The following is a 72,089-nucleotide window of genomic DNA, read 5'->3' on the forward strand; positions in this document are numbered from 1 at the left end:
TAAAACTAAAACACAAAGGAAATGGGCTCGTCACCCAATTTCATTCACGCCTAATTCAAAAAGTACTCTTGCACAGAACCATCGGACGGGTAATTTGATGGGGGCTGTTCGAATATTGATATATCACCTCCATTAGTGTTCATTGGTCACTATGGGGAGACTCGTCACCCCAGCATAGGCCGACAGCTCGAACACAGTGTCTCATACCACCATGCCCTGCTCATGAGTCTTAGTTGCCCATCGGTCACTACGAGGAGGCTCGTCACCCCAACGTATGACGACAGCTTGGACACGATGTCCCATACCACCATGCACAGCTCATGAGTCTTAGTGGGATGGTATCGCACTAACGGTTATGAATGGACACATCCATTGGGAATTGGGTATCTTAGATTCCATTTAGTCATGTCATACATTGTGAGCATACATGATCAGTCATCTAGTGGACTAATTTGATTGACCTAGGAGAACCACGACACAACTGGCATTGGGTGCAAGCAGCCCATGTAGTCCAACTATTGTCGGTCGTCCGTGTTCAACTTGGGTCAATCGAAAATGCCTAGGGTGGCCGCCTTAACTTGGGCCACCTTTTTAGTTCAAGCGGTTAGCCAACTGACCCAACATTGTAACAATCGTAAGTATCGCTATGAACTAAACACTACATCACACAATTGTAACATAGGTTCTACTACACAACCACTTAAGCATTTCATCGAACATGTAAGCATACATAGGATACTACGTTCACTACGGTATTAAATCAAACATGTGAGCATGCATAAAGTAATACAATCACTTAAGTATTAAATTAAGCACATGAGCATCGAAAAAGTAATACATTCCACCATTTAAGTATTTCATCAAACATGTGAGCATCCATATCCAACAAATAACATATATTATAAACAAATCAAAATATTTACATATTAGCAAGTACAAATTCATCTACAAGCATCTAATCATTAACTAAGATCCTCAAGGGTTGATAAATGATAACCTAGAGATAATGGTCCGCACCTTAAGAAGGAATATCCGATTTTGAGCTCCTAGGGTTAGGGATTTGGGGAAAATCATGAATTCCTATATAAACACCAAAAACTATATAGATTCATGCAATTCATTTTAGAAAAACTTATGTTATGAAGTAGGATTTATTTCTTACCTCCCAATCGCAAGTAGGGTGGATTCGGAAGAGTTAAATGACCGAGGCCAGGGCCTTCGTTGGAGGAGACCGATGAAAGGAAGCTCCAAAACCTCCAACTCCTACTCACACTCTTCTTATTCTTCTTCTTTCTCTTTCTCTTTCTCTCTCTCTTCTTTAGAAAATGTAAATTCGAATGGAGAGATGGGTGCCCAAATGAAGACCTTATATAGTGCCAAATTTCCTATAAATGTCCCCAAGGGCTGGGTTTTTCTAACCTCTAGGGCCCACTATGGGGTGTACATATTAATATACACCATATGATAGTTAGCCCTAATGATGATGCATGTATGGATATTATCAGCCCGCCATTTGCATGCACTGATCGACAGATATGATTAGAAGTCTATTCAACGGTCACCGATAGTCGATCAAGGCTGCGGTTATATGGATATGTTTGAAAAAATATCTTTAGTCGTTACCCTGACTTTGGCAATGAATTGACGGTCCGAAAGCTACAACTTTGTGAAAGAATAAATGGACTTATTTCACTTAAGTTTCAGGCTTCGGCCTAGGGTATTTGACCATTTCAAGTACTCGGCCTCTAGCCGAAGTTGCACAGTTCTAGGTACTATCTTGATTTTTCACCCACAATTGATGTCAAGCCCAGTAAAATGGATATTATTCTATAGTTTCGGAACTAATGGCCCACGAACGAGCGGTCTAGAGTCTGTTCGAAAAATTGGGGCATTTCTAGAATGAATTAGGTATCAAGATTTCTTGTGTGCAATTATTAGGATTTAGATTAGCTAAGTTCATAGTTTGGCCTATTCGTAACTAGTTGAAATGATGATTCGATTATAATCACTCTAAACCATCGATTTTTAGGGTAAAAGGATACTAGCTCAATTTGGTTTGTTAATTAAGATCCGACCCCTAGTTAACTCAACTTTAAGTGGGTCTCGACTTTAGGTGAGTCTTCATTTAGTTGCAATTGCCTTGATTAGTCAGTGATAAGTCAATTAGATTTGGGCCCCATGTAAACAAATCATATGGCTAAACTCGGTGTTTAAGTGATAGGCAGGATTGAATAGTCAGTGATAAGTCAGCTAGATTTGGGCCCCATGTAAACAAATCAGGTGGTTAAAATCGGTTTTTAAGTGATCGACAGGGTTCGTTGGCTTCCTACGGTTGATTAATCGAATTTGTGCGGTTCTTTACTGGTATCACCTGTGTATAAACTAACATTGAGTATTAATGGTCAGTAAGTGATAATATAATATAAGTTAATTATATTTAAAAAAATTTAAGGGTTTTTTTTGGAAATCTAATACAGTGAAAATTTAGGACATTACACACCCCCCCCCTCCCCGCAGAATTAACGCTACTGAGAATCATCCAGACAAACCAAATGAGAGTTAGACCACGTATTGTAGATCTGTTAAGCTAAAAATTATAAAAAATCATATATCCCACTAAGTTTGTCGCCCATCGTGGATGGCAAGGCAGGATAGTGCCAAGAACTGCTCAACTTAGGCCAGAGACTGGGTGCTTGAAATGCCTGAATCCCCTAGACTGAAATTAGAAATTTAAGTGAAATAGACCCCCTACTCTTTTACGAAGTTGTGCTCCTTCGACCATCGGATCGTAGCCAAACTCGAGAACCGAATTAAGGATATTTCCCCACTCGTATCCATATAGCTACGACCCCAATCGATCATTGATGACCATCCGTCATAAGTGGGATCCCCACAATCGATCGAAGTACCTGATCACCGCCCGATTTTGACAAACCATAGATCCTATAGCGAGGCACCTTTCCCTTGACATGGATGATTCAATGGGCCCCCGAAAGGACCCTGTAAATCGAAATCAACCTCCCCTAAGGCAAGTTTAATAGGAAAAGGAGAACCAGGATTCGTGTACACTTTTGGCATTATAAATAGCCTTATTTACCACCCCCTCACTCTTATATGAATTTTCATTGCAAGAAAAGGGAGAGGGAGAAAAGAAGAGACGGGAAGAGATATGAGAGAGGAGTTAGTTAAGAGGATTCGCCATGCTGCCACTAGCCGGAGACATTGGCGCACCACGCTGCATTGTCAAAACCTCCCCAACAACTAGAGGTAATCAACGAACCTTTTTCAAAAGTTGGTCCTTGAGGACCAAATGCATGAGCTCTTACAAGACAACCGTCTTGGTACAAGATGCCAGTGAGCTAATCTGTGGGACCTTAGAACTAGGAGCAAGCCCGAACCTGACACACCAACCCAAGATGTGGGCCATTACCCTTAGGTTGCCCTTTATCGAATCAATGCCAATTAATGATTTTTTTTTAATTCATAAACAAATGTATGCTAACCAGTGTCGATTATTGATTTGGGTAATATATGGACTAATGCATGCTAATTAGTGTTGACTAATGATTTGTGCAATCGTAGACGAAAGCATGCTTACTAGTGTTGATTATTAATTTGGGTAATATATGGACTAGTGCATGCTAATTAGTATCGACTGATGATTTGTGTAATGTGTAGATGGATGCATGCTAACCAGTGCACACTTGTATGGCCACTTACTTTCCATGAATTGCTATCTTAGTGTAATGTCACCTGCATGTTACATGAAATGCACTACAAAGTAAGATTTTCTAATTTACTATTTATATCCCTCCTTGTAGTCATAGTAATCAATTTATTAGTGTGATTGATTGACAAAGATTACCTGGGTAGTTGGGTTGGCCTGCAAACCGCAAATCTACGAGGGCGGCCACAATTGGATTGGCCGCCCCAAACTAATCTGATTGATCTAAGATGAACGCGGATAACCAATAGTAGTCAGACTACGAGGGATGCCTGCACACAATGCCGGTTACACCGTAGTTAATTTGAGTCAACCAAATTAGCCTAACAATCAACTAACCATGTGTGTTCACCATGTATGATCATGCCTGCTAAATCTGAAGCACCTCGTACCCTTGAGAGGCCTAATTTTAACTGTTAGTGATATGTTCCCTGAGAATCGAGAGCTGGGCATGGTGGTATGGGACAATATGTCTATGCTGCTCTCGGCCTACCCCACCCCCCCCCCCCAAGTAGTGATTATAAGCAAATTCATTTCACAATCTTGTTTATCGTATGAGTTCACATGGGAGTGACGAACCCAAACGGATCAAGGATCGCAGGTATGGGGTCACTATGGTTGCTCTTAGGCCAAGTGATATGGGTAAGGCCATTAATTAAATGGAGGTGTTTCAACTACCCCAATCTTGTTGGACGAACGGACTTAATTAAATGCTTGGCTAACATGAACATTCATCCATTACATTAATATAGGTTGTGGCAACTTGGCATTTGCGAATGAGGTGTCGGAGTCGATTATGAGGGAGTGTTGGAGTGTGAGGACATACATCATCCCATGACAGCATGTGCATGCATTAATAAGAGTACTTAAAAACTAAGTGTTTAATATGCTTTATCATCAATTGTGCTTGTGGAATTGATAAAATGTGTAACTTGATACTAATGGAACCACTAAGCTAATCACCCACTCCCACTCTGGGACAATGTTATAAAACACCAACTAGACCTTATCATAAATGCGAGTACCCTGGAGACCGACGCATTGGAAGAGGCATATGTGGACTTAGAGGAGGATCTTTCATACTTCAGAATGCTGAGAGGGCCAATGTAGGACACCTTTAACTGTCAATAAGATTTTGGGGTTGACATGTTTTGCATGTGTGGAGCTATACATTTTACTCAACTTTCATCTTATACCTTGAACGAATATGGCTAGTTGTTTATATTAATTGGGATGTTTTGATGCTTTTATTTCAGAGTATATTGCATTGTCTAATTTAATTGTATGTCTACTGAGATACCCGACTAAATGTACTGAATGCTTGCATCTCATAAAAGCATAAGTGACACTCGGGACCTCAGGAGTCAACTACAGCTCGACACCGGAAGTCTGGGGCATTATAGATACACTCAGAGAGAAGGTGTCGACTTTATTGAAATATTTGCACCTATGGTGAAGCCAGTATCTATCATATTCGTGTTGGCACTGATTGCCCAATACGATCTCAAGCTAGAGTAAATGGATGTGAAAACTACCTTCCTTCATGAGGAATTGAAAGAGCAGATTTACATGAAGCAATTAGAAGGCTTCAAAATATAAGGGGAAGAGAACAAGGTTTACAGGTTGAATAGGTCGTTGTACGGCCTGAAACAGTCGCCTAGGCATGTTCACACCCTAAGTATAGGGTTGTGATGTAGTAATAAACTCGGTAAGACCGAGGTCGAATCCACGGGGACTGAAACCTGTACGTAATCTGAAAATAACCAGAACTAGAAGTAGAATAAGATAAAATCTAAATCAGGGGTAAATAGGAGAATAATGATGAATAATCAACTAAAAACTTGTCGAAATCAAAGGTAGGAAACCAGGGAGCCAAGGATCCACTTGTAAAGATCAGGGGGATCTACGCTTGATTCATGAACTCAACTGGATTTCGAGTCCCATCTTCATCCAGTTGGAAGATATACTATGAAAATCAATTCTGAACTTCTTTTGATCTAGTTTTTAAGAGATAAGATGGGTGTAAAATTAGAATGGATTCCATCACAAGACCATGTCGTTGAGACAAAGTAAACAACAGAATTAAACCAATCTACAGCCAATCTGAGAGATGTATGAATGTTAGGAAGGATTCCGTCATCTAACCATGTCCAAGGGGCGATAGTGAACAACAGGGCTTCCTAACTGCATAATCACAATAATGAAAAGGAAATACTCAAAGCCATTGCAGATCTATTGTAACTTCAATCACAACAAACCATTAAAAACTAAAGGCATTCCTTAAAATCAAACTAAATCAAAATCAGTTCAACTAGCATGAATCAAAGACGTAAAGTCTTCCCATCACACCACAAACTTCACCTCTTAGCCCTAACTAAGAGGTTTAGCCCAACATAATGAGGTTAGAGCTCTCCAAAATTTAAAAAAAAAAGAAAAAATAGGAAAACAAAAAAAAAATCTCAAAACTAATAACTCTCTCTCTCTATTACACTTCCCGTCCAAAAGGCCCCTCCTCTTTCTCTCACGCCTTTCTTTTATAAGACCACCAAGGTCGGTCGGCTGGGAGTGTGGAGAGGTGAAGTCGGTGAAGGAACTATGTGCGCAAAAGATAGCCAGTTGTACTCCTTTCGCAGCAAACAGCTTACGCCCGCCTCAACCCGCGTTTTGGCGCTGTGGAAGAACCCGAACGGCAGATCTGAGCCATTTAGTCTTCTTAAGCCTGGTCAATCACACCTTAAGGCTAGTTTGGACGGACCGACTGTCTCCTTGACTGTAGAACGGCCCTATAGCGATCGGTTCTCGCAGTGCGCAACAGAGCCTGTGCAACCATCCGCTTTAACGTTAGTGGGGCCCATGAGCAATGTTGGTTGAGAAATCCCCGCTGTCCACTGAATTCCACTTGGAATTTCGGTCAGAAATGCATGGTTTTGGATCGCCCTTGATGCGGCCCACTTGATTGATCTTGCGGCATGGTTCTGCCATCCATCACACTTTGCATCCTCTTGCTAGCATTCTTCAGACCAAGAACAACTAGACCTGAGTCAAGACCCTTAATGATTTGAATGGATGATTCGGATCGGACCGATAATCAGGGATTGGTGGCCCATCAAGATCGCCCGTAATGCTCTGTTCGAGCGTTTCGCAGCACGTGGAGGAGAAATTTTGAATTTGGCTGGGATTTGCGGTCAAACGTTGTTTGACCGCTGTTATGGATTCAGTGCACTGTGAGTGCACTGCTTTCTGTGCACTCCCATCACGTGAAGTAGGTCTCACCTTGATGTTTTTAGGAAATCCGTTCCATCCATCAATGTTGTCACCTCATTTAAGCTGTTGACACTAATTTTGAAGCATATCCAGATATTAGGTGGGCCTTAGAGTGATAATTCATGGGCTGATCTGAACGTTGGGCCACTTCCACAGGGATCCAAGGGCTGAAATTTGACATGTATGGTTAATTTATGGTCCTCGTGCCATATATATATAGATTCGAGCCGAACAGATGACGAGAATGCTATGATCTTGCATTTTGAACAACTTTCAGGCCTCTTTCACATGAATGGCTTGGTTTTTCAAGATCTCTGGCGTGTAAATTCATCGATTTTAGTCCCTTAAAGTCCGTCCCTTGGCTTGGTGACTTCAAAGCATCAAATCCATGCTTTTAGTACCCTTTTTCTGTCCACGTTCGTAAACACACCTTGCATCACAAACATGATTAAAATAGGGCATTAAACAATATCATATTCATAAAAGCAGCTAATATGCAATATTCGACCCTCAACATAACCCCCAACTAGCATTTTGCTAGTTCCGAGCAAAGTATGTGAAAAATAAGTTGAGAATTATAGGGCAATTTCTATGAAACCGAGTGATATTTTGAAAAACAATCCAAATACTAGAATTCTAAGATTCGTGAATGTTGGGCATTACTTTCTCCTGGACTCAAGCACATGATAAACTTTATAATCAAGTTCAAAGAATTAATCCATCAATTAAAAATAATTCTAAACAGTGAGTTCCATAGGTGTATAGTGCAATCTCGGCTTATCAACATTAAGATTCACTTCTCTATTTCATGATATCGTTGATAACCAACAAGAGCATTCAGGACTCCCAAAACCTAAACCAAAACTTGCCTTTAAGATCATCCTTTCATTCTACTAACTTTTGATTTTTCTATTAAAAGTAACGCTAAGGAGGGGAATCAAATCCTCACCTATAGGGAGCAAACCTATGGTGAAGACCATTCGCCAACCTTTCTGAATGACAACCTTGCGGAATCGAACCTTCATTTATAGGGAGCAAACCTATGGTGAAGACCATTCGCCCAACCCTTTCAATTTTCTCAGGCCGGTTCCTTTCATGCTTAATGATTACCAAGTTAATCCTTCAATATTGAACTAAAACCTTAATATGTAAGTGAGATATGACATGTGAAATCATGACTCAATCAATGTTTACAACTTCTAATCATGATTAATAATTCAAACGTAACTATGAATTCTAACAGATAACTAAATCCAAGAGTCATAAATCACCAACATTCCGTATCTTATACATCTCAAATCACAATTATCCTTTAAAATCACTTCAAATTCACAAGAAAGTCCAAAAAAAATTTTAAAATTTTCCACAATTTTTACTCAAAACCGAAAAAAAAAAACACTGATTAGGTAACCTAAAGGTGACCTAATCTCCCACCCCAACCTAAAATATACATTGTCCTCAATGTAAAAGATATGAGCATGCAATGCACATGAGACAATGAAATTGAAAGAGAAGTGATGGGAAGATAGTACCTGACGAGGGAATCAAGAAGCTTTTACCAAAGAGATCGCAGCGTGAGAGCAGGTCAGCACAAGAGTAAAGCAAACTATCTTAAAACAACTTAGAAAGCAAACTAACCTAACGGCATAAAGCCGACTATCCTAGAACGGCATAAAGCAAACTACCCTAGTCCTATGAAAGTAGGGGAAAAACTACTCAATCATGCCGCAAGGTTCCTCTTCCGGCCAATATCTTGATAAATTTCTCAGTAGGTTTCTCAACAAGATCATCTAAAAGTTTTTTTTTGCAATAGGCTTAGATGCCCAGGAGCATAAATGTCCAGAGAAACTTATGTACCCTAGCAAAAATTTATCATTGATTCGCTTGAGGTATCAAAAGTATATATGATTCACCTATGTTAAAAAAAGTTTCAAAGTTAGTATCTCATGGTAAATCAGAGACTATAGAAATTTTCAGGAAGTAATGTAGTCTCAACACATTCCAAAGTTCTAGACTTCGATTCAATTTTCAGCTCATCTTCCTTTAATGGTAAACATTCAGGGTTTAGGGAAGGAGGGGCTTCAGAATGAGGGTTCTCTAGGTCCATGTCATCTACCGATGTATTGTCTTGCGAGGCATCCACTTTGTCTTTTGACATGGGATCATTTAAATCTGCAAAGTATGTCAAGCAATCATCCAAAGAGTTAAGAAATTCCGCTGAGCATGACTTATTTTCCACATTGGAGCCCATAATGATCTGTCCAAGGAATCCATCATCCTTGAAAGTGGATGGAGGTACACTCTTACTTCAATCCTTCACAGAAAAATTGAAGATCAATAAGGGAAGCATTGATGTGATCACTCTGTTCATTGAAATTACTCAATCGAGGAGTTGAATTATCAAACATATACAGCTCAGATGGTGGCCTCAACTAAGTGGTTTCAAATTCTGGAGTCGTAACAAGCAACTCGTCCTTCTCCTGAATCACATTATCATTCGATTCAGAGGAGTGGTCCAAACATGTTTCACAAGAGTTAGAAAGATCGGTTGTAAGAGACTTATCCTCCACTTTTAAATCAAACATATCAGGTGAGAGGAGTGGTTCATTATGACCAACCACTTCATGTACATCTTGATCATTGACTTGGACCAAACTTGAGATTGATTCTAGGGGAATTTGAGCTACACGTTCATAATAGTCATCCCAATACGCATCATCGTCTAATTCCATGCAGTAGTGCACACTTGGGATGAGATCGCTTTCCTCATATTTCATTCCTGAATTGGGTTGAGGTTCGAATAAACTAACATTTACCTCATCATTGAAATCTTGTGTGCCATGTGAGGGAGGTGTGTCATCATCATTGTATTTGAAATATACCCACATCTCTTGACCATTCTTTTGGACTATCATCGAGATTGAATCATCGGGAAATTGAACCATATGCTCATTAATGGACTCCAACTCCTCATTCGTAACTCCAAAGTTCTTAAAAAACGACTTAGGATCACTTTCCTCATATTGTATTTCTGGAATGAGTTGTGGCTAGGATGAACGAGACTCCTCTACCTTAACAAGGCGCGAATTAAGCACTTCTAACGATTTTCTAATTTCCGCAAGACAGGCCATGTTATGCTGAAATGAATCCTCTTGGATCATTTCTGGTTGTATCTCAAAGGTAAGGGATCCAAGCGAATAATCATTATAACATGTTGTTAGTTCATTTTCCCAATTTTGATGTTTCCACTGGTTATAGTCATATGGATCATAAGTGGGAGAATACGATAATTAATAATAGTCCTCACTCCCATAATTATGCTCGCATAAGGACTTTTTAACGGATGAAGTATAATATTCCAATTTATTCTCGATGATGGCTTAAGAAAAATCTTGAGATATAGGTCGAATTCCATAAGAATCATTAAACGTTCCTCCCCAATATCTCTTATCTATCTCAGCATAATGACATACCTACTCTTCTATGGTGACACCCTAACTCTGAGTCTACTCCTAAAAGAAAATAAAATAAAAATCCTACAGCAGCATGGAAAGTAAAAGGAGGAGAAGTTAAAAGGAAGTTACCAGGTTGGAGTACCTATGTTAAGATCCTGTAAGAGAAAACAAAAGAAATTAGTTTCTAAAGTTATAAAGCTCTTACAAACCTTTAAAAAAATAAAAAATAAAAAAAATTAAAATTAAAATTAAAAAAAAAAGACAGAGGTTACCACTTTAGAGAGTCTAAGTCAAAATCCTACAAAACAAGAAAGTTAAGTTAGTTTCTAAAAATGAGAAAAATAAGAACATAATCCTAATGTTAGAGAATCCTAATCTTAACATAATTCTAAAACTAGTTAATTTCAAAAAAACGTAACCATCAGTCCCCAACAACGGCACCAAAAACTTGTTCACACCCCAAGTATAGGGTTGTGATGTAGTAATAAACTTGGTAAGACCGAGATCGAATCCACAGTGACTGAAACCGGTATGTAATCTAAAAATAACTAGAACTAGAAGTAGAATAAGATGAAATCTAAATCACGAGTAAATAGGAGAATAATGATGAATAATCAACTAAAAACTTGTAGAAATCAAAGGTAGGAAACTAGGGTGCCAAGGATCCACTTGTAGAGATCAAGGGGATCTACGCTTGATTCATGAACTCAACTAGATTCCGAGTCCCATCTTCATCCAGTTGGAAGATATACCATGAAAATCAATTCTGAACTTCTTTTGATCTAGTTTTCAAGAGATACGATTGGTGTAAATTAGAATGGATTCCATCACAAGACCATGCCTATGAGACAAAGTAAACAACAGAATTAAACCAATCTACAGCCAATCTGAGAGATGTATGAATGTTAGGAAGGATTCCGTCATCCAACCATGTCCAAGGGGCGATGGTGAATAACAGGGCTTCCTAACTGCATAATTACAATAATGAAAAGGAAATACTTAAAGCCATTGCGGATCTATTATAATTTCAATCACAACAAGCCATTAAAAACTAAAGACATTCCTTAAAATCAAACTAAATCAAAATCAGTTCAACTAGCATGAATCAAAGCTGTAGAGTCATCTCATACTCCACAAGCTTCACCTCTTAGCCCTAACTAAGAGGTTTGGCCCAACATAATGAGGTCAGAGCTCTCCAAAATTTAATTTTATTTTAAAAAAATTAAAAAATTAAAAAAAAAGAAAAGAAAAAGAAAAAAATCTAAAAACTAATCTCTCTCTCTCTCTCTCTCTCTCTCTCTCATTGCACTTCCCATCCAAAAGGCCCCTCTTTCTCTCACGTCTTTCTCCTATAAGCCCACCAAGGTCGGGCGGCTGGGAGCGTGGAGAGGTGAAGTCGGTGAAGGAACTATGTACGCAAAAGATAGCCAGTTGTACTCCTTTCGCAGCAAACAACTTGTGCCCACACAACCTGGGTTTTGGTGCTGTGAAAGAACCCGAACGGCAGATCTGAGCCGTCCAGTCTTCTTAAGCCTAGTCAGTCACACCTTGAGGCTAGTTTGGACGGTCCTGATGGACGGACCGACTGTCTCCTTAACTGTAGAACGGCCCTACAGCGATCGGTTCTCAAGTGCGCAACAAAGCCTGCACAACCATCCGTTGTGACGTTGGTGGGGCCCATGAGCAATGTTGGTTGAGAAATCCACGCCGTCTAATGAATTCCACTCAAAATTTTGGTCAGAAATGCATAGTTTTGGATCACCCTTGATGCGGCCCACTTGATTGATCTTGCGGCATAGTTCTGCCAGCCATCACACTTTGCATCCTCTTTCTGGCATTCCTCAGACTAAGAACAACTAGATCTGAGTTAAGGCCTCTTCTGATTTGAATGGACGGTTCGGATTGGACCAATAATCAGTGATTGGTGGCCCATCAAGATCGCTCGTAATGCTCTGTTCGAGCATTTTGCAGCACGCGAGGAGAAATTTGAATTTGGCTGGGATTTGCGGTCAAACGCTTTTTGACCGCTGTTATGGATTCAGTGCACTGTGAGTGCACTGCTTTCTGTGAACTCTCATCACGTGAAATAGGTCCCACCTTGATGTTTTCAAGAAATATGTTCCGTCCATCCGTCTTTTCATCCCATTTAAGCTGTTGAGACCAATTTTGAAGCATATCCAGATATCAAGTGGGCCCCAGAGTGATAATTCTTGGGCCGATCTATCCGTTGGGCCACTTCCACAGGGATCCAAGGGCTGAAATTCGACGTGTATGGTTAATTTATGTTCCTCAGGCTGTATATACAGATTCGAGCCAAACAAATGATGAAAATCCTGTGATCTTGCATTTTGGACGAATTTCAGGCCTCTTTCATGTGAATGACTTAGTTTTTCAAGGATCTCTGGCGTGTAAATTCATCGATCTTGGTCCCTTAAATTCCGTCCCTTGGCTTGTTGACTTCAGAGCATCAAATCCACACTTTTAGTACCCTTTTTCAATCCACGTTCGTAAATACACCTTGTATCACAAACACGATTAAAATAGACCATTAAACAGTATCATGTTCGTAAAAGCAGGTAATAACTAAGGTTTAATATACAATATTCGACCCTCAACAAAGCAATGGTATAAAAAGTTTGATTCTTTCGTGGTAAGTCAGAAATTTATGAGTGAATATGATCATTGTGTTTAATACAAAACACTAAGTAATGAAAAATTCATTATCTTGATTTTGTATATTGATGACATGTTGATCGCCAATCATAGCATGCCTAAAATCAATTTATTGAAGACTCGGTTATCAAGAACATTCGAGATGAAAAATTTAAAAGCTGCAAAGAGGGTTCACTGCATTAATATACACAGAGACAAGAAAATGAGTAGGCTTTGGTTATCTCAAAAGGAATATCTTGAAAAGGTATTGGTGAAGTATGGGATGGATAGGGCAATGCCAATTAGTGTTTCGCACGTAGGTCACTTTAAGTTTTCTTCTGAACAGTGTCCTAAAACCGATGCAAAAAAGTACAATGTATATCTTGTGCCTTATTCAAGCGTAGTTGCCAGGTTGATGTATGCCATGTTATGTACGACATTAGATATTTCACATGGGGTATATATGTCTAACCCTAAAAAGCAACACTAAGAAGCAATGAAATAGCTACTTCGATACATTCGAGGTACACAGGACTACGTCTTACTATCTGAGAAATCAGGGGCCAAGTTAGTAGGCTATGTGGATTCTAATTATTTAGGAAATTCGGATACTAGATGGTCGACTTACGGTTACTCGTTTGTTCTAGCAGGTGGAGCGATTAGTTAGATATCAAAGCTTCAATATATGGTGGTTCTTTTCACGACTGAAGCAAAGTATATGGCAATGACAAAAGCATTCAATGAAGGTGTTTGGTTGAGGGAGATTATAAATCAGTTAAGGCTTAGTAGGAGGTCATGTCGGTTAATTATGACAGTGAAAACGCAATCAATTAGGCTAAAAATTCTATTGATCACTCACGTACTAAACATATTGATGTTCGTTACCATTTTATCCGATAAGTGCTTGAGGAAGGAGGCATAACTCTAGAGAAAATTCACACGAGCGTGAATCCAGCTAACATGCTCATTTAGGTGATTCCCATAGAGAAGTTCAAGTTATGTGCAACTTCTCTAGGCTTGCTGAAGGTATAAATGGAAGATGGAGTATGCATGAGAAGCGGTGGTGGAGATATTATGCAAGGCAGAATTATAAATGAGGAAAAATAAGTAATAAAGATTATATATTGAAGACATGGTGGAGATTGTTATTGATGTCTTAAAATCTCAAAATCAACAAGCATGTCGATGATAGCTCGATGCCATCGAAGGTTGCTCAATGCCATCGAAAAAATCCAGAAAGTCCATGTTTAGTCGTTGGAACATTTTGGTGTTCTGCTCGATGATATCAATGGTATTCAATGCTATCAACAATTTGTTGATGCCATCGAAGTGTCATCGAAGGTGTCATCAAATGTGTGCGCAAAGTTACATAAAGTTGTGTCAATGCCGAATTTGTTTCCCATTTCAATTGTGTTTCCCATGCCGAATTTGTTTCCCATATATATATATATATATATATGTGTGTGTGTGTGTGTGTGTGTGTGTGTGTGTGTGTGTATATACACATACACATATACATACATACATATATATATATATGGGTGTAATCGGAAATAGGGTGTATCTCAAGAATTTCTAATTCATTTCAAAGGGTTTCAAGGGCTTGTAAGGGAGATTCGAGGCTTATTCGAATTGGGTAATCTCGATCTCTTGTAATTTTCTGCTTTCATAGTGTATTATTGTTGCTTTGTGACATAGTTTTTTTCCCGCAAGAGTTTTTCCACGTTAAATTCAAAGTGTTTGTGATTGGACTTGACTGTGCGATTGGAATACTTTGCTTGATTCATCTCAGTGTGCTTCTGCAATCACCTAATAGTAACATTTTAACCATTGAATTTATACTTTTTAGAACTTTATAATATCTCAATGGGAATTCTGGATAAGGTTTCGAAAATCTAGAATTTTACAAACTTTTATACTTTTATTCTTAAAAAAAATAAAATTGGCAATAATAAAAAGAACAATAAGAAAAGAGTATATATATTTTAAAGAAAATTTTACACATCCAAGGGTCGCCACCCTTTACAATTCGTCTGAGTTTTCTTACTGCTCTGCATGCTTAAGGAAAACCCTAACTAGCTACCCATTTAAAATTTTAAAGATGATGGGAGATCTAATACAACTAGCTTCCCTGAAATAATAACACTCGAGAAAAACAAAAAAGGCCTCAACAATAAAAGCTTCTCGAGTCTACAAAAAACACTTTCCCCTATTGCTAATCTTGTATGTCTCACTGTGATAAACATTCCTTGGGATTTTGAGACTAATCACATCACCTATCTCTCTGTACTAGTCTTGTAACTTTCCAGTAAGTCATCACACAGTGTACTCACAACATCCATAGCAACTACCACACCACTCTAGTCCTACTCCTTTGCAGCGTCTGAGAGTCTAAGATGACTCTTCCACTTCCATTAGCACTTATTCTATGCTAATCAACCCTTCCAAGAACTTTTAAGAATTTTTGAAAATGTAATCCCTAATTAGTAAATAACTTTATGGTCTTTTCTCCTGTGTTTATGGGTAATAGTTTAATTTCTTCAGTTGAATCAAATCCAAGTGATTAAATATCAAGGACTATATTAACATGCTCAGAACCAAGGACTCTTTAATTGCAACCTCCACCTAAATGGGCACGGAGAAATCTTCTTTCATGGATTATATGTTATACTATGAACAAGTTTCGTTAAAATCTATGGGTTATTAGATCCTCATGTGTGAAGGAACCTAATGGCTAAGCCCATTGGAATAGGGTCATGGGCCTTCTAAGATTTCACACGTAGGGTCCACTTAATTAACCAACACATGATAGGCCGGCCAGTATAATGTGGATCACTGCGAATAGGCCATTATAATATGGACCCACCATTCTACTAATAAAAAGATATAATCATATTAACTAAAGCTTAAGCCCAATTTGTTATGAAATGAAATTGGGCCACAAGTCGGTCAATCAAGGCAAGGATCATTCGACCAAACAGGCCCACTAAAGAAACCCAATAAGATGGACATCTTCTACACCCTATAATAAGAAAGAATGTTGATGTCCAACACACCTTAAGATCAGTCATAAAATAAATAGTTGTAAATGATATTCCTATGAATGACAATGGGACGAGTTGAGGCTGGACCTATCCGTCCGTGGCCCTAATTGAGCCGTTGGTGCCCTAGTCCTTGACTTATAAGGACAGAGAATAAAAAGGTGGGTCCCATATGGATGCACCCTCATTGTTATTCACTAGGTGGGTCCCATAATGTAGATGCTGTGGTAAAATATTATGCCGATTCACAAATTAACTGAGCCATAATAAGAAGATGGCTAGTTAAAATTGACCAGAATTTTTCTTAACTTTCCATTCGATTCGAACACTTCAACCCACCATTTAAGTGGGCAGGTCTGACTTTTGGGCCAAGGTAAGTTGATGGACAGACCCTCAAGATGGACGGGCTAGATTTCAGGCTTGTGTGCAACTAGAACTGGATTCCACATGCACTTTACTGCAACATGGAGCATGCAATGGGGCCCAGGCCAGGCCATTCATCATTTTCCCAGTTTCGGGTCAGGCTGGCCACTTCCCTGGGGCCATCACCACAAGAAAACTGGGTTTTACCGGTGGTCAAAACCCGCCGGCAAATCCTTTGCCCGCGGTCAGCTAACAGCCGGTAAAGCCTCAGTCAGCAAAGGTTTTACTGGCAGTAAGGACCTTTACTGACAGTTGTGCTACAAGCCGTACACTGTAAAAAGCTACGGATAAAATCCGTAGCTAAAGATAACTAGCCCTCAATACGACCGTAGCCACTGGTACCGTAGCTCTTTAAAACATAGCCATAAAGAAAATCTTTTTATCAAAAAAAGAAAACAAAAGAAAAGGTGACCCACATGTATCCTAGTTTTTTTTTTACCAGTCTAAACAGCTAACATACCTTGGTTAATGTCAATGATTTCCTTGTTGCCAATGATTGCCATTATTTCCAAGGAACAGGTTTCTTCTATCAATCTTTGGTGAGCTGTGTAGCAGTAAAAGGCATCAACACTAGTTAGCAGTTAAAATTAGCTCACACTCCAAATCACCATTCATTGTGTTCTGAGTGGCTGTGCCATGTAAAACACATATCCGACTTGAATTTACCTTGACATAATATAATAATGGCAGAGAAGAGGAAGCGTGCCAGTGTCACCTATTTGAAGATAAAGCAAGGAATTTGTAAGACAATAAATCACCATTCATTGTGTTCTGAGTGGCTGTGCCATGTAAAACACATAACCGACTTGAATTAACCTTGACATAATATAATAATGGCAGAGAAGAGGAAGCGTGCCAGTGTCACCTGTTTGAAGATAAAGCAGGGAATTTGTAAGACAATTAGAAACACTACATACACACACAAAAACAAAAAAGAAAAGATTCAAGGTCTAAGTCAGAAAATAGACAAAAAACAAAACAAAAATATAACTTTTTTCTATAGTAATACTATGACCATTGATTTTGGAGAAGTGGGGTCCATGTAGATATTCCAAACTGCTGATCTAATGGACCAATAGTGGATGGGACCAGACCAAACTTTTGCTATTCTAGGGGAAAATAAACTAGGTTACCTTTAAAACATCCATTGTCAATCCTTACAGATGCCTAAAGCTAAGAACACGAACTCGAACATGACTCCCTTGAACTTTTCATCCAGCTTGCAGACTTCCTCATCAACCACATCAGATATCCGAACCCGCAAAAGAAGAATCTTTACATTTTCAGCCTGGGTTGTAACAACAACACCAGAAGGATCTTTAAATATGAACCAATCACAATAAAAGAATGCGCTTCATCAGGATATTAAGAAATGCTAGAGAGGAAATTAAGAATTCAAAATTAATGCATGAATTGGTATGTAAATGTTATATTTACTTTTGCAATTGATGCAATATTTGAATATGGCCCATCATTTATATGATCTGGAATACACGAAGGGTGCAGCAGTCAGACAGAAACAAAAAAATTTATGATTTCTCATAATTTCATATGGAGAATCCAAAAAAACCAACAACAACAAGAAAACTTAATGTCTATGGAGAATCCAAAAAAAAAATAAAAAACAAATTTACAAAAAGGTATGACAGGAACTCTTACAACTTGCGGAGAATCCAATGACCGTACTGTCTACGGCCTTCTGAGGAGTCGGTGTTTCTTCCTGTTAAAAGAAAACAACCACAGTATAATAATCATCTTTCAGATATTAGAACCCATATTCAAAAACCAGGAAATAGCAAACGAGAAAAATACCCAATAGAAATTCCATGTTCATTTGATCAGTTCCATGCAATTTCACACACCCAATTCATCCAAAAAATCAGAAACATGACTTGTATGAACAACAGAAGCTCCTTCCATTCAATCAGTTCCATGGAATTCCATGAGTTCACCAAATACAATAACAGAATAACCATAATGATTTGAAGCAACCTACATAAGATACCGAGAAATCAAAGCTTACAAGAAAATACAGATTGGTAAAAATATAAATATACTAATGAAAACATGTGCACTTAGAAAACAACACAGGTTATAACAAAACCTCAATGAGATGGCTTCTTCTATTTGAGTCACCAAAAGAGGGGGGGAAATTGATTTCCTTTTAACAGTTACATAGAAAACTACACTCATAACCAACTCTAGATGGAAATTTATTTCCTTTTAACAGTTAGAGAATGATTGAAAGATTAAACCAAAACCAATCTAATGAAAGTGATGATATGACATTCAACCAAAAAAATAAAGTGCTAGAAGTGAAATTTCTTTTATTAGAATAATAAATGCATACAAAATATATATAATTTACTATTAAAACCACCTAGACCCAAACTGGACAGTACCTAGACCTGCTTTTTAATCAGGTCCTAAAGTTGAGACCTGAACCAGTCCCAATTGCTTAATGGGTCCCATAAATGAGACCCAGATGTATTAACATTGGGTTGGATTCATCAGATACCCATTGACAGCCACACATGCAATTGAGTGCAATATTAGCCACATACCAAGTTGGTGCAAAAACTCTCTTAATTGTACTCATGTCTGGTCTTCTCTAAGCCCAACCATGGAGATGTTTGCATACATCCGTTTGGCAAGCAATCTCAATTCGCAGATATGGTGGACCCCAGCACTGATTTCTGAGTAGGAAGCTTCTTCAGCCATTGGATGAGGGACACCCATTTGGATGTATATTCCATTGCCCCAACAGTAGGGTTGTTTTGAATCCAACAGCAGGCCACAGACAAATCCATCACCAGCAGTTAGGCCTGAGAATGGGAATTCTAGAATCAAGAAGCTGTATAGTTAAAACAAACATGTTCACTTGCTGCACAAAAAGAAAGGGAAAAAAAAAAAAGAAAAAAAGAAGACAATACAATGTGAATTTTAAAGACAAACATTAATTTATTCTTCAAGAGCTAATACAGGATTAGTTACAATCGAAGTGGTCAAGCAGATAAATTGGAAGATACATGGTAGAAAAGTCATCAGTAATACAGGCAATTACTGTGGCTATAGACAATAACCAAAAGAAGAGCTGAAAGAAAGCATTGACAACCATGCCTACCTTCTCCTTTTGTAGGATTTACTGACGGTTGTGCCAGCCGCCGCTTCAATGCGAGATTTACTGACGGTTGTGTTGGCCTGCCTGCCCAGCGTTGGCACTAAGATCTGTCCTAGCTGGGGATCAAACAATTTACTTAGATTCAGTAAAAAATGACTATACACCAAAACTGAGATGTTTGTCTCAGATGAAAAACAGACGAGATTTGCAACTGCTACCGTCCAAACCACCGCCTGCAATAGAACCTAAGGCCAGGATGGGATTTGTTGGATCCCACAAATGCATCAGATACAAACTCAAATTGATTCTCTGCATCTACATTCCACTGATATAAAACCTGTTGTGGATTTGGTAATAACCTAGATACTGCTGCAACCAAATAATCTGGACCACCCGACAGAGGACTTTTCACACATTTGAGTGTGAATCCATTACCCGAAAATGGTCCATTCACTGACCATTGGGTCATTCGAGCAGAGCAATTTTTACACCAGGGCTACTTTGCACTGGGATCCCACTGGATGATCAATCCAAATGATGCTGACATCATGCAGGTGGGCCCAATCATAGAGATTCAGGATGATACCGACTGTTAAGGGCCCGTTTGGCTGACACCTAAAATGAGTTCATTCCGTTTTAGTAAATCATAATTATGCACTGATCATAGGCAATCAGATGAGGAGGCTGGATATAGTATTAATTATGTATTAACTAAAATGAGATGGATTCAGTTTTCAGTCTTACCAAACAGACCCCAAGTATTTCATGAACATTGAAATGCAAAATTCAAATTAATAATAGATGCCTAAATTGAATAGTTTCCAAAATAAAATAAAAAATTAAGAAAAAAATCCATCGATCTAGCTCCCATTCATCCATGCCTAAAACCTGCAAAACAAAATAGCAAAAAGAACATACAATTGCCAATGCCAATGAAAAAAATAACATTTTAATCAAGTGCCTTGTAATCTTCAGTTTCAGTTTGATACACAATGGAAAATGAAAAGAATTTCCAGGAAATGAAATGGAGACTGAAGACCCATGCTTCGAGATGTAAATAGCAAATATGGGTGCAATAGAATGAAAACCTGAATACGTGTGCGTTGATAGCTTTGCAGCTTGAAGGTGGCCGTCGTTCGTTTTCTGGTTTGTTATCGGTCAGCTCAAGGCTTTGGGATAAATATTGCCCATGAGCAGCTCTAGACAGTTCCAGCTTCTGGATGAGTCTGTACAGGCTGCTGCTATTACTAGATCTACTGGTTCATTTTGATTATTTGTCCATGGTCCCTAGTAGCTTTTGAGATGGTTCATTTCAATCATATGGGCAGCAGGAATGGAGGATAAGTCTGTCTATTGTCTGGTACACAATAATGGCTATATGCAGAATTTTGATTCAGCTAGCTTGTTGAGCCTGCCTTCATGCTCAGGGTCCAGTCTCTTTGGATTGCTTTGTTGCTAGTTGTGGGCCTCTGGCCTTGGATTAGTTGTCTTAGGATCCCTGTCCGCTTGCTATTGGTTTTTCTAGTTTTGGAGTTGATGATTGTATGAGAATCTTGTTGAGGTACCTTTAGTTTTATTGGCCCTCCTTATATTTTCCTCTTATTATCAATTATTTTATGTAGTAAAAAAAGATATTCTAGGGGATTTTCCAGAATATCAAATGATGATAATGGAATTCTCCTATATATACAATATTACGAGAATGCCATGATCTATAAATCATTGCTTAGCATGTACTAAATTACATGAGAACTAAAATACAAAAATAATGCCATTTTGTAGAAATCTAGAGAAAAACTTATTTTCTTTGGAAGTGGTAAATGTATGAATGAAGAAATGTACAAAGCAATAGGTCAACATTTTTTAAAATTTTGACCTCAGTTCTTGATGTTGTTCTTACATGAATGACTGCATTGACAATGAACATTTAGTGTATTTGGATTTTTGTATGAGCTTCTTGGATGTATGTCACATATTCTCTTTCATGCATTAACACGTTGCATAAATGAGTCAATGCGCCTCTACCCACATCCTCCTGTTGGTTGCATGCATTTACCTTTAAGTTAGTGTCTGATGCTCTCTTTCTCTTGACACTTTTCTTCTTGGTTTTGATAAGTGTCTCCTTTGGAAGTTTACCCAAAACTCAAGGGAGAAACAAGGTTCTTTCTTTGCCTTTCCATCAAAGCTCATTTTATTGTCAGTTCATGACTTCACTCTCATCTATTTTACTTATAGGAATGCTAATTCTAGCACCTCGCACATGGAATCAAGTTATACTTATAGGATCCTACATTTTCTACTGATGTTTCTCAATTTCTTTTATTCAAAGATAAACCAATGCCACCCTAGCAATCATTAGTTTGCAAGAATATTTGTATATATACATATGACATATACACAACAAAGTATATATCAGCCTAAGAGTACTTTTATAATTATTGAGTATATAATACATCATCTCACCCTAATTAAGGTTCTTGAGCATTCTACAAAAAAGTTCCAATTACTTCCATGTTCTACCACACTCAACTACGTACATATATGAGGTTTCCTAGCCCTACATGCACACCTCTGGAAATGGAAACATGTGCAAACCTGGAATATATGTAGGACATCTTAGAGTTGAATTGGAACCCAACATCTAGATAACCTGGTCAAGATTACCAGCCAGACATTTGAGCCAGCTCATGTACAAGGTGGGTCCCACCTAAAATGTGGCTAAAATTTCTTACATGTGATTTGGGCGCAGTTTTATCTTGTTGAAATGGTGCGTGTGGGTAGCAAACCTCTATGTATGGGCTTAATTGATTTTTTAAAAGGAAAAAAGAAAAAATTTAATTCTATTAGTCTAACGACCTCCTTATTTCCAAATAAATAAAGATCTTTATTCTTTAATTTTTATGAGATCAGTATCAGACATAAGTCTTATCTATCACCAAAAAAGAAAAAGACAAAAGAAAAAGAACAAAAGATATCCAGATTCTTGAAGTGGGTTTGTTTGTGCCAAACAAATTTAACTGTCCACAAATTAGATTCTTCTCCATTGTAGGTATTGTATTTAATTGTAAACTTTTGGATGATTCTTTGCTTTCTAGTAATTCAATTTAAATTCATAAAAGATCTATGATGGCGAATGGTGTCTTCTACCAAATACTGTAGTTAAGAGCAGGGTTGCAGAAGACAAGGTTCTTTGTTTTTTTTTTTTTTTTTTTGAAAAAAGTTGTTGAAATGTGGGTTACAGTCAGTCTGGGACAAGGTTTCCTCTCTTTACAAGCGTTGCAGAAATTTTGATTGTTACTGAGAAAGAAGAAACAATAGACATGAACAATCAGTTTCTGTGGTAAAATCATATTTATAAGCAGCTTGTATAACCAATAGTAGGTGGACCGTGTTTAAGAAATGGGGCGTATTAAACAATCGTAGTGGTCAATTTTACGAACAGGATTTTGACCGTTGGTTATTTCTTTGATGGATGACCGGGATCGTCTGAATTGTGTAATTTGATTCTCTTGCCATGAGAAGTTGGAGACATACGACGGTTTGGATCAATCGATCAATTAATTTATATTAGAGACCGGAAGATGATGCTTCAGTAGATAGACGGTCTGGATTGATATACCTGATAAACTGAAACATAAGGCCAATCAAATATATGGTCCTGATTGAAAAGTCTCCCAGAAATACCTATGTGGAGCCCACATAATGAGTTGGATAGCATTAATTATCAAGGAGGGCCCCAATAAAATTCTGATGTGGTGTAGCCCACTTCAGTTTTCGAACGGCTTGATTTTTGTGCTCAAGCCCTATCATGAGTTGGCGCGAAAGATGGACGGTGGATTTCGCACGCACATGAGAGTGGGACCCACAAAGATTTTTATTGCACGCGCTCCCTTATTTCAGGAAATACGGCCCGTAAGTCGCTTTTTAAAACAAAGGAGAAACGAAACTGAGAAAAGCGAAGAAATGATACGGCAGAGCTGTATTTTAGTGTAGCCCTCTATTCACAGTACACGTGGCAATGACACATTTCATTTTGAATGTTCATTTAGTAATTTCTATTATGGATGGCTCCAGGTTCAAAATACGAATAAATTGGATGATCATATCCGTCCGATTGGTGGTCTTCAAAGTAACGATTGAGAATTATAATTGCGGATGGCCGCAGTTTAATGATGGCTGGGATTGTTTGATATGAGTGATTCTTCAATCTGGGCTATCATGATGGGAAGGATAAGATGGATGGTCGATATTCGTACATCACCCGTCATGATCTATAACATTCCATTGTGGCCACTACCATAATATCTTATCTCTATACAGTAGATGCACAAATCCAGACCATCCATCCAGAGGGGCCCTGTCAGTGCATGCCGTAGAACCTTCTCGACCCGTATTTCCTGAAATAGGGGAGCGCGTGCAATAAAAATCTCTGTGGGTCCCACTCTCATGTGCATGCGAAATCCACCGTCCATCTTTCGCGCCAACTCATGATAGGGCTTGAGCACAAAAATTAGGCCGTTCGAAAACTGAAGTGGGCTACACCACATCAGAATCTTACTGGAGCTCCCCCTGATAGTTAATTCTATCCAACTCATTATGCAGGCCCCACAGGTATTTCTAGGAGACTTTTCAATCAGGACCATATATCTGATTGCCCTTATGTTTCAGTTTATCAGGTATATCAATCCAGACCGTCTATCTACTGAAGCATCATCTTCTAGTCTCTAATATAAATTAATTGATCGATTGATCCAAACCGTCGTATGTCTCCAACTTCTCATGGCAAGAGAATCAAATTACACAATTCAGACGATCCCAGTGATCCATCAAAGAAATAACCAACGGTCAAAATTCAGTTCGTAAAATTGACCACTACGATTGTCTAATACGCCCCATTTCTTAAACACGGTCCATCTACTATAGATCCCATATCTATATAATCCCAGTGTATCCTAATTACAGTAGGTGGATTGTATACTTTGTCGCAGACCACGCTTGCAAACCTAGGCATAATGTATCATGTTTTAAATGGGATTTCTTTCTCATTTGTTACTCTATTAGGCAACCAATGCCCCAGTTCTCTGTTTCAAGGTCAAAAGTCAATAAGAGTCTTCTCGATTTGTTTGGCAATTCTAACCATACCATCTGTGGCTTGGAAAAGGGATGGCTATAAATGACCAGACCAAATTAAAGATGAATTGGAGAATCTAAACAATGTGATTTTTGCAGGGTAGCCCTTGAAATGTCTATTGGAGTTAATTGGACAATTCAGATTGATTTTTTGCACTGTCCAAGCGTATTGATGCAACTAGGACCACTATAGCTTATAGTGGTTTGATAGCACTAGCTCATTTCTCATACATATGCTGAGGATATGGTCCTTGACTCCTTGCTAGAGACATACATCTTTTGCACACTTTTTCCTCCTACGTTCTTGCTACTTTCTTGTATGCATTAACTAATGCTTTTGGTATTTGGGATATCTGAACACAGAAATTATGAACTGAGTAAACTGAAATTTAAATTAGAGAAATGATCCATTGCTCCCACATCTCTACAAATCATGTGCTCCCAATTGCATATGGCTACCTAGACAAAGCAATCCCATTTTTCAGCTAATGCAGTAGCAATTTTTACAAGAGATATGCTGAAGGAGACACTACAAGAAGTACAAATGTATCAAGCTTAACACATATCAAGGCAAATCTAAACCCAAAAAAGCAATGAAACAATCATACAAGAGATATGCTGAAGGAGAAACTACAAGAAGCAGCTTTTCCTTTGCAACAATTTCCAAGAAACACTTTTTCCTCATTTTTTTTTTCCATGAAGCCAAACTGGCCCTAATAAAAAAATTAGCGAGGATTGTTTTTCACAATTCTAGCCTCAGGATTACAAAAAATCTAGATGGCCACAGGTTTTCCGGGGGGATCTATTTTTGAATCATAAGAGGGGCTGGCATGTACATGTTTTAGGAAATGTACTGCCAAATGTCCTAATTATCAGTATGGTATCATGTATCACTGAGCTCTGAAACTGATTTATCATCACCGGACATGTATAACATACTACCCCATCAGTGTCCCTTATCTTTTGCTAAAAAATCCCAGAAGTATCCAGTAATTTCAGAGGAACAGGGAACATTATTTTTAGCATGAATTTATCATAGATGACATTATTGAAAAAATGTTGGAAAAGGAAATATCAGAAGTTTCGGATCCACACTACATTAGGCAAAGCATATAAAAGGACATGTCCATGATGGATCACCTTATCTGCAGCATAGTTCTTTCCAATTGCTGTATCCTGTAATATTCGAGCAGCCACATGAAAATTAAATGTGGCAGTCGTTGCAGATATAAACATACTAGATGATGGGTAAAAGAATATACGTGAAGGCCTACATGACAGGAAATGTGGGTCCGGGTCTCCCAGTTCAATGGTGTCCTTCCTGCACCTCTATTGCCTGTCAAAAGAAAGAGAAGACCAATCAGAAAAATGCTTATGTTTTCCTTCCCATGTTGAAGGATGGTCATTCCCAAAGCTTTTCCATTTTTTTGAACTGAGAGGAGAGCAAAATGCCAGTGTTTCATTGACCTTTCAGATGTAAGGTTGTTAGGCAGAAGCTTGGGTAACAGAAATGGTACTATGAAAGCTCCTTGTCTACCTGTTTCTGCCCCAAATCAATATTCATGCCACTGCAGCAACATAAATGTAAATGGGCTTTATGTCTGAAGAACAACCATGAGTGCGTGGATAAACCAAAATTATTTACATAAACCGATCTGACCATCACATAGGAGAAAAATTCCTATGATCTAGACTGTCCTAACCATTCATCGCCTGCCCAAAGAATTTACAGGAAGCAGTAAAAAAAACAAACAAACAAACAAAGCATTGCAGATTTTTTAAGCCCCTGGCCCGTCACCATCATCAATAGGAGTCCATATCAATAGCATCACTCACAAACCACAAAATGAGATGATATAGATGGCTTATTAACTTGAAAGTACACAGGATGGTTCCTATTTATGTAAGACGGAAATAATAAATCTGTTTTCAGATAGAACTGTAGCCAAGTCCAGCTCATGGTTAAAGAATCCAAACCACTGATATGATGGGCCTTGCTGTGGATGACCCCTGAGCTGAAAATCACTCACTCGGGGAAATCTTTTCCAACAAATAGATGGTTTTAGGAAAGAAAATCAGAAATGGTTCACATTCAACCGAAAGAACAGCTAGGGTCTTCCAATTCGAGGAATCATTGGTGGATGGACCATCCGCAGTGAGACCTATCCCATTAACCATAGTACCACTCAACCATAGCACAGATCAAGAGACAGATCCCTGCGATGACGTGCCAGATCCCTGTCCCATACAGTAATGCCTATTAATCTTGATTTTCAACTAAAAAACAGTGCCAGATTCAGTGCAGAAAACAGAAAAATTAGGGCAGAGATGGGAAAATCATCTGCTTATGATGGAAACGAAGGAAGATCAAGATCTCACAGAAAGCGAGCGAATTGAGCTAGGTTTTTTTTTTTTTTTTTGTTTTTTACCAACTCCTCCGATCTCCGCCGTGGAGATGAAGGAACGATAGTGGAGAGAGGATTCGTGTGAGAGAGGAAGGCCACTAGGGAGAATATTCGTGTGAGAGAGGATTCGTCTATATTCGTTTATATAGCAACACTTGAAACTTCAAAGAGTGAGAGGAGAGCGAGCGGAGAGGGAGAGGGAGAGGGAAAGGGAGAGCGTGTAAGAGGTAGAGGGCCGGAGAGGCAGAGAGAGGGAGAGAGATGGAGAGGGAGAGCACGCGAGATAGAGAGAGAGAGAGAGCGAGCGAGCGAGAGAGAGAGAGAGAGAGAGAGAGAGAGAGAGAGCGTGCGAGAGGGAGAGGGAGAGGGAAGGAGAGCGTGAGACAGTGGAGAAGGAGAGGGAAGGAGAGCCTGAGACAGTGGAGAAGGAGCGACGGCGCAAATGGCTAGGGTTTTTTTTTTTTTTAGTACAAAGGGACTCTTTGGCCGCAGCAAAACAGGCTGCGGGCAAAGGATAAGTCTATCGGTCGGCTAAGCCCTACTTTGTTGTAGTGCAGCGGGCAAAGGATAAGCCTATCGGTCGGCTAAGCCCTACTTTGCTGTAGTGCATGTTTAGGGCCATGCCTTGACTCTCCAGGTTTGAGCCGCTTGGGTGGCTATTCTTTTTGCACACGGAGTTGTATTTGGCTAACTCTCGTCCCCTTAAGTCTACAATTTCTGCTCTCTTCTATATTACCATCCACATGACATATCTTCAAGTTGATCTTGGCCGTTGATCTTGTTGGTCACCACGTTGATGAACGATAGCTAAAAAAAGGTGACGTGGAGGCTTCATGTTATCTGATATGAGCAATTTTCATCCACCGAAGTTGGACTCTAGTCTGTTTTCTTGCTGATGCCATGACTAATATAGAAGATAGTCCTGTGACTTTTGGCAGTGCTGCTTAAGTACGTGGTGGCCCACTAGATTAATGATTCCTATCATCAATAACTTGTGACACGTGTCTGGTGTAGAAGGGACACAGGATTCGGTAGTGATCCCTCCACTACCCACCTCAGTACTTGGGGAATGATGTAAAAGCTCCGTGGATCTTACCATGATGTGTGTGTTTTATCCACGCGCGCCATCCATCCATTTTGCCGATTAAGATAATGAGCACAGAAATGAGTAGGAAGCAACAGTGATTGAACGCCCACCACTGTAAACTTCTGTGTGCCACTGTAATGTTTATTTGCCATCCAACCGGTTGGTTATGTCATGTAGACCTGGATGAAGGGAAAACAAAAATATAAGCTTGATATAGTGATATCGGCATGAGATTTGAGTCCGCCTCATTTTTGAGCCCATGCCACTCATTTTTGTGGCACACTTATGTGAACTAATAAGATGTCGGCATATGTTCCACCACGTGTTTAATAATGATGAAATCTTGCAAGTGCTAGAAGATATCTTATGCCCCCACCTCATTTGGAGACACGCCTGTTAAAAGAAAAGTAATACGTAACTATAGGCATGTTTGCATATAAGACAAAGTGATGAATGACATGAAACTTTAATTCATGTGGCATGTGTGAATGCGGAGCATACTCGACAAGGATATAAAAGACCCGTCAAGACAAGAATCTTACCACAAATCCGAATATGCTCAGCAAGGCCACTCACACAATCATTCTGAAATGGGAGATCTTCTTAAGGACGATTGATGCTCTCTCGACGATTACAAAGATTGAAGAATTAGATTATTATCAGAGTGGATGGAAACCAATGGATTCAAAATCAATCTAGGTTTAGTGAGACTAATCTTATAAGATCTAAGGATCTATACGGTCACGCTGGCAAGAGATCTAAAAATGGTTTTTGATCTCCAAAGATGTCTTAAGCTAGGTAGGGATGATAAGAAAACAATTGTGCGTGGTAATTGTCAAGAATCCTGAATTAGCAAAGAAACCCGACGAGGGTTTCGCCACCTCTTTAAGCTATAAAAGGAGTAAGCGATAAAGAGCTTTAGGCCCACGCTAAACACAATCTATCTATACAGCGTAACCTGACCTTTATCTCGATTTTTAGTTCCTCCACTTCTATCTAGCCACGCTGCAGAAGTATGAGGTTTAGGTTTGCTTACATCTCTAATATTAAGCGTCATCATTGCAGTACGCTTAATAGTAGCATAAATATCCACGACTTTCTGTCGTTAGATCCCAATCAACCAAATCCTTAGAAGATCAATCATTGGTTATATCCTGCTGACCAATCCGCCTTGATTGTTTGTCCAACAGGCATTCGAACGTATTTATCCTTTGTTTATTTCTCTACTTTATTTAGTTTATCTGTCGATTGTATTAAGCATCAAATATACATCAATAAAATCAGAATTTTTAACCCCTTTAGTTTTAAATATATCCATCTCCATTCCATTGAGAAATACAAAGGTTGCAACCATTGGTGAAACAAAAGTCCTTAACGTAAGCAAAAAAGAATCCATTTGGAAGGACTAATCCCTACCCTTCCCAAATCGCCTAAGTATTGTAACCATCGGTGGTTGAGACGGCGGTTGAGTCCTTAAATTCGTTGTTAATCAATCAATCTCAGCGTAGGGGACACCAAAGTTCAATTAAACTTGAGTAAAGTACAACTATGGCACACTCTCACTAACCAGTATCGAGGCGGGCACTAGAGGGGTCACTACTAAATCTGAATCCTTGGTGAAAACAAAATGTCAGTAATATTAATGTCGGAGCTGCGGGTGATTTCGGTCATCAATCTATTTAGTGGGGCTCACATGGGCACGGGATGGCAAAAAAAATCACAACTGATATAACAAAATCAGTGTTTGCTAAAGGAATGCTTACAATGAGTTTTAGGACCACATGGATTTTTGAATTTAAACCATTAACATGATGGCCCATAAATCAACATGTTAAATGATGATTACCTAATTTCGAAGGATCTCATATATCTGACCATGAGAATTTTCATCTTCAATCACATGCCTGGATGATCTGCCATGATGTGGACTTATGAATTGAAAATAAATGTATCATATTTATTATAATTGAAAAGGTTTTATCAATGATCTAGTCTGTACGTCTAGTAGTCATACCGTCTCACTTTAGATTATCAGTTCCATACAAATATCACTTTCATTAGATGTTCTTTACTATCCAACCAATGGCTAGGAAAATGGATGGTTGATATTGATTGTTATTGCTACCAATTTAGTCGAATTGGACCGCTTGTGTGATTGAGGGCCTAGATTGGGTTTTCCTGTGTGAGTAAACTAACCCGACACCCATACCTTCTTCAATATATGTTAATGGAATTTTATTACCCAAACCAACAACATGTTGCAAGTACAAAAAGAATTAGGTCCATTACAATATGCCAAGTTTCTTAAGTTATGCCAACCTGAAATAACAAAAAAATCACGTAAAAAATATACTTAGGCAATTTGCTTAACATTTATTACATACTCTACATCCTCAAATTTCTGGTTTATTATTTTTGTGCGTCTTGCAACCTGCTCAAAACATGAATAAAAATACATGTAAGGTCGAACAACATACCATGTATTCATAATCACAACAATAGGAAACACTCTTAAAGATTACCTAAAGAGGTTGCTCCTCATCATTTGTTTATCAGAAACAAGATCCCACTAGCTGGGTGCAACTCACCTAGTGTCTGACTCTTTTATTCTTATTATTTAAATGAAACAAAATCTTCCTATTTAAAAAATTTTATAATGCAAATAGAGGGGTAAATGCTAAGAAAAGCCCATAAACAACCAAACTGAAATGTTAGAATGGATTCTCTAATGATGTTTTGGATCTCCTTATTTAGTACACACCGTAAAAAAATGCAACCAGGAAATAACTTGGATTTAACTGAGTATGAACCATTTTTTGCTTCCTCTTCTCATGGACGGATGGAAGATAAACCTGAAATGAATTTTTAGTTTAAGAATTCACTGCAAAAATAATATTTTTAGGTGGGATAAGGAACTACAAACACTTCAGATTAAGGAACTACTTGAATTTTTCACACTATAGATTGAAGCCTACAACTAACTAAAAATAATTACATCAGTAAAATATAGGGTTCTGGTAAAGAGGTTTGCCTAAATAGATCCCTACATATTGCAATAAGATATGTTGGGACTCTAACCATTGGATTTGGGTGTTTCTCAATGACCCAAACTGTTTATTGATAGGGCTCCCCATGGATGCAACATGTCTGGGAAAACTATCAGATTGAATATTTCAACACTTTGATTAAATAATGGGTATGACTTTCCACTGTAAAAAGATTCAGTTGTATAAACGGTTTGAATCATTGGAAGGTGACCCAGATTTGAAGGCTAAAGTCCCATACATATTGCAGTATGTCAAGATATATTTAATAAAATGTCTCTTGTAAGAGATTTCAACTCGCGTGAACGGATTTTCAATCAAAACATATAATATATCTCATATACACTTATATATGTGTGTTTGTATATATGTAAAAGAAACGATCACATACATGCATGTTCACTTTCACATGTGGCCCTATATTTCAAACAGCATGTCAAGGTCTTGGACATCCACGCTGCACAAAATGTTAGCCACACCATGAAGATCTGAGGGATGAAAATCAGGCAAACCCGCTTATAGGTGGGCCACACCATGCAATGAGCTAAATCACTGATTGTCCATTTATTTTAATCGAATCTTATTAAGATTTTGGTTCTTGCCAAGAAGATATATCATGAAAAAAGCATAAACTGGTGGACTGCAATTATTACATGCCATGGGAATAACAGATCGTCACATAGAAGAAGAAAATTTGGGAATGAAGATTAGAAAGTAAGTAACAAAAGGTTAAATATTATTCGACTGAGTTATTCGAAGGTGTTTACAAGATGACAGGCAAACATCTATTTTGGCATGTAATCTGTCGTGTGCTCTAATTTCAGTTATGCCATTCAGATATTTCCACTAATACAAAGAAAATTGAAAAAGCAAAAAATCATACATGCTTATGTCCCAAAATTAGAATGCAAAACATGAAAATATTTTATAGTAAAGAGGCCACCTATATAGCCTATCACTCCCCGGCGCACAAGACCTAACATCTGATGTAGGGATGGACGTGATGACGTTGATCAATGTGATGAGGTTGAGCACTATCCTCCTCAGGGGATGATTACTTTGAGTCCACGAAGCTTCTCTGGACTCAGAGATTCCTCGAATCCATGAGGACAATAGAAAATAGAAATAAATTCAAAATTAAATTGATTGATGATAAAAATGAATTTACAATCCTTCAAATAGTGATATCAAACATAGGAAGAAGTTTCAGAATCAAACTCCAACTCAAACTCCCTAAAAAACATGACTTACTATAAATAGTAAGTTATTTATAGAGGGTCATGATTTCTACTGGACTTCATGGTTTTCGGCCAAAAATATTAAGTGTTCGATTTGGCTTAACCATGTTATTCTCTTAATTTTTCTAAGCCCTTTTCATGTTGGGCATGACTCTTAAAGCTCAAAGGATCAAGAGTTATGATTGAACTAAAAGTTACTATAAATAGTAAAAATGAAATTAAATTGGACTTTCGACTGTGGATCTGATGGAATCTCACAAATCCGGCATGGGCAACCTGGAAAAGCAGGATTGGTTGGCTAAAGTAGCTTCTCCTACCCCAAAATCATATATGGTAGGTTGAATAACGTATTCCGATTTACAAGATACGCCTACTTTAGGGTTCTAACGATCCTGATCACTTTCGCCTCTAATCGGGCCTTCTCTGGTCCATCTTGGCCATGAAAGTGTCTGCGACCCACTCTACATCAACATCTTAACTTACTATGATGTTAAAGTAAATATTTAAGCCCATAAAATATATAGATATAAGTGACAAGCCATGTTCTATAAATAAACAATGTTCAACTAAACCTGCAAGATAATGACAAGATAATACCTAACAAAAACATGGCAATGACTTGTGGAAAATGTTGAGTTTTGTGTTCTTAATGTCAACAAAATGTTTTCTCTTTTATGATTGATGAAAACCTTATACTGAAACAAAGATGTGGAAATGAATCCCCGATACAAAGCATATATCATTGCACCCCCTCTTTAGAAAGAATGAAGGCAGACAACATAACAACTTTACTGGCTATAGAAAATGAAATGCTTAAACTATAGAACCAAACTTGCACGACTCTAAGATTTTGTTCGTGTCAATGAAACTAATTGCAATAGAACCTGCATCGAGCCAAATTGTCTAAAAGTACAAATTCAACATTTGCACTCATCTAGCAAAAAATTCTATAACGCAATCAAACATGGACTATGAAAAAATAAATAAATAAAAATAAAGTCAAAATTAACATGCTACAAGCTCAATTCTAAATGGGGCTTTAACATTTCCATTCAAACCAATAAATGAAGAAACTAGTTTCCAAACATTTAAGGGAAAATGCCAATTAAACAATGACTATCCCTAAAACCCAAAATCCCCATACGTTCTTATTCTAGACATAAAACCAAACACCTTGGATTAATCAATATAATTCCTCACATGCAAGTGTACAACCTAATTTTTAGGTATTTAAATTCCCCAACAAAGAACCCACAAAGCAAATAATATTCCTAACAAACCAAATCATCAACCAAATCGAATCCAACCCAAAAAAGAAAAAATCGTACCAAACCAAAGTAAAATTAAAAATCATAACCTCCTCTTAGGCATAAATTATCACCTAGTATTGACAATAAGCAATGAAAAGAAAAAAATATTACAAATATATATATATATATATATATATATATATATATATATATATATATATATACACATATATATATATATATATCAAATCATCAAATTGAAATCCTTCCAATAAAATCAAACTAAATTGTCAAATGGGAAAAAATGACCTTATGATAAAATCAAAATAAAACATCTCACGATAATTAAGAATGCATGCATGCATGGTATGCATGTGAATACTAGGGGTACGTATGTGTGTGTGCATCCATGCATCAACATAGACATGCACATAGAGTTCACTGCATGTAAATCCACACATTTCATTATCATTCCTATCTAATCTACTTATAAGCATGTGAAAAGGAATGGAGATCTAACACTTGATTTATGAAAGAAAGCACGGAAAAGCAATGACATGGTGGCTATGTCCTAGGTGGGGGGGATTAGAATTAAATAAATTTATACCTTTTAACACACAATTGTTTACTTACACTAATATACCAATTTAACTAAGCAAGGTAATTAACTCTAAAAATTTCAAGCTAATAGAGGGTTCAATCACATATACTACTAAATATATGTCAATTATATAAATAGTTTATAATTGATAGTATATATGTGTGTGGGATGTGCTATAAATATTCAAATCTTAGCATTCATCTAATCATGCATACATATAATTCAACAAAAAAATCACATTAAACATAATTAAAAAATTGTTCAAATGACAATCATAAACACGAGCATGTATAGTGGTTTGGTTTCCCTATTCCACCTCCGACAAACACACTCTACCGGATTTCACTATCGAAGGTTTTAAATTAGGTTCACTTCTAACCTTTATAGCCCTATATAAGGGCCTACCACATACTCACCCGTGTAAGGACTTACCTAGCGTACACTCCTTCAAGAGGCTCCCTCAAGAGACTTTAGATGGCTTTCTATCACCTAACGAATAACCTTAGTCCTAATCTAAGGACTTATGTTTGCTCCTGCCAGAGGCTCCCATGGAGACTAACACGTATATACCCTTGTTCGGTGAATTCGGCTCTAAACAAGAGTCTTGGTCTTACATAAAAACCTATCAAGTTTGGGTTACAAATTCTTACCGTCAATCTTACATAAGGAAATAGAGTATGAACTCACTAAATAACACTTACTTATCAAATTGAATCCCTTTGATGTGTCATATTGGGTTGATTGATCGATGCCCTCTTATGCTTTAATCAGCTCTCTTTTTGCTCCACCAATTTTTTATGCCAATGCGTCATCAATGCTTCAAATACTCCTTTGAAGTGATTAAGGTAATAGGAGGTTTAGTGAATCTCCTACGACTAATGTAAGATTGTAATCCTAGGGGATTCACCTAGATGAGTGTTTTAGAGGGTATGGACAAGGATTTGACTATTAGTTCAAGTCTAATCGCTTGGACAAGGTGAAGATTAAGTTCATCTTCTCCAATGAGTTTTGAATCTTCTTTCAAGTGATGAATCATAAGGAAGATGACTTATATCACATAGATTTAGAGGCTAGGAATGTGAGATATGAATGGGGAATCTCCTAAGCTTCTATTATGGCAAAAATCTATTCTTTTGCCTGAGAACTGAATGCCCTTTTATAAGAAACCATTTTTCAATGGATATAAACTGGCCAGTTAACGGTTTTATTGATGAGATCGAAAGGGCCTTCGATGAGATTAAAGGTTCTTCAATAAGATCGAACCCTTTGTCGATCCCATCGAGAAAATCCAGAATTTTATCTGATGGTTGCTGAATTCATTTTTCGATTTGATCGAGTGGTCCTTCAATTCTATTAAGTCCTATCGACAGCCTATCGATGAGATCGAGGACTACTTAAAAATTGTTATTTTATATATTTTCACAATAACTTAGCACCTCTTCTAGCCTTACTTATTATGTTCTACTTGAGCTCTTAAGGCTAACGAATGATCAATAAGGTTTACCTATAGGGTTAGGATCATATAGAGGTTGTTTTGGGTCACGGTTATGGTCACAAAGGCACCTCATGCTTCACGTCCTCTTGTATCTTCGATCTTCAGCTTTCATGGGCTCAACTGACTACATGACACATAGACACCACATGATTGACAAACAGGGTGCACAAATCAGTACACTAACAATCTCCCCCTTTGTCAATTATGTAACAAAAACCTAACATAGACAATGTCATGATTCATACCAATGACATACAAAAACAACAAAACATATTATATGTCACATATAAATGATTTACAACTCAAACACACTAAGACATGTAAACTTGCACTACTCTCCCATAATTATTTCTCCTATCTTCATCAATTCCTGCAACAACAAACTAATCATACAAAACAGAATTAAACTTATTTTTTTATGGGATTTCATCTTCCTCCTCCCCCTTGTTAGTATTTAACAAAGTGTTAATTCCATAAATATACAAGAAAATTATAAAATGAAATAAAATGTATAAGTCATATAAGTTATTATAAGCACATACTAATAAGAGAATATAAACATTAAAACTTGGAGCATACTTATAATGGTCACTCAAAGGATATACCAATCGAATTAGGAGTAACTAATGATAGTCTAAACTAAAAACATATGATACCAAAATTAAATAACTTTAAAGTTTAAACTATCAAAGCAAATGAGGGCAAAAATCCTCGAATATCCATATTAAGCACAAGATGATGCTAGGTCCTCTAATTTGCCTATGGTGCTCACACTAACAGGTTTAGAATCCTCAGGTTTAATTATTGGGTTTTTTTTTTTTTTAAAAAAAAGAGAGCTTTAATTATCTGATATAACAATTCAATACAAATAAACCTTCTAAAGTCACCTATATGAGGTGTTATGTCTCCCAAAGATTTAGGGAGGGACACCATGGTGAAGGCCATTAAAACATATAAGTGGCTAATGCCTTCATCACTAAAGGAGTCTCATGAATAAGATTTGGACTCCTCCGTATCATCCCATATTGTCGTCACAACCTTACCTTTATATCTCACTTTGTTGAGGCAATTAATGGCAATATGTCCATAACTCTCAGGGTTGTAACACTGGACTTGCTTAGGTTGTTTAACATATTTACTTTTACGATTTTTAACCTTGTCTCTTTTGTCACAACTATTCTCTCTATTTAATTTGAATTTGAGAAATTTCTTGAAATTTCTTTTAAAATCTTCATCCACATCATCATCATCACAATCGCTATCTAATTTAATAATCTCATGTATATGTGAATGCATATGAGATGTTTTAAGGAAAGTTAACTTCTTTGATCTATAGATGGCCTTAAAGTGTAATTCATATGTTTATGAAACATTTAAGAATTCTTCTACATTCATTTCATTTATATTCATAAACTCTTTTATCGAGGTTATCTTGGGAGTGAACCTATCCGGAAGGGATTTAAATACTTTTCTACATATATGATCATCATGAATCTTCTATCCTAAACCCCACATGGAGTTACAAATATCATTAAGTTTAAGATAAAACTCTATGAAAGTTCTAGAGCCTTCCATTCTAATATTTTCGAAATATGTTATTAAGAGTTGAAGCTTTGTTCTTTTTATTGTGTTATTTCCCTTGTAGAAGACTTTTAATATGTCTCACGCTTCCCTACCCATTTTACACGTGCAAATATATTTAATTTTATTAAGAAAAACTGCATAGTAAATAGCATTGAGAGCTTTAGTATCTTAGGTATACCGTGCTCTCTCATCGGCACTACATTGAGATTTATCTTTAGAAGCGTTAAAAGTTCTACCATCAATTACAACTTGTTTTATGGGCATCATTTAAACTTGTTTGACAATAGTTTAAATCATAAGTTCAGGGGATCTTAAAAAGACTCTCATACTAGCCTTCTAATAGGCATAATTAGACCTGTTAAAATAAGGTGATCATATGACATTACACCCCTCTTAGGTAGATATCATTATTAAGTCTATTGAATCTACTCAAGACAGTTAATCCTTTCAAGAGCTACCACTCTGATACCAAATAAAAATAGGTAAAATATGATAGCACGACTATACAACAGAAGGTTTATATAGCCCACTTGAGTTTTGTAAAAAACTCTTCTCCCGGTTTTCATTCTCGTGCGGCCCACTTGAGTTTTGGATCCACCTCTTTTTTAGTTACTAAAACAAGCTCCCAAAATGGATGGATGGTGTGGATTGCTCACAAACATCTAGGTGGGTCCCACCCAGCATCCCAGCACAGAGACCGCCTTTAGCTGTAAATCCACCTCTGAATTTATAGAAGCAGATTTTCCAAAGCTGTGAAAGTTTGGAATCTCAGCTGTGTGTGGGGTATGGCACAGGGGGAGCGGATTGGATAATGACTGCTTCAGTAGACAAAAGGTTACTGAAGTGACGTGGCAAAATCGCATTGGTGATACCAATCGGCTGTTTCCTCCTCCAATAAATGCTCTTCCAAAGGAGATCCGTTAGCGGGTGTTTTTCCATTTAGGCCGTGAACGCACTCGGCCACGCACAGGTAAACTTCATTTTTCATGTTTTTTTTTCTTCTTTCTCGCTGCTTCTTGCCATCAACCTCTCTCTCTCTCTCTACTTCTTGCCATCAACATTACCCACTTCATAACATCCTCATTATCTTCCCCTGGATCCAGTCTTCCAACAACGCAAACCCGCCTTGCATCCTAATCACCACCCACCCACCTCTGCCGTGCGTCCAAATCAGGTACGTGTGAGTGCTCGGTCTGAACTGAATTTCAAATTTCAGTTCTGATGATTACTGAGAAGAATCGTCGAAAGGGTATTTGGGTTTTGAAGGAGAGGAGAAGAAGATAGACTTTGCGAAGTCCACGCAACTTTACAAATCACTTACTACACACGCGACCACATATGCCAGTGTGGCAGACAGGTGCAGCATCCAAGCCATCCATTAGAATTTTTAAGATACACCATACCAAAAATCAGGTCCTTGCACTATTCATGTGGATCGCAAGTAACAGAAAATGCTAGGTTTTAAAATCCGTAGAGTATTTTAAGCCGTCCAATTTTCTAATATCCAGAAACACCTACTGAATGGAGCGAGGACCCTTATCTTTCATAAGTAGCATTTGCACTGTGAGGTCCACATGATGGATGGCTTGGATATCTCATCTGCATGACACGTTGGCATTCATGGTGGCGTATGACTTATACACACGTGTGGGTCTAGCAAAGCTCGCCTCTTCAACTACTGTAGAAGAAGCGGTGTGAAGTGCAATGGATGGAGGTGGATCATGTATATGTCTTATCCTCATATTTTTCTTGATATTTTAGTTTATTTGCAACATATTTAAGCTCTATTGTGAATGAATTATGTCTGAAAATTTATAACATTAGGATACTTCGGACCATTTAAATTATTGTCCTGTTATCTTTATGAAACATGAAAGGTTTGTAAAGATAACATATCAATTGCAATTGCTTAATTAGTGTGTCAATATTCATCTTGAGATGTTATCTCCATTCAATCTAAGGTGATGGATTGATGACATGCTTTACACCAACCATTCAAAAATGCAATGGAACTAAAAGAATTTAAATTAAGAAATAAAAAAAAAACACAAAAAAAAAACAAAGATGAAATCACTCAAGCCATTAATCTGTCTTCAAGCTGTCATGAAATTTTAGATATTTTGCGATCAATATGTCAAATTTGGTTCAAAATATCATGAGAATTCCTGATAGTTGGTGCAACTAAACATAACCTCAAAGAAATTACAATTTTTTTTAAAAAAAGTAGGGCCAAGCCCCAATTGCAGTGATGCCTTAATGGTTGGAATAGGCAATTCACTGTTGGCTTAGGCTTAGACACCAACAAGCATAAGCCTGCACTAGTCGAAAATTATGGATGTGGTTCTGCTTGCAAGTGCAGCTCTAGTTGTGGAGGATGCAAGATGTATCCTGATTTCTCTTTCTCTGGAGAAACCACCACCACTGAAACTATAATTGTTAGGGTCGCTCCTCAGAAGGGATACCTTGAAGGGTCTAAGATGAATGGTTGATTTGAGAATGGAGGCTACAAATGCGGATCTAACTGCACTTATGACCCATGCACCTGCAAATGAGAAACTCCAACTATGTTTAAATTTTAAGAGATGGATATTCATCTCTTGAAATTTAACTAACCTAAGGTTCGATAAATCTAAAAAAAAATATGATTTCTATTTATTTGGGTTAGCGTTTGAATAATTCTAACTTTACTCTATTTATTAATTTTTACTTTTGTAGGTAGTGAAATGGATGATAACGCTTTTAAAAGTCAATTATTTTTTCAACCATGTTGGAGGTTAGAATTTGATGTTGAAATATATAATCAAGAAGTAAGCAAGCAAATAGAGGATCAAGAAGCAGGAGAAGATGTACCAGTCAATGCATATAAAAAGTTTGATGAAGAACTAAAAGTAGGAATAGAGTTCATTTCTGAAGAGAGTACATATGAGTATTACAATAGTTATGCTGAGAAGATAGGATTCAGTGTTTGAAAGGATTGAGTAAGAAAATTAGATGATGGAGTCATACTTCAAAGAAGATTTTGTTGTTCTGAAGAAGGTCAAAAATATGAAAAGAACCAAATCAATCAACCGAAGTTTAATTGTCCAATTACAAGAACTGAATGTCAAGAAAGCATGAGTTTGAAGCTTCAAGCAAATGAAAAATATTGTGTGACCGGCTTTGTGGCGGAGCATAACCATGAGGTTGTTTCACCATCAAAGGTACATATGTTAAGATCACAAAGAGGCTTGACTGACGTACAAAAAGCTGAAGCTGATATGTCGAATGATTCAGGAATAACACCTAAAGCAACTATAGATTATCTAAGTAAACAATATGGTGGTCGGGAAAATTTGGGTTTCCTACCCATTGATTATAAAAATTATTTACGAAAAAAGTGAATGAAAACAATGGAAAAGGGTGATGCAGGAGCTATTGTAGAATACTTTCAGAAAATACAACTAGAGGATTCATCTTTCTTTTACGCAATATAAGTAGATGAAAATGATCAGATTATGAATATGTTTTGGGCAGATGCAAATTCAATAATTGACTATAGCATTTTTGGGGATGTTGTTTGCTTTGATACCACATATAGAGTAAATAATTATGGACAGCCATTTGCCCCATTTATTGGGGTAAATCATTATAAGAAAATTATAATATTTGGCGCGGCCTTACTATACGATAAAACGATTGAATCTTTCAAATGGTTGTTTCAAACATTTTTAAGTGCTATGTCTGAAAAACAACCAATAACAATTCTAACAAATCAAGATGCTGCAATGGCTAATGTGAAGCTTCAATGATGCCAGAATCATATCATCGTTTGTGTATATGTCATATTTACCAAAATGTTGCCAAACACCTTAACTATCTATTTAAAGGTTCAAAAGGCTTTGAAATTGATTTCGATAAGTGTGTATATAATTGTGAGAGGGAAGAAGATTTTATAACTGGATAAAATGCTATGCTTAAGAAGTATGATTTAGTGCAAAATAAGTGGCTACATGATTTGTTTAAAGTGAGAGAAAAATGGGCTTTGGTTTATGGACGGAATACATTTTGTGCTGATATGAAGAGTACTCAATGAAGTGAGAGCATGAATAGTCTATTAAAAAAATATTTGAAATCTAAACATAATCTCTTACGTTTCTTTACTCAATATGAACGGGTGATGGCTGATCGACGATACCAGGAATTCATGGCTGATTTCAGAATGAGGCAAAGTACCCTTGTAATGTTTGTTGATGTAAATATGTTAAAGGAAGCGGCAAAAGTGTATACCCCAGAAGTATTTGAGATATTTCAAAATGAGTATAAGAAAATTCTTAATGCTGCAATTTATAAATGTGGTGAGTTTGACATAGTTACAGAGTTTCAAGTTATTTATAAGAACGGAGATGAAGGACAGACTGTTAAATTTGATTCATTAGACAGTTCAGTGACATGTAGTTGTAAAAAGTTTGGGTTCGTGGGAATCTTATGTAGTTATGCATTGAAAGTTTTAGATTATTATAATATAAATGTACTTCATCCTCATTATGTTTTGAAGAGATGACAAAGAGATACAAAAGTAGGTGTTCCTAAAGATCATAATGGTTCAAGAATACAAGTCGAGCCTAATGTTACTTTAGGCAAGCAGTACCAATATTTATCTCGCAAGCTTCTTAAAATTGCGGCAATGGTTGGGGAACATGACGAGGTTTTGAAAGTAGCTGATAGATATGTAGATAAATTTCATGATGTAGTGATAGAATGTATGAAACGGATCAAGGAACCTCCACTAAGGTTATCTCAATTTATTGATAAAAGTGTAGATATTGAATGTGCATGCTTTCAGCTGACTGAATCTTTACATAATAAGTATGCATGCCATGAGCCGATGGAAAAAGGATATTACTTTTGTTGATAATCTAAGTTCACAAACCGTAAGTGGAATTAAAGTAAAACCTAAAGTTGGGGCCAACTCTCGTGTGTATAAAAATCCGCTAGATAAAATAAAAGAAAAAAAGATCCCAACATGAATCTATGCAACTACAAGAAAATCGAAAGAGACGGGAAATGGCCCAAGCACCAAACATCATGCACCATTTTTTGTTTCAGCCTTCACATTATATATTTACAATCCTCCAATTACATCATTTCAATCAGGTATTATAGAAAATATATTTACTAAAGCTTGTTATATCATATGTTATTATTGTTTAAATTTCTTTTCTTTTTCTTTATTAAGGATCACATGTTACAGTGGCGAGTCCTTTTGAATTATCAAGTGGATCCCATGTAAGACATGGTCATAATACGGTGGTGGGCTACACTCAATGCGGGTACCAAACCACCTCATGTTAGCATGTTTCAACAGAACCCTTTGACAATTGGGAATCAGGTAAACATGAGTTTTAATGTAGTTGACTTGCTATATTACATTTAACATTCACATCACTTATGCTTATTGGAATTTTCATTATTATGTTTTTACTTTACTAGAGTTTGAATGTTACCAGACTCAGAATACCTGAGAGTGGCCCTAGTGAATTTATGAATGTTCCTTTGGTTACTTCTGACTACTAACCAAACATCAACTTATACCAACAATTCACTCAAGCAACCCTCTATTATTACATTTATGTCAAGACTCATTTCAAGGAAACGTCATGGTTAGCCAGGTAAAATTAAAAATTTCTAACTCCCATGATATTGAATAAACCTTATCAATTTAGAAATTGCACGATATCTTATTCATTTAAGTGTGAATTTTGTTACGCATGACAATGACATTCATTTATGAGCAATATATATATATGGAACTTCCGTGGCCCCAGTTTTTTTATTTGCGCGCATCAAAATCGTTGGATGGATGACTCTTTTTGTGCAGTTTTTTTCGTTGGATATATATGATAGGTGTGGCTCTGGTTTTTTTTTTTTTTTTTTTTTTTTTTTTTTGCGCCTACCCGAATAATTGGATAGATGTTTTTTTTTTTTGGGTAAATAAATGATAGGCATGGTGTCTCCTCCTTTTTTCTTTTTTATGCCAGTCTAAATGGTTGGATAGATTGCTCCTTTTTTTTTATTTCCTTTTTTTTCCTGCATTTTCTTTTGCTAGATAGTAGGCGTGGCCTCGGTTTTTTTTTCGTTTTTTTTTTTTTAATTTTTTTAATGCCCACCTCGAATGTTTGGTATTATATATAGATAGACTAGTGTGGAAAGAACATGGATTATTATTACTATTATTGTTCAATTTTTTTCCTATGTGTCAATTGTGGAATGGAAGTGAATTTTTTGTACATGTAGATTTAATGTTGAAGAATGTAGATTGTTTATGTATCTGAGTGGAATACAGCAAAGACTTTTTTTTTTATATATCTATTTATAATAAGGTGCTATAATAAAGAACAACTGCTTTTATTTGTGCTTTTGCGATGTGTTCTTGTGCCATTGATGTGTTTGAAAGGGTTGAAATTGCTCCATTCTCTATTGTACCCGTCGAAAGGGCTGAAATTGCTCCCTTCTCTATTGTGTAGGTCGCGCTTGGATTTTTTGGTGTATTTTTGTGCCATTGACATGTTTGAAAGAACCTGATGGACAGTCCAGTTATATTATTTGGTGGGTCTACATGCTAAAATGGCATGAACAAACGAGTATTCATAAGCCCATGTGGCAGTTACTTGCACGTGGATTTCTCTCTAGCCATTAGGCAGATGGAGAGATTGTCCACTATGTTGCTTTGAAAAATGTGGACAATCAAATCAACCCACTTAAGAGGAACAATGTTTTTTAGTTTAGGTGCAAACATTGCATACCCAAGATAATGTAATCTAATGCATCCCATCATTGGTTGGCAAGAGTTGAATCATCAACATAAATGGGGTCCCCTCTCGTGTATCACACGGACGAGACAATAGGTGGGTGTCGTCGAGAGCCTCAATCGAAAGAAATAAAAGCAATATAGTGATCAGTGGATGGAGATTAGGATGCAAGGTGGGTGGTAAGAATACTGAGAGAGAGTGAAGAAAAAAATAAAAAAAAATACCTGAAAATGGAGTTTACTGGTATGTGGCCAAGGAAAGCAGATTGCATAGAAGAAAGAACAACTGCTTTTATTTGTGCTTTTGCGATGTGTTCTTGTGCCATTGATGTGTTTGAAAGGGTTGAAATTGCTCCATTCTCTATTGTACCCGTCGAAAGGGCTGAAATTGCTCCCTTCTCTATTGTGTAGGTCGCGCTTGGATTTTTTGGTGTATTTTTGTGCCATTGATGTGTTTGAAAGGGTTGAAATTGCTCCGTTCTCTATTGTACCCGTCGAAAGGGCTGAAATTGCTCCCTTCTCTATTGTGTAGGTCGTGCTTGGATTTTGTGGTGTATTTTTGTGCCATTGACATGTTTGAAAGGGCTGAAATTGCTCCCTTTTCTATTGTGCAGGTTGCACCACAGGCATTTCGCTAGTTTTAAAGCTTCCATTTGCTTACCTTCAACCTATATCTACATTAAGAAAAGGGCCAGAAAAGAAAAAAGGAAAAAAACCACATTGTAAATGAATGGATCCCACTTAAGAGGAACAATGTTTTTTAGTTTAGGTGCAAACATTGCATACCCAAGATAATGTAATCTAATGCATCCCATCATTGGTTGGCAAGAGTTGAATCATCAACATAAATGGGGTCCCCTCTCGTGTATCACACGGACGAGACAATAGGTGGGTGTCGTCGAGAGCCTCAATCGAAAGAAATAAAAGCAATATAGTGATCAGTGGATGGAGATTAGGATGCAAGGTGGGTGGTAAGAATACTGAGAGAGAGTGAAGAAAAAAATAAAAAAAAATACCTGAAAATGGAGTTTACTGGTATGTGGCCAAGGAAAGCAGATTGCATACTGAGTAAACTCTATGGGGTCCACCTGAGATTTGTATCTGCTTCATTTTTGGGATCAATTCCTAAAATGACCTTTCAAAACTGATAGAAGGCATGGGTGTAATGAATATACATCAAGATGGGCCCCACAGTCGGGATCCCACTGAAGCCTTGTGGCAATGTAGAAGGGTCTTCAACCCAGTAAGTTTGTGATCAAGGTAGGCCCCATAGTAAGGAATATACATCAAGATGGGCCCCACAGTCTGGATCCCCTCGTGGTGTCCTCACTTCGACTTATGGACAAGGCAATTTGTGCGTGTCCCATTTTCCTGGCAGCAGGCATTTACTGCACAGTTTGGACGCCACACAGTGTGAATTGAATTTATACCGTTGAAAAATTCTTAAGGGCCACGGTAGTTTCGAATCAAGATTATATTTGTTTTTTTTACCTTCATGTATGTTTTTTGATCCTTTGAATAGTTTGGATGAAAAATAAACATCGATGTGGGGCTTGGAAAGGTTTCAATGGTGGATATCATTATTTCCACAGTTTCCCATGGTATTGTCCACTTGAGATTTTTATAGGCTTCAATTTTAGGCTCATAGCCCAAATTAGATGTAAAAAATAAAATAAAATGAAAGGCAGGATAAATCACACAAATTCACATGGACTCAACTGAATATACTTAGTGTGACAATCCGTTTTCTTGGCCGAGTGGGTGCACGGCGGTAAGGGAGAAAATTCCGTTAACGGATCTAACGGAGTAGCATTTATTCCAAGGGAACATGCCATTGGTAACCAATGGCGTTTTGCCGCATCACTTCAGTAGCCAAAAGGCTACTGAAGCGTTCAGTATCGAATCCGCTCCCGTTGTGGTACACGTACTCACTGGTTTTGAAGTGACGTCAACAAGTTTTGTGGGCCCACTATGATATGTGTGTGTTGTATCCACACCGTCCATCCATTTGGGTAGATCATTTTAGTGGATGAGCCAAAGAATAAATCAGACACAAAGCTCGAGTGGACCCCACCACAGAAAACAGTGGGAAGTGTGACGCCCACCGTTATTAAAAACTTTTAGGGGCTTAGGAAGTTTTCGATCAAGATGATATTGTGATATTAATGTTTTCCCTGTGTTGACTTATTAACAGGTTATATCTCAAATAAACATCGCGGTGGACGTGAGAAGGTTTCAACGGTGGGCGTTACTCTCCCCACTGTTTTCTGTGGTGGGATTCAATCGAGCTTTGGATCTGCCTCATTCTTTGGCTTATACCGTAAAATAATCTCTTCAAATGGATGGACGGTGTGGATACAACACATAAATCGTGGTGGGGCCCACAAGGCTTAGTGGCGTCACTTCAGTAGCTAGTGTGGTTACTCAATCTGTCAGGAGCTAATCCGCGTCCTACCACAACGACTTTCGAAATTATAGCCGTTAGGGACGATGATACAACACTAATTTCAAAAAAATTGACCGTTGTATCATAACGTCGTCGTCTCTCTCTCCCCACCCCCAATCCAACCATTTCCCCAATCCAACCACGAAAAATGGCAAGAGAAGATGAATACCAAAGCCCACAGAATCCAAAACACACAACCAAAGAATCAATCAGGATCGAAAATGTGGAAAACAAGGACAGTTTTCTCAGCCCAAGATTCCTATCTGCGGCCGCCATGGCCGGTTGGGATGAAGAAGCCCTTTTGCTTGCCAGCCTCGTCGTCGAAGACACCCCAGAAAGAGAATCTAAACATAAGAAACGCCCCAGTCTGCAGTTTAAGACTCCGCCGCCTACAAATTCAAGAAGGTAAGAATCTATGACTCCTACTTCTTTGTCCTTTCATGTGATTTCCGACTGACCATTTCTGTTTCCAGAAAACGTAGATCTCCGCAACAAAATCTGCCTTCAATCCCCGTCATTGGAGTGATCAACCTCGACCATGCCGAGACCAGCCTAGAAGGCATTTTTTACCCCTTTCCTTTCCTTTTTTTCCTTTGAATTTTATCTTTATTCTTCTTCTCTGATTGGGGATTTCAGATCTTTGATGATTTTCAGGAAATGGGTCTTGATTGATTTTTTATTTACTGGCTTTTGGACGGGCAGATGGTGCAGAGAAGAAGGTTGCGGAGGCTGTCATGATTGAAGAGAAGAAGAAGCAAGAAGGAGACGATGAATCTATGCCTGCAGAGGCTGGTATTTCTTGTTCAGGTTCTACCATTCTGTGTATGGATCGACTGAGGGAAGAGCTTTCATGTGCGGTAAAGACCTCTTTCATGATTATGGGCCTGTTTGGATGTCTACACAAACCAATGATTTGTTGAGGTTGCAATTGGATGCTCAATTCAACTCATTTGTAATTCATTCAAATCATTATACAGGCCAAACTGAGAGTGATTCTGTTTAAGTTCATTAAGGCAACCAAACGCCTAATCGCAATTCAGTGTGTTTCTAGTTGGACTTGAAATTATAAGGAATTGCAATTTGGGTGTTTCTCACCCATCATGAGCCAAGAAGAGCCACTCTTTTTTCTTCTTTTTTTTTTTTTTGGATATTTACGCATTATTTAAGTGAATTATTACAGTTCAATTGGATTGAACATCGAAAGGAGACTTTAAGTATTTGAGTGGCTCCAGAAATGCTGTAGGCAGGTTCCCATTTTCTCATTTAGTCCGCCTGGATTTCAATTTGGCTTATTCACAATATCCAGGAGTGCATATCATCCATGAGATGGAGATCGCCATAGCTCATTTACTATATCCGCCCAAAATGATCTTGGTTTCATTATTAAATCAAATTGAATTTGAGTTTGTTCTATATTTGGGTCTGTTCTGCAGATTTGTTTGGAAATTTGCTTCGAACCCAGCACTACCAGTTGTGGGCACAGGTATCTTTGGTATCCTGAGTGCTGTACAGTTATTATTATTATTTTTTTACTTGAGTAGATCCATGGATTTTCTGATTTTCCTTTCGTTTTTCTCTTTTATAATTTTGATGGCAATCATGAAATTTTTTGTAGCTTCTGCAAGAAATGCTTGAAATCTGCTGCTGATAAATGTGGGAAGCGATGTCCAAAGTGCAGGCAGCTAATCAGGTTAAGAAAGAAGCTTAGCCCATGATCCATATTATATCCATTAGAATTTTGAGTATTTTAAAGAGATGCTTTTATTCTTAGAATGCAATTTTATTTGTGTTCCAATGTTGATTTGCAGCAATGGGAGATCGTGCACAGTAAATACGGTGCTTTGGAACACCATACAACTTCTGTTTCCAGAGGAGGTTGAAGCAAAGAAGGTGGCAGCAGCAGCAAGACATAACCAGGAAACCAAGAACAGAAGCCCAAAAAATGGTGGCAATAACATACGACATTCAAATCTGGATTCAAGCACTACAAACAGTAACAGCAGCAGAAGGAGAACAAGGTGGAGCACAAATCAGGAGAATGCTGCATCGACCTTTCAGAGTAACAGCGATAGGAGGAGGAGAGTGAGGTTGGGCCAGAATGAGGAGGAGGATGCAGCCTCAGCTTTTCCAAGCAATACTGGTAGGAGGAGAATGAGGTGGGGCCCAAGTCAGGAGGAGGATGCAGCCTTGGCGTTTCAGCTGCAGAGGGAAGAGTTCATGGAAGCTTTTAGGGGGGCTCATGAGCATGAGCAGCCAAGTAGCTCTTTTGTCACTGCCAGAGCCAACTTGAGGGCCATGGCATCGAGAGCAATTCACCTTCGCGTTAGAGGCCGGCCCACCTAGATTAGCAATTTCATGTATCAGACCATTGACTAAAACCCATTCCAACTTTTTCTGAACTTCTTGCTTGATGTATGTCTTCAACATATTATTGCTTAATCTAACGGATGTTTTTGTAGTCAGATTCAAACAAAACTTACCTTGTTTGATCTGTTCAGTACCCCTCACAAGTAATCTATCCAAATTGTTACTAATTAATAGAGAAGGGATTGCAGATATGTGCTGGATTAGGGCAGCGGGTGATAGGTCTGTGGTAGTGATGTTGGTATGAACAAGGTGATGGATGGTTGCGATTTCCAGTGCTGAGATCCGATGGTTGCAATCATGTGTGAAAGGCAATCTCAACCATGTGATCTTGGCATCAGCAAGCACAACCGTCCATTGCCCATTCATACCATCATTACTACCGCAGACCCACAACCTGGTGCCGTAATCAAACCAAATCCGCAATCTCTTCTCTACATACTAACAACTGACTTGTTAGAAACTGAAAGATGAGGAGGACATGACATAGCTCGTGTGTGTGTGTGTGTAGAAATGAGTCTCTTTGCATTTTGTTATGTGCCGGCACTGTGCATATTGGTGCCAATAGTGGACCCACCCAAATTGTGGGATAGAGCATGGCTAAAATTGCCACCGTTTTTGCAATCTTAGTTATGTGAGCTTTCGCTTTTTATTGGATTGCTGACCATTCTCTTGTAACAGTTCATTTGATATCACCAACTTGGGTGGTTAGGATTGTCTAATCAGTTTAGTTTTTGGTGACAGACACGTGGTTTTATAGGTGCATTATGTGGAGCATCCCAATCGCCCTGCATCGTTGCCATGTGAGCAAGGTTGTGAAGAATTCTCAGTGGTTCTTCTCTGTTTTTGAGAACCCGATGTAGGCTGAAGCATTTTTAGTAAGCCTATAGGGGGGTGTTTGGATGAACCCATCAAACAGGATTCTATCATTATTCTGATGAAGTCAAAATGCAATTATGTCACTTTCAAGTTGGATTTACAAGGAACAAAACTGGTAGAGAGCTATTCCCAAACATCAACTTTTTGACATTCCTTTTCGATTTAACTAATGCTCATGATTCAGTTCGCTTGTGCATCCACACGCAGTCTAGATACACATTGAATTCGATTGGTTGTTCAAATACATCCCCCATCTTCAGCGGCCACTTGGATTGAATAGGGAATAAAATATCATATTGAAAGTGATCTTATATTGGAATGGACAGAAGTGCAGCTTTGGTCATGATTGGGTTGGCATGCGAGCTCTTTGATGAACATGTATCAGTAATCTCCTTGCTATTCTTTGAAGCCGAATACTTGAGCATGTCCTTTAACACTTGGGACGAACTAGGGTGGCTGTGTTTGCATAGCAGGTATATCTGGAAACTACCCATCTATAATCATGATCCTCCATTGATTGTTTGCCTTTTGGGCACGTGTATTGAGTGCTAGGTTAGTATTGGGTGGGACCATGTTGGCAAGCATATGTAACCAATCTGAGCCTCTATTTCCAGATCCTACTTTAAGTTGAAGGTTGATGTGCAGTGAGCAGCTGATTCTTAAACTTTTGCCAATTTACCATTTAAAGGCTGACCCCAAATTGCTGGGAGAAGGATGGCTTGATGACAGATTGAAAGTCATATAAATCATGTTTTTCCTAATACTAACAGTCCCATTTTTTTGTAATGCGAACAAATTGTAGATGACTTAACTAAGTAAAACAATGCAAATATTTACAAAGAGCCCCAGATCTGATGAGCCCCCATTGCATAAAAATATCCCAGCTTAGAAGATACAAGCTAGCTAGTAATCAGACTTTTTCCCATTGAGAGTGAATGCTAACAGTTGTTGTGAACACCATCACTAGAGATAATCGAATCAGATCTCATGAAAATCACATAACAAAAACTCAATGATAGTTGTTTTGCAATTTGGAGAGACAATGGGAATGCAATGCAGACACCACTCCATCGCCCATTTCTATCATCTCAAAAGTAAGAAAATCCCAAGGACTTCCCCATGTTAAAAATTGTCCATCAAGAGAGTCATACAAGAAACATGGAAAAGAAAATTCTGTCTTCAGATATCTCAACATTCTCTTCAGATCCTTTGAGGTCCAAACAACCCCAAATTTATAAAATTGAAAGCAAGATCCCATTCTGTCAACTTTGGCACTTCTCACTCTTCACAAGTGTAATAAGGGTAAATCCTCGGCTTCATCAACCGATTTCCATCTTTTCAATAAGGCTCAACTAAATCCACCACTTCCATGCATCTCATTCCATCTATCTAGGACATAGACATGCTTATCATTTGAAGTACATGTACAAAAAGAAACACATGCACACACCCACACACACATTTTCAAGCCTTGCACTCGGTTATGCCAAAAACTATTTTATAATAGTAAACTTATTTTGACTTCAACTAGTTATGGGTATGTTTAATTTTCCAATTTCCTATGAAATGCAAAATAAATGAGCCATCATTATCATTTCAAGGTGTTTGTTTAAACAGGAATTAAGGCTCTTAAATAAAGAGTCCAATACACTTATAAAGAAAGTAGGTAGAGTTAATTGTAATCATTACATTTTTGCTTTATAAAAGTGTACTATTTTTACAGTTACTTCTAAATAGAACAAGTAATGTAGTAAAATCATCATTGTAGTCAAATGTAAGTAATATCAACACACAATTACAAGAGTAAACAATCATTATCCATTTGGGCTTGTTTGGTTGTTGGGGAATTCATTTCTTGGTTTTTATTTTTTCTGGAAAATCTTAAAGTTGGCCTAATATTTCTAGGGGATAATTAAAGTTTGTCTGGTTGATACAGAAACTTGGAAAAAGTCTAAAATTCTGTTTTGATTCCCTAGGTTTTCCATTCTGCAGCTATAAAGGCTGGGCCAAGTTTTATGAGGTAAAGTTAGGGAATGGAATTCCAAGTAACTTACAAAGCAACCAAAATGGTGAAGCGAACTTCTTCTTCTTATTTATTTATTTCAACTAGGGAAATACTAAGCGAGAAATATAAAAACTAGCAACCAATTAATTTTCAGTTTAAGGAGTTTGTTTATCCTGAAGTTCTGTTACTTGTTTGCAAAGAATGCCAATATCTTTGGAAGGAAAGCTTAGCTGGCAATTTTAATGCCAAGTCAACAAGATTATTGTAATCCAATGGGTGTCCTTCATCACTTCCCTGCTATGTATGACAAGTATCAAGTACCCATGATTATAATTCAGATCAAATGTTGAGAATAATCCATTTGAATCAAACCATTGGGACAGTCCAAAAACATCTAGCCATGCAGGGAAGGCAATTGGTCGGGCGTGGACCAGAAAAATCAAAACTTTGAATAGAGCCAGCCCAACTAGTTCAAAATCTACGCTGATTTTCTGCACATTTTATCTCTACTATATACAATGATGAACAAGTGGGCAATTTTTCCTCAGAAATTAGTTTTAGGAGGGCATATATGTTGCAGCCCCGTAACCTTTCTCCAACAATTAGTTTTAGGAGGGTCGCCACATGCATTCAACATTTTTTTTTTTTTATAACAAATGCACCCACCCACACACAACATAGGCAGTCAAACCTATGATTTCAGTGTTGAAACGCAGTACGTCTACCGCTGGGCCATGCATTGAGACCCACGTATATTCGCCTTCTCTCTACATCTACCTGCACCTTTTCCCAATAGATCTCTCTTTCCCTTTGTTGCATATGATGCACTCCTACTGTATCATTAGGGCTGTCAATGGGCATGGTTGGGGCTTGTCAATGGGCCTGATTGGGACTGGGTCAAGGTCTATTGAAGCCCAGCCCACAAAGTAAAATCTACACCCAAGCTTGGCCCTTGCCTGTGACAGACCAAAACAAACAGGCACAAACCCAAGGCCTGTGATGAGGGTAGCTCAAAAACACAAACACTTCACTCAATGTCAAGTCGGTTAAGCTGAACTTGATTACTTGGTGGAGTCTTTAATCAACTCAACTCAACTTGATATTTTAATAATTGAATTTTAACCTTTAATGCATTTAAAACTATTGAAACCATAAAATAATTAAAATACCAATAACATACACTAGGGTTCGTTGACAGTTCTAACCTCATCCTTGCCTCTTCGAATCTTGCACATGGTAATTTTTCGTTTGATGACTGGGCAAGTGACTACTCATCGAGTCTTGTCAAGACCCGGCCAAGTCATGCCACTCAATGAGTTTCCATGAGACTTGGCATGAAATTTTGCCGAGTCAAGTTAACTCGGATGAGTTTTGAGTCAACTCACCAAGTTTTAGAACTATTTTTCTGATTATGCATGGATTGCCCGAGTCCTGCCACCTTCTTTTGTGCAAGATATGTGTTGTTCTACCCAATTAGGGGTGCAGCGTGGGAAGGTTGGACTGTGATGAGGGTCAATCAAAACAAGACCCGTACTCAAGAAGACCCAATCCGCAACATGACCTGATCCAAATCCAACCCAAGATGCCCAAACCAAATTCCACTGTACTCAACCCAACCTGACCCAAACCCTTCCCAAACATATGTGATCATTCCCAACCTAACCTAACCCAACCCGGAATTTGCTCAACTGGAACCGGACCCGATTTCGAATGAGGTTGGCATTTTCCAACCCCCCCCCCCTGTCAAGGACCATGACAATCCTACCTGACCCACTGAGTTTGGATTGACCCAAACCTAAGTTGCATCCCTGTGCCAAATCATTCATGATATTAACAAGAATGCACTTGAAACAGTAGATGGGCTGTGCCAGTTTGGGGCCAGCCCGGGCTGATATGGGCTCTTATGCACAGCCCAAGCAAGGCGGGATCGGTATTACAAAAGCCAACAACATAATCGACCTTGAAAACCTCTATTTGTTTCTTGCAATCTTTTTTTCATTGATCTTTGTTGATTAGGTAGGGCCTCCTTTTCAAAGGTGTTTTTGTATCTTTTAGTTTGACATGCAAACATATATAATTTTTATTCTTATCTATGTTAACTTATGTTTTGCATATATACTATGAAAAGAAACGTAGTTGTTATGTGAAAATAATGAGTGATTCTTTTAAGGTTTGGAAGGAATAGAATAATGAAAGGGGGAATTTAAAAAATAAAAATAGAAGACCAATCCACTACAAGGTTTTGTTGGTTAGGCTTAAGCTACAATGTGATGTGTGGGGCCCAACGTGACATGCACATGGCTTAAGCTACAATGTGATGTGTGGGGCCCACCGTGACATGCACATGGCATCCAATCCATCTATCATGTGAGCCTCCTTATATAGTTGGCATCCCAGGATAAGGCCGATCCAAACTTAGGCAGACCACAGCATTTAAAATAGTGCTTAAAACCTCTGAAATCAGTTGATGTGGACTGCCTGAGTTTGGGAATGGACTGCTTTTGGTCTGTCCATTCATCTTTGTGGGGCACATTTCCTGAATCAACAGGATGACATATAAAGCATTGTGGCCCTACTCATCATCTGGAAAGTCCTGAGTTTGGGAATGAACTGCTTTTGTTCTGTCCATTCATCTTGGTGGGGCTCATTTCCCGAATCAATAGGATGGCATATAAAGCACCGTGGGTCCTACTCATCATCTGGAAAGTTTTAAATTGTGGATGTTCCCGTCGCAACTGTTTCTATGGTGTGGTCCACTTGACTTTCAAATTGTTACCTCTCAGTTTCAAAATTTAGTCACGTGTGATAAATGTAGGCATATTAGAGTAGCTCGATTCTAACCGAACAACTTTGACGTCGAGTGTCAAGATAGGCAGATATGTTAGACTTGAATGTATATGACTGAGATCTGAGAAGACAAGTTGCCTCTTTAACTACTCATGAGCTGTTTAACATGATCAGGCGATTATCGAAGGGTAGGCTTTATCCTTCGAAAATGGGTTGCACATTGCCTTCCATATGAAAGAACTTCCAGATTCAAAGACAAACAAAAATGAAACACTTACGGTCAATTCAAGGAGTAACTGCAAAGCACATTTCTGAAAGAAGAATTGTCCATGTTATAATGGAAAGCGTCCAACGTATGAGCATAGACTTGGATTACAGTTAAGGATTACAACTATTGGATTACTGCTACTTCTAATAAAGATTAGACTATTGGTTACGCTAAGGAACGTAAAAGACATATTATACTAAGAAACATCAATGATAATTAATAGGTTTGATTTGTTTGATTGGGTTGGTATGAGACACTTTGCTTCGTCGGGCACCTTTATTATTTATTGATTTCATTGAGATAACCATCTGGATACATCTTCCCATATCCGACATTTACAACAACTACTTTAGCACCACTCTGACCTTCCAGACTTCCCTGTTAACCGCTTCTAGTTCGACCATATTCTATCTTTTACTGCTTAACCACATTCTATTTTTGGATGACGTGTATTACCGAACCAACGTCACCTGTTATTTCTGCAAAACATGTGCTTAAAATATTCTTGAAGATTTTATACATGCTGTATATTACTGGCGTAATGACATGTGTCCTTTTTCTAATTGGCTCTTCCAGGAATGGTAAAAAAATAAGGTACAACATTGCGCCCACGTAGAGGTGGGCATCGAGCAGAGTCGAGTCGAGGTGGGCCAAGCTTGGCTCGGCTTGTCCATGATGTACTCAAGTTCGAGCTCGAGCTCAAGCTTGGCCTCGAGCTCAACATTGAAGCTTGACTTGTTTGCCAAAGCTGTCCAGTCGAGTTCGAGTTGAGCTAGTGGATCGAGTCGAGTCGAGTTTAGCTCGAGTCGAGCTCGAGCTTGTTGGGTGAGAGCGTAATGGATTCTGTTTTTGATCCTCCTCCATTGATGAAAAATTCAAAAATCTTAAGAGAATCAAAGCAAAACCCGATGAAAAAACCAAACAAAGCTTCGAATCGGATGAGAAAACCTGTAAGAACCGATCTGTTCTTGATCTTCTTCCACCAGCAGAAATCCAAGTACTAGAAAAGAAACAGAGCAGAACACAGATCAGAAATCCAAGTAAAGAGCTCTAGCCAATCAGATCATTGGATTTCCTTGAAGCTCTAACAAATCTGAGAAGAACCCATCTCGGATTTCTTGGGTTTCTCGCCCAAGAAGTAGATCTCAAGAGTTGAAATCATACTATTGTAGAGCTGAAATGAAAAATGGTGGTGGTGGTTCGGGCAGGCGTGCGGCTGGCAGTGGGTAGAGGAATAGAAGAAAGGGAAAGGGAAAGGGGGTCCGTGTGGTCGGGTAGAGACTCTAAGTTTTTTTTTTTTTTTTATAAAGTTTGAACTTTTATATATATATATATATATATATATATATATATATATATAATATTTAATATATTTATTAATCGAGCTTGAGTTCGAGCTTCCAGTCGAGTTGAGTTGAAATGCCCCCTGGTCGAACTTGGCTTGAACTCAACTCGAGCTTCAAATAATTAGCTTGGCTCGGCTTGAATCGGCTATTCAAGCCGAGTCAATCTGAGCTGACTCGAGCCGAGTCAAGCGAGTTTTTTGAGCTAGCTCGACTTGTGAACAACCCTACCCCCACGTCGCTTCGCCTTTAGGCAAAAGTTGAAAGTGGTGGTGGTTTGCTGTTCAATGCAATAAATGCGATCAAGCTTTCCTTACACGTGTCAGCTTCTTATTGATTTTGCTCGGCCCAGAAAAAAACCTGAGTGCCACTGGGGGTGCATGTCCTAACTCTTTGAAGGTGGTATGGTGCCTTGCATGTCATTACTGCAAATTACCCTTGCCAAGATGCATCGAATGCGAGAATGATCCCTGCTCTATAACACCTATATAAATGGTACTAACCTTTCATTTCTCCATGCTTCCAAACTTCCTCCGCCTCTAAACCGCTATAATTTCCTATCTACATCTCTTCTATTGTAGTCCCTTCTCCTCTTACTCAGGCTACAACCCTACTGAAGGAGATCCTCTCCAATGAACTCGATTACTATGGTCAGTCATTCCTTCTATTTGACACAAACTTTTTCTTATGAAGCTTCTTAGAGACTACCTTGGTTAATGCAACTTTGAAACTCTGAAGAAACTTCACCACCTTGGGAACACCTTCTTCGAGGCCGAGTTTGATGCTCAACACGTCCTTTGACTAATGAAACAGCAAGCCTCCATCGATAAAGCGGTTTGCACCCTCCCTAAGAAATATGAGGTGGGATGGAATGACAGCCTTTGTTGGACTGAGCAGCATCAGTTCAACAAGACTATGTTACAAGTTCTGTAAGCTCAACACAAGGATCTGGAAGATGACATCAATGAGACAGAGCGTCTTTACCCCAGGAGAGATCACTCCAACCACAAAAACTCTTAGCTTTCCTCAACTCACATATTGGTGTTTTCTAATTTCAGTCACAAGAGAGTAGTGCCTGCAAGAGGGAGGCAGAGACCAATGCCATCATCCTCGGCCATTGTGTGGACGAAGTCGTATGCTTCTTCGAGTATGTAGTGATCAAAGGGGAGTCTTAGAAGAATAGGAAACGCTAGGTGGAACACACTAAGGCATGTGCCCACAAGGAATTTGAAGAAATCAAGGCAACACAAACTTGAAATGCTCGCTCTGGCGGGTCCCTGTTTCCATTCTCTTTTTCTTTTTCTTTTTAATTTTTTTTTGTGTAGTTGGCCAAGGGCCCTCTTATGTTTCCTTCTTCCGCATCAATGAAATCTTTTTTCTTTCATGTTTTCTTCTCGATTGTGTTAGATTTTGGTTTATTTTTAGTGGTAATGACTTATTACTACTAGTACTCTTACTTGGTTTAACTTTGTATATTTCCCACATATTGGGATAATACGCCTTTAAGAATTTTCCATTTATGAAAACCTTTATAACTTTTCCCTACATATCATGAAGGATATAAGATCCACCTTAGAGAACTTAGATGATGATGAATGGTCCATCCTATGTCGGTGACCATTTTCGAAAAATAGTATCCTTGGACCCCAATGATAACACTATTTTCTAGACCATGTTTCATTCTCTGAAGGCTTTTCCTTTTACTTTTTTATTATAGGCTTGAGCAACCTTAGCCTTATTGGCTATAATGGAATCCAAAGCTCTCAATCGTATCTCGTCTAACTGTTCTAATTTGGTCAACATGTCTTCCATAAACTCAACCAGGGTTATACCAATCTTATATGTAACCCTTAGGGATGGCACTGTAACTTCTAAAGGTATTACTACATCATGTCCATAAGTGAGTGTGAAAGGACTTACCCAATACTAGTCCAAAGCAAATTCCAATAAGCTAACAAGGCATCGGATAACTTAGTATGTCATTCACATAGATTATATTCGATCATTTTTTTTCAAAATATTTTTTATTAGTTTTTTACTAGCCTCAGCTTGGCCGTTAGCCTATGCATAATAAGGCATCAAATGCAGTGTTTTGATCTTGTACTATTTAACCATCGCTTTAACCTCTTTGGACAAAAATGTTGCACCTTGGTAGAAGATAATAGACTTGGAAATTCTAAATCTATGAATAATATGAGTCTTGATAAACTCAATAATTTCTTTGTGGACAAATCCCGTCATGAGTTTTGTATCTACCCACTTAGTGAAATAATTAGTGGCCACTATGATAAAATGATCCATTTTTTTATGAAGGAAAAATGATTTGGCATATAAAATCAATAACTCACCCTTGCAAAGGGCAAGACTTAACGATGGAATGAATCTCGACCACAAGCACGTATTGTATTAGCCCATGTTTCTAACATACCTCACACCCCTTAACATATTGGATATAATTAGCTGTCATTTTCAGCTAAAATTACCCATAACACCTAAGTGTGAGCTTCATCTTTCTTCTAACTTGGTGTGCTCCACACATCCCCTCATGTACTTCAGCCATGGTCAACATGGCATCCTTTTGGTCTAAGTATTGTAATAACAAGCCATCGGCCCCCTTTCTATACAACTCACGGTCGATCTTGGGATAATTATAAGTTGTTCTTCTAATATCCATATTGGTTTTGACCCAATGACATTGAAGATAGCTTATGATTGGAGCTCTCTAATAATAGCTTATGATTGGAGCTATCTAATAATTTTCACCTATCTCGACCTAATAGATTTTTAGGGTTAGTTCCCTTAGAAACACTGATGGTAACAACCTCTTTTACACATCAATCATTCTCTTGTTAGATCCCTGAGTGAATTGGAGTCCAATCGCCAGTTGTGTCATCTCATTGGCATCAACATTGTATTCTCAAGTTACATGTCTCATTTGACCTCATCGAAATTATCCATCGGTTGGGTCATCAAGGCATAATATGGTAATAGTACAGTACTAGTGCACTTAAACAAACTTGTCATTTGGTTTATTACTAATTGTAAATTGTCTATTACTGATATGCTCATCGCACCCAATTCCATAAACATTTTCAAGCTGATCACTAAAGCCTCATATTCAACTTGATTATTTATGCACTCAAATTCTAACTGGAATGCAAACTCCCACCTCTTCCCATTCAGGGCGATTAAAATAATCCCTACTCATAATGATTTGTCAGTTCTTGAACTGTGAAAAATCACTTTTCAATGTGTCAAATATACCTGATACAAGTCTAACACTTTTAGAGGAAGTTGACTCTCCATGTTGGATGAATGATCGACTAGAAATTTTTTTATGGCTTGCCCTTTTACTACTCTTTAGGGCACGTATTTAAGATTAAACTTAGAAAAAGATAACACCCATTTGTTGATTTGGCCTTTAAAATTGAATGATTTAACATATATTTTGAAATTGTGGTAAAGACCGCTCTAGTAGAAGTAGGAATAGGTCAAAGTGTCCTAGAGGGGGGGTGAATAGGACATTATAAAATTTTATAATAGTTTAAAATCCTATCATCATTGTCTTGATATAATAAAACAATTTATCAAGATACCTTTAACGTAACTCTAATGCCTTCCAAGCTAAATAGAGGATCCAATCACCAGACTAAGTAGAATCTTAACAATATATATATATATATATATATAACTTTAGTCTAAGATGGATTGAATGAGTGAGTGTGTGTGGAATGCGATACTTATCAGTTCTAAATAATCATGTCATCATGCATCATGCGAACATTCAAAGTAAATATAGAAAAGTAAAACACAAATTACAATCCCAAACACAGTCATTTATAGTGGTTCAGCTACTTGCCTACTCCACTCCCAGCAGACACACGCAACCCTTGACTGTACTGGATTTCACTAACGGAGGTTTCAAATCAGGGTTACCTCAAACCAATATAACCTACACAAGGCTGATTTTAGAACCTACACAAGGTACTTAACATGTCTCCACGAGACATAAGTTTATGCCCTACACAGGAGCAAGGGTCAACACACAGCACCCAGGTTTTATGCCCTACACAAGAGCAAAGGATCCACAAAAGGAACCTAAGAGTTTATGCCTTATACAAGAGCAAAGGTCAACACACAATACCTAGGTTTTATGTCCTACACAAGAGCAAAGGATCCATACAAGGAACCTAAGAGTTTATGCCCTACACAAGATCAAAGGTCAACACACAACACCTAGGTTTTAAGCCACGCAGGCCAAGGACTTATACTAAGGATGTAAGTTTATGCTCCCAAGGAGCAAGGGTCAACACACAACACCCACACGTAGTCTCCCGTCGGAGGCTTCCTATGAGGACTTGAAAGGGGTGAGAATCACCTGTGACCCAATCCTATACAAAGGAATGATCAACAGGGTCTCTAGACTCTAATGACTTACAGATAAGTAGATGAGCCCCATTAAGTACAATGATGAAGATCTCCTCCTGTGATGACGAAGAATATTCAGCTCCCTTGATCCGCAACACTGATGATGCTTCAATATAAGGCAACGAGTTGGGTCAAGGTTATGTTGGAATCCTACGCTTTTAAATGTTTTCCTATTTTAGAGATGGAGTGATTCTAAGCATTCAAGCATTCAAGGTATCCAAGCTCAATGATTTGCCATTAAGGTGGTAGTTGGATGATCCTTGAATGTAGAAGTTCATTCCCCAATCCACTTTATTGAATATCAATGATGAGGGTGGGTTGGAGGATGAACTCCCATGAGAAAAATAGCTTAGGGTAAATAATATGCAAGGCTCTCTTTATTTTTCTCACTACAACAACCAATAGCAAGCTCTCCTTAAATAGGCAAAGAGATCCAACAGTAATCAAATAGTCAGATTTTTGACAGAGTTAGATATCATTGATCCATCTTTAATATCATCGAACATATACTTTCGAAGACATCGAGGGACAGATTGATGAAATGAACTCTTTTAACAATTACTGATGAACCTCTTATGCACATATCAATCCTATCGAACATGCTTCGATGTCATCGTATTTCGAACTCCGATTTCATTGACCCATAAAACGATTTCTCGATAATGAAAAACAAGAGAACAGGCTAAGAATGGAGACAGTGGCTTCGATAATATCGATCCTCTTACAATGTCATCGAATTTCAAATGTTGATGATATCGATACCTATTTCAATTCATCGATCTTTTTCAGAAGATTTTCCTATAAGCTCGCTGGACACTCTATTGTTTGAATTCGATGATATCGACCTAGATTCGATATGATTGATATTTGAACATCGATTTTATCGAAGGAGTTTCATGAATCATTTAAAGAGGATTTTCCTCAAAAGCTTGCTGGACAATTTGGTCCGAAATTAATAACATCGAAGGTCTATCGATATCATCGAAGTTTGAATTTCGCGGATATTGAGGCTTCCTTCGAGTCATCGATAAATGTATGATATGTCTTAGAAGCTTGCTGGACACAAACAGACCAGGGTTCGATTATATCGAGCCGTCTCGATGATCTCAAAATTTGAATGCCGATGATATCGAATGTTCCATCGTTCATCGATAATTTAGTCCAGAGATCAATTTGGTTGCTGGACATAAGTGGTCCTTAATTCGATGATATCGATTACATTTTGAGGACATCTATAACTAGTTTCCGATCATATCGAGCTTCTGTCGATATATCGACAAGAGCTGAAAACTTAGAAATTTTCCAGTTTTGCAAACTAGTTTTCATACTATAACCCCTATGATGTTCTATCCATTTTTAAGGGTTTTATGTACTTGGGTGTTTTGGAATATGGGATGTGAGGCTAAGTTTACCTTTTGATGAGTTCGGAGCACACATCCAGTTGAGGCAGATGCTTGAATGATCTTCCTATGGGGCTCACTTATCTTGCTGACTCAACACTCATGCTAATTGACAAACCAGGGCATTTTCAATCTCCCCCTTTGTCAATTACGTGATAAAACATTTGAAATCCTAGAACAACATCTAGACTAACACCCTAAATTGTGTGTACAAGAACTTTACACAGTTTTATTAATAAGCTATGTGAGGTCACACACAAGATTGTAGCATTCAGTAGTCGCTGCTCCCCTTATCTTCTTGCAGCTGCTCCCCCTAACACCTCCACCACTATACATACATTGACACACATAATTTTCTCCATGGTGGGATTTGTTCTCTCCCTTTTTGTCAGTCGTTGGTAAAGGGCAGGATATCACTATGACTTGACTGAAGTTGAAGCATAAAGACATGTGAGAATCAAGGTTAAAGGAGAGAGGTGATTTCTCAATAACAGATAGCAGTATATCTTAAAACGTTAGAAATCACAATCCAGTTCTCAATCTTAATGGATATTCAGGAGAAAGAAATCCCAATTTATACTAGCATTCCATAGAGATCAGTGAAGAATTGAGAGTAGATAGACATGGTAACAAATATATATATATATATATATATATATATATATATATATATATATATATATATATATATATATAAATTATCAATCAGCCATCAAAAATTTAGAATAAAAATTGCCCACGCTTTGTAGTATTTCAGCATCCATCCCAAACTAACCCAACTAAATATCTAGCCCAACCCTGGGATACTAAAATATAAGTATTTTCCTCATTTAGAGGATATTCATAAACCACAAAAAAACTTGTTAGACTTTTCAAGTTAGCTATCCACCACATACACACACAAGAACGCAGGGCATTCAAAAAGATACCCATGCCCCTATGTGCAGATGAGTAGTCGGTGTTTGTGGTGGCAGGAGAGCTATCGACTCTATGGTGCTGGTGCCGATGAGGATGGCGTCGTATTGTCTCGATGGCACATCAGCAAATAAACGAACTGCTGGACCGTGTGCTGTACGCTAGACATCATTTTCTCTAATGCTGAGAATCGTGCATCATGTCTCTCTAGCTTATCCTCTATGTGAGCCAATTCGCGCTGTGTTGCCCCAACCCTATCTTGATGAAATTTGAAGCATCGGGTCTGTGCGGAATCGGTCGGAGCTGGAACTTGTTGAGGCTCTTGTGGATCTCCGCCTGTTGGCACTGCTCCTTCCCCCATCTCCCCTTCTCCATGAATTTCTTCCTCATGTTGGCCTTTCAGATATGCATGAAATTTTAGGTCCAGTTTTTGAATATTGATCCTGTTAAAATGCTGTAGGGGATGCTTAGGATCGTCTGTCGGAGGAAGACCGATTGTATCGCATATCACATGAATGATGTGAGGAAAAGGCGGATGGACTTCTTTGTACGTGTGGATGACACTAGCCAACTGGTGAAGAATTAGAGTAGGCAAACATAGCTTAATTCCAGTGGCGACATAGTACATAATCATGACCATGAATCCAGTAAGATCTACGTGATTAGGTCCTCGAGGGTCAGCATTGAAGCAAAATATTCCATACAATACTCGGTACTTAGGGTGCATATATTTGGATTTCAATGCATTCCCTTAGTACCATAGGATATCTTTGTCCTGTTATAGGAATTTTGTGATTGTAGAACAAGTGATAGGATTCTCAAGGTCAAGATCAGACAACTCGACTGGAGACATGGTAAGACCGAACATACTGGCAATGGATTCCGTAGTGATGTCAACGCTATCATCTCTGACAGTGACTGTAATGGACGGTGGATCTAAGACTGGAGAATGACAATATGGAAGAAAATGGTAGGTTCGCTCATCATGACATGGACCACCGAAATCAAGAAGGGGCAGGCAGTCAATCGCATCCAACAGAGGTTCCAGATTGTAGGGTTTGATGCACTCCCTATCAATCCTATGTTCATGCACATTTTTTAAGAATATGAGGTGGAGGGCTTACAACAACATGTGGACATGCAGGTACCGCAACCAGAGCTTCCTTACGTGACGTTGTTGAGTAGAGGAGCTCCGTTGGTGTGCAGGGGATCGTTGAGACTGAGCCCTTCCTCTTTCTCTTGAGGCCACGGTTTTCTTTCTGGTAGGCATGGACGACTCACCGATGATAGGAGATTTTCCTTTGTCCTTACTCATTTGGACCACAAATAACTCAAAAGGGAATGACAAAGGAAAAACAATCTGATAAAATCAAAGATTATGAGGGCCAAACTGAGATTTCCTACTGAAGGTTGTTAATCAATCTATACAGACCCAAACACAATGAAGTATACTTTGAGGAATTAAGAGGATGTGCCAAGAAATTACCTAATTTGAGTGATGATAGACCGTTCACGGTTAAAAAGGGAAAAAATGATCAGAGAAGAACCATGAAGTGAGAAGTAGAAAAAAGAGTTTTCCCTCTCGTCTACTTTTTATCAGGCGGTGAACTTTGATGTCATCGAAGATTGATTCGATGAAATCGATATACCCCATTCGATGTTATCAAAGTAGTCTTCGATAACACTTTAAAATGTGTGATGCTTCTGATTCTAAAAGGGTCGTCGATGATATCGATATTTGTTCGATCTATTCGAGGATTCATACGATTCATCGATAGACTTATCGAAGAGAAGGTGCATGACATTTATTTTTCATATTAGTACTTCGATGTTCTTTCATATATGTATAACTTAGTATATTTTTCATATCAGTCTGTATACTCATTAAAAATTGTACAAAAGTTGTACCATCCAAAATTATAAACAAAAAGAAGTGTTTGTGGTGTAGAATCCTCAAATATATCATGAAAATCATAAAAAATGCATCATTTCAACTATCCATCCAAGTCTAGATGCTATGACCTAGACTTGCTTTCTATGCTTAATTATTACCGGGCACATGGATCTTCCTTCCCATTGCCTTTGATGACATAACAGTGGTCACTTGTGCGACGATCCTTCACCACAGGTTTACCTGATCAGTCTAGGATCTTGCATTCTTGCTTGTAGAATGTAACCACATGCTCATTGTCACATATTTGAGAAATGCTTAGAAGATTATGTGTCAATCCTTTTATGCAAAAGGCATTCTCATTTTTGAGCATATCCATCTCTTTGATAGTTCCCTGCTCTATTACCTTAGCGGTGCTTCCATCCCCATAAGTGACTATCCCATCATCAAGATTTGAATAATTTAAGAGAAGAGATTTGTCGCCCGTGACATGTCTAGAGCATCCGCTATTCAGGTACCATTTAGCATTATTGTCTGTTATATGATTCGAGTGAGTGACAAGACAATTTTTCTTTTCTTTCACTACTTATTTTGTGACAGGATTTCTTAATATGGTAGTTTTTGCTTCATCAAGAATTTTTGTAGGCATGTTGGGCAACTGAATCAAATTTCCTTTTTTTATTAATTAATTTGTTTTCTGATTTAGTTTAGCCACTTGATTCAATAGCTCCTCCATTCTCTTGGTCATTCTGGGTGGAGACGGATGTGTTTTACCTCTTGCCATTTTGTTTGGTGTGCTCTTGGCATTTTGTACTTTTTTTTTGATTGGTCTATATTTAGCAATCTGATTTGGATCGGAATTGGATTGAGTCCACCTAGAGGCAATACATTCAAATTTAAAATGGCCTGAGTCTTTACATGAATGACAGATAGAAGTAACTTTTGTTTTACTTCCTGATGCAGCTGATTTCTCAAACGTTGGTGCTACATTTTTGGGACTTGATTTGAATTTTTCATATCCTAAAATACTCTTGTATTTTCCTCATCTTCCCATCCCTAAGAGTCTTTCTAATTTTTCACTACTCTGAGGGAATTTGTAATTCAGTTCAGTAGACTTCCTAGATTGTTCTGCATCAAAGCTAAGTATATGATTCTCATTCTTTAGATGCATATTTTCATCTTTCAATAGTTCAATCTATTTAGTCAGTTTTGAGGATTCAGATTTGAGGGATAGATTGATTATTTCCAGCTTATTATTTTCAGAGTGGTATTGCTGTAGATCATTGATCAGGTGTGTATTGGCTTATGAAGTTTTATCTAGATCCATTTGCAGTAATTTATTTTTATTTTCACTAATCCCAAGTCTTTTAAGGATATTGTTACTATGGATATAAAGTTGATTATAAGCATCTTATAATTTACCCTTTTTTCTTCTTCTTTCTCTGTTTCCTCATCATCACATGGAAATGATCCGGTGGCTTGAGGTTCTTTGATTTTCTCAGCTCTATGGGAATGTTGGAGGTTGAAGAGGCCATAAGAATTTTTAGGGATTTTTTTATCTCCATCACTCTCTGAGTCACTACATTTTGAATTTGACTCTTCAGTATCATCCCATGTAGCTATCATCGCCTTTCCTTTGGTTTTCCTATTGGGGCATTTAGTGGACAGGTGCCCAAACTTTCGGCAAGTGTAACACTGTGGCTCTTTGGACTTTTTACCATGTTTACTTGTATAATGCTTGTTGTCCAACTGTTTACCTTTAAATGGTAGGCCACGGTTTTTATGGAAGAATTTTCTAAACCGTTAAGCCAAAAGGGCCACTTCCTCATCTTCATTTTCCCTTTCACTTTCCTCTTCCTCATTGGTGGAAATATGTTTTGAGGTTTTAAGGGCATTATTTTTAGATTTGGGAGTTTGTTTGAAGTGTAGTTCAAATGTTTGTAGGGAGCCTACTAGTTTTTCTACTTTCATTTCGTCCATGTTCCTACATTCTTCAATGGTTGTTGCTTTTGAGTTGAAGCGTTCCAGTGGGGATCTTAAAATTTTCCTACAGATTTTTGGGACCGGAACTTTTTCTCCTAATCCACCCATGGAGTTGTAGATGATGTTCAGTTTCATGAAGAACTCCATGAAGGTCTCATGCTCTTCCATTCCGAGACTTTCAAACTGTGATGTTAAGAGTTGCAGTTTGGATCTTTTTACTATGCTAGTTCCGTCATGAGTTGTTTTCAACAAGTCCCATGCTTCTTTAGCTGTTCCACACATACTGAGCTGATTAAAGACTTTTTGGGACACAACACATTAAATAGCATTTATTGCTTTTGCCGCTGCAGTCTGTTTTTCTTTGTCATAAGTAGACCACAACTCTTTGGATTTTGGTTTGGTTATGGTTATGCCATCATCACGTACTACCTAATAAGTTGGGGGCACATATCCATTCTCAACAATGTCCCAAACATTATGATTTAAATATCTCAGAAAGCAATGCATCCTAGCCATCTAGTAAGCATAATTTGATTAATCAAATACAGGAGGTCTAGATACAGATGAGCCCTCTCGTTTGGCCATGATTCCAACTTCAGTCAAGATCACTCTCTAGGCGGTGAAGCCCTTAAGAGAGACCCGCTCTGATACCAACTGAAATTGCGGTAAAGACCGCTCTAGTAGAAGTAGGAATAGGTCAAAGTGTCCTAAAGTGGGGTGAATAGGACATTATAAAATTTTATGATAGTTTAAAATCATATCATCATTATCTTGATATAATATAACAATTTATGAAGATACCTTTAACTTAACTCTAATGGCTTCCAAGCCAAATAGAGGATTCAATCACCAGACTAAGCAGAATCTGAACAATTTATATAACCTTAGTTTAAGATGGATTGAATGAGTGACTGTGTGTGTAATGTGATATTTATAAGTTCTAAATAATCATGCCATCATGCATCATGTGAACATTCAAAGTAAACACGGAAAAGTAAAATGCAAATAGCAATCCCAAACACAGTCATTTATAGTGGTTCGGCTACTTGCCTATATTACTCCCGGTGGACGCACTCAACTCTTGAGTGTACCTGATTGCACTAACGAAGGTTTCAAATCAGCTTTACCTCAAACTAATACAACCTACACAAGGCTGACTCTAGGACCTACACAAGGTACCTAACATGTCTCCATGAGACATAAGTTTATGCCTTACACAGGAGCAAGGTTCAACACACAGCACTCAGGTTTTATGCCCTATATAAGTGCAAAGGATCCACACAAGAAACCTAAGAGTTTATGCCCTACACAAAAGCAAAGGTCAACACACAGCACCTAAGTTTTATGCCCTACACAAAGGCAAAGGACCCACACAAGGAACCTAAGAGTTTATGCCCAACACAAGAGCAAAGGTCAACACACAGCACCTAAGTTTTAGGCCATACAGGCCAAGGACCTACACTAAGGACCTAAGTTTATGCTCCCCAAGAGCAAAGATCAACACACAACACCCACACGTATTCTCCTGTCGGAGGCCTCCTATGAGGACTTAAAAGGAGTGAGAATCACCTGTGACCCAATCCTACACAAAGGAATGATCAACAGGGTCTCTAAACTCTAATAACTTACAGATAAGTAGATTAGCCCCATTAAGCACGTTGATGAAGATCTGCTCCTTTGATGATAAAGAATCTTTAGCTCCCTTGATTCGCAACACTAATGATGCTCCAATGTATGATGACAGCTTGGGTCAAGGTTATGTTGGAATCCTACTCTTTTAAATATTTTCATATTTTAGAGACAAAGTGATTCCAAGCATTCAAGCATTCAAGATATCCCAGCTCAATGATTTGCCATTAAGGTGGTAGTTGGATGATCCTTGAATGTAAAAGCTCATTCACCAATCCACTCTATTTAATATCAATGATGAGGGTGGGTTGGAGGATGAACTCCTATGAGAAAAAGAGCTTAGGGTAAATAGTATCCAGGACTCTCTCAAGGCTCTGTCTATTTTTCTCACTATAGCAACCAATAGTAAGCTCTCCTTAAATAGGCAAAGAGATCCAACGGTAATAAAATAGTCAGATTTTTAAAAGAGGTCGATATCATCGATCCATCTTCGATATATCATCGAACGTATACTTTCGAAGACATCGAGGGATAGATCGATGAAATGAAGTCTTCTGACAATTACTGATGAACCTCTTATGCACAGATCGATCCTATCGAACATGCATCGATGTCATCGGATTTCGAATTTCGATTTCATCGACCCACAAAATGATTTCTCGATAATGAAAAACAAGAGAGCAGGCTAAGAATGGAGACAGTGGCTTCGATATTATCGATCCTCCTACGATGTCATCGAATTTCAAATGTCGATGATATTGATACCTATTTCGATTCATCGATCTTTTTCAGAAGATTTTCTTATAAGTTCACTGGACAATCTATTGTCCAAATTCGATGATATCGACCTAGATTCAATATGATGAATATTTGAACATCAATTTTATCGAAGGAGTTTAGATTCCTCGAATCATTTAAAGAGGATTTTCAAGAAAAGCTTGCTAGACAATTTGGTCCGAAATAGATAACATCGAAGGTCTATCAATATCATCGGAGTTTGAATTCCGAGGATATCGAGGCTTTCTTCGAGTCATCAATAAATGTATGATTTACTTTAGAAGTTTGCTGGACACAAATAGGCCAGGGTTCGATTATATCGAGCCGTCTCGATGATCTCGAAATTTGAATGACGATGATATCGAATGTTCCATCGATTCATTGATAATTTAGTCCAGAGATCAATTTGGTTGTTGGACACAAGAGGTCCTTAATTCGATGATATCGATTACATTTCGAGGACATCGATAACTGGTTTCCGATCATATCGAGCTTCTCTCGATATATCGATAAGAGCTGAAAACTTAGAATTTTTTTTGTTTTACAAACTAGTTTTCATACTATAACCCCTACGATGTTCTATCTATTTTTAAGGGTTTTATATACCTGGGTGTTTTGGGACATGGGATGTAAGGCTAAGTTTACCTTTTGACGAGTTTGTAGCACACATCCAGTTGAGGAAGACGCTTGAATGATTTTCCTATGGGACTTGCTTGTCTTGCTAACTCAACACTCATGCTAATTGACAAACCAAGGCGCTTTCATATTTCACTAAGTCAGTAACTGTAATTACATTAACTAATTCGGCCAGTAAATAATGTTGTAACTTGGTGGCCACCAAGTACAATGATAAACATAAATTTTCTATTGCATAATATTGTCTCTTAGTATTTAGCAGCATCCGACTGAGGTAGTAGACTACACACTCTTTTCGATCATCATCATCTTACACTAGTAGGGCTCCGATTGACTTTGAAGAAGCTACAACGTATAACTTCAATGGTCGACCGTTGATTAACGACATCAACACTAGTGGCTTCATCAAGTATTCCTTGATTTTTTCAAAAGCCAACTGATGTTCTACTCCCTATTTGAACTCATCTAATTCTTTTAACTTCACCAATGAAGAAAATACGTTAGTTTTTCCTACAGAAATAACAATGAACCTACACATAAAGGTAACCTGATCGAGAACATGTTGCAACTCTGTTGTGTTCCTCACTAGTTAAGCATTTATAATCGTTGGTGCCTAGTTTTGATCTATCCCGATCCCTTGTTGATGCACAAGGAATCTTAGGAAATTGCCAATCGAGACCCTAAAAGCGCACTTAATGGGGTTCATTTTCAGCATGTGGACCCCCATTTGCTCAAATGACGTTCAAATGGAAAAAATACGCTGCGATATCAGTTGACTTGACCACTACATCATCAATGTATACTTCTATGAAGTGGTCAATCATATCATGGAAGATAACATTCATTACCCTTTGGTAAGTAGGCTCCTCATTTTTTTAGCCCAAATGACATAACTACCCAACAAAAGCTCCCCAAAGGTCCAGGGTATCTGAATGTCATTTTCGGCACATCATTGGGTGTTATGCTTATTTGATTATATCTCAAATAGTCATCCATAAAGGAAACCATCCGATGCCCAGCTACTTAGTCGATTAGCTGATTGTCAATTGACATTGGATACTTATCTTTAAGCGTGACTTGATTTAGGTTTCTAAAATTGATACATACTCAAAGCTTACCCTTTTTCTTGATGACTAGAACCACATTGGAGATCCATTCAAAATGTTTGATGGGATTAATTAATCTTGCCTTCAACAGCCGTTCGATATACTATTTTATTTTCTATGTAACCTCTGTTGTCATCTGCCCGAGTAGTTGTTTGTGCAGACTGGGTTTCAATCTAACCCAGGAATCTCAAGGTAATCCCATGTAAAATAGTCAGCAAATTCTCTGAGCAAGTCAATTGGCTCGGCTTAGACTTGTGGTTTTAACAAACCACTAATGAAAGTTGGCTTGGGATTTTTTTTTGTCTATAGATTTACTTTAACTAGGGGATCCTGGACTTAAGCCTGTGAATCATTTAGCTTTTCTAAAGCCTTCTTTAGATCCTTTATATGTATGCCATCTTCGTCTATCTTATCGGCTGGTATTAAGTTTTGACTAAGTTGACAAAGCAGCCATTGAAATATTCTATCAAGTTCTCCTTAAGCTTCTTTATTCTACCTGTAAACTTGGCCATCCTCCTATCGACTAATGATGCACTTGTTATTGGATCTCTTCTATAGTACAATACATAACTGTCCAATAGGGTACTATAGCCTTTAACAATTCATCATCTGGGCTTATCATGGTACCAAAGTCTTGCAATATATTATTCAGATTAATTATAATATATATTCTAGTTGGGCACCCATGTTTATTTCTCTTGGTTAAACGTATCAGCCCAACTTCGTCTCCGTAGAAATAGGCCTTAGCCACGTTAGATGTTACTAAGAATGGCTTGTTGTCAGCCAACACCAATCCAACCCTGCCTTGCTTGCAGAAAATTATGAATTAGTGAAAGAATGATGGGATACATTAAAAATAGTGTATCCAGTCTCTCCCTAAGAAGTCATTGTATTTAGAGGAGGTGTTAACCACGAAGAAAGCAACCAACAC

At 38.0% G+C, this 72,089-nt stretch overlaps 2 protein-coding genes across 3 annotated transcripts; one reads left to right on the top strand and one right to left on the bottom strand.

Annotated features, from left to right (window-relative positions):
• Nucleotides 1-18,370: 18,370 nt before the first annotated feature.
• LOC131246236 (serine/threonine-protein kinase-like protein CCR1) lies at nucleotides 18,371-26,141 on the bottom strand. Of its 2 annotated transcripts, XM_058246160.1 has the most exons (4): nucleotides 25,951-26,141; nucleotides 19,684-19,796; nucleotides 19,124-19,413; nucleotides 18,371-18,551 (listed from the first exon to the last, which is right to left on the bottom strand). In XM_058246160.1, exons 1-3 carry the CDS (start codon nucleotides 26,044-26,046, stop codon nucleotides 19,155-19,157), a joined length of 468 nt encoding a protein of 155 aa, XP_058102143.1. In that variant the 5' UTR covers nucleotides 26,047-26,141; the 3' UTR covers nucleotides 18,371-18,551; nucleotides 19,124-19,154. The 2 variants fall into 2 exon arrangements, with proteins under 2 accessions (XP_058102143.1, XP_058102144.1); XM_058246161.1 differs by lacking the exon at nucleotides 19,124-19,413 and having other exon boundaries at nucleotides 25,951-26,140.
• A 20,688-nt stretch (nucleotides 26,142-46,829) lies between these two features.
• On the top strand, nucleotides 46,830-49,257 carry LOC131246237 (putative E3 ubiquitin-protein ligase RING1a). The gene is made up of 6 exons (XM_058246162.1): nucleotides 46,830-47,152; nucleotides 47,221-47,306; nucleotides 47,450-47,604; nucleotides 48,181-48,230; nucleotides 48,363-48,437; nucleotides 48,556-49,257. The coding sequence occupies exons 1-6, from the start codon at nucleotides 46,896-46,898 to the stop codon at nucleotides 49,088-49,090; spliced, it is 1,158 nt and encodes a 385-aa protein (XP_058102145.1). The 5' UTR covers nucleotides 46,830-46,895; the 3' UTR covers nucleotides 49,091-49,257.
• The last annotated feature ends 22,832 nt before the right edge of the window (nucleotides 49,258-72,089 follow it).

The sequence above is a fragment of the Magnolia sinica genome, chromosome 5 (genome assembly GCF_029962835.1).
Source record: "Magnolia sinica isolate HGM2019 chromosome 5, MsV1, whole genome shotgun sequence".
Lineage (NCBI taxonomy): Eukaryota > Viridiplantae > Streptophyta > Magnoliopsida > Magnoliales > Magnoliaceae > Magnolia > Magnolia sinica.

Coding starts and splice junctions, on each gene's coding strand:
- LOC131246237 (XM_058246162.1), top strand. CDS start 46,896: ATGGCAAGAGAAGATGAATACCAAAGCCCACAGAATCCAAAACACACA. Junction 47,307..47,449: donor TGCCGAGACCAGCCTAGAAG/GCATTTTTTACC, acceptor TTGGACGGGCAG/ATGGTGCAGAGAAGAAGGTT. Junction 48,438..48,555: donor AAGTGCAGGCAGCTAATCAG/GTTAAGAAAGAA, acceptor GTTGATTTGCAG/CAATGGGAGATCGTGCACAG.
- LOC131246236 (XM_058246160.1), bottom strand. CDS start 26,046: ATGTTTATATCTGCAACGACTGCCACATTTAATTTTCATGTGGCTGCT. Junction 19,797..25,950: donor AGAACTATGCTGCAGATAAG/GTGATCCATCAT, acceptor TTTGATCCCCAG/CTAGGACAGATCTTAGTGCC. Junction 19,414..19,683: donor AAATCCTACAAAAGGAGAAG/GTAGGCATGGTT, acceptor TTAACTATACAG/CTTCTTGATTCTAGAATTCC.